General features: G+C 44.4%; 1 long non-coding RNA gene, 4 other non-coding genes and 1 pseudogene across 5 annotated transcripts; all 6 read left to right on the plus strand.

Annotated features, from left to right (window-relative positions):
* The first annotated feature begins 30,067 nt into the window (after positions 1–30,067).
* LOC142400707 (uncharacterized) lies at positions 30,068–30,606 on the plus strand. The gene is made up of 3 exons (XR_012772961.1): positions 30,068–30,143; positions 30,288–30,359; positions 30,489–30,606. It is a non-coding gene; the product is annotated as an uncharacterized LOC142400707 (long non-coding RNA).
* Positions 30,607–35,948: 5,342 nt separating this feature from the next.
* Positions 35,949–36,067, plus strand: LOC142400810 (5S ribosomal RNA). The gene has a single exon (XR_012772968.1). It is a non-coding gene; the product is annotated as a 5S ribosomal RNA (ribosomal RNA).
* A 592-nt stretch (positions 36,068–36,659) lies between these two features.
* Positions 36,660–36,772, plus strand: LOC142372012 (U5 spliceosomal RNA). The gene has a single exon (XR_012768169.1). It is a non-coding gene; the product is annotated as a U5 spliceosomal RNA (small nuclear RNA).
* A 301-nt stretch (positions 36,773–37,073) lies between these two features.
* LOC142370211 (U2 spliceosomal RNA) lies at positions 37,074–37,261 on the plus strand. The gene has a single exon (XR_012767822.1). It is a non-coding gene; the product is annotated as a U2 spliceosomal RNA (small nuclear RNA).
* Positions 37,262–42,576: 5,315 nt separating this feature from the next.
* Positions 42,577–42,754, plus strand: LOC142370386 (U2 spliceosomal RNA; annotated as a pseudogene).
* Positions 42,755–43,701: 947 nt separating this feature from the next.
* On the plus strand, positions 43,702–43,814 carry LOC142372014 (U5 spliceosomal RNA). The gene has a single exon (XR_012768170.1). It is a non-coding gene; the product is annotated as a U5 spliceosomal RNA (small nuclear RNA).
* Positions 43,815–60,948: the final 17,134 nt, after the last annotated feature.

Genomic DNA, 60,948 nt, shown 5'->3' on the forward strand with positions numbered 1-60,948 from the left:
AATGACACCTCAGGTCAGTCAGCAGGTACACTGGTGGAGGATGTGGGGGTACCAGGTGCCACGGGTGTGCCAGGTGAGGGTTCTGGACAGGTGAGTGGAGCTTATTATATGGGAGGTAAGCTAGGTGGGGCGGATGGACCGGGTGGGGTGGCAGAGGCGGGTGTGCCTGCAGGTGTGCTGGAGGGAGCAGCTGAGGCGGCGGGTGGGCTCTGCGGAGGGTCTGAGGTTGCTGGGGGCCTGTGTGCAGTGGGTAAGGAGGGTGAGGCGAGTGTAGTGGCGGATGTGCTGTGTGTGAGGAGCAGAGCAGCTGAGGCTGAGGAGATGGAGGCCTGTGAGGATGGAGAGATGGAGGCCTGTGGGGCTGTGGGTGGTTCTGCTCCGAGCAAACTGCCCAATAAGAAACGGAAGGTGTCTACTGTGGTGGTTGGTGGCAAGGCCGGGCGGCTGGCGGACAGGCCGGGTGCTGCAGGGAGCAGAGCGGCTGTGTCTGACAGCAGTGACAGTGAGGGGGGGGTGTCTGACTGCAGTATGATGTCACACAGCAGTGTGATGTCCCACAGCCAGCAGGCTGCTCCTGTGTATCCTGCTGAGGAACTGAAATCATTTTTACAGTTGACCAAGGGGATGAAGGGTCTGCTGTTAGAGCAGCACTTCCCTGACCTGCAGGGTTTCTACCGTTCAGCCAGCTACACTGTGAAACACAGAGCTGAGTCAGACCTGACAGACCAGGAACTATTCAGGCTGAAGAAACATATGGGCAAAGTCCGAAAACACCTCGGCTTTTAATGATGTACTCACGGCTTTTCTCTCTGTTTTTCTCATTGTCTGTTCTTTGGTTGGTTTTCCTCTTCTCCTTCCCCATGGCTGAGTTTAACATTGGCAGTCTTAATTTAAACGGTGCCAGGGAGGTGGCAAAGAGGGCTGTTGTGTTCGCGTTGGCCGAGATGAAGCGCATTGATGTGCTGTTTCTGCAGGAAACACACAGCGACCCTGGGAATGAGGCGGAGTGGAGCAGCGAGTGGGGAGGGGAGCTGGTGCTGAGCCACAACACCACCCGCAGTGGTGGAGTAGGGTTGCTGTTCTCCAGAGGCTTCACTCCTACTCGCCTGGAGGTTCAGCATGTTGTGGCGGGGAGGAGCCTCTTGGTCACAGCTCACTTTGAGCATTTTAAGGTGGTTTTTATTAACATCTACGCTCCGAACAACGGTGCAGAGAGGAAACACTTCTTTGAGACCTTGAATGACATTTTAAATGGCTGCGGCCAGGAGGATTTTTTATTCATGGGGGGGGATTTTAACTGTACTGTTAATATCTTTTTAGACCGAAACCATGCAGAGCCTCATCCAGCATGCCAGCGCGCCTTGAGGCAGCTGGTCTCCTCCCATGGCCTGGTGGACGTGTGGGGAAGGATGCACCCGGGCTGCCGACAGTACACATGGTCCCACCTCTGTGAGAACAGAATCTCCTCAGCTAGACTCGATCGTTTTTATATTTTTAAGCATAGAGTTGGTGTTTTAAAACAGTGTGTGATTTTACCTGTAGGTTTTACTGACCACTCTTTGGTTTTATGTAAGGTTTTTATTAATAACATTTTACCCAAGAGCGCCTATTGGCATTTTAACTCGGTTTTAGCTGTCGACAAATCTTTCAGGGAGGCTCTTAGTTTCTTCTGGAGTGATTTTAGACAGAGGAAACACGAGTTTGTCAGCTTGAGACAGTGGTGGGACCATGGCAAAGTGCAAATCAAACTTTTATGTCACCAGCACACGCTCAATGTCACACGTGACATCACCAGATCTGTCAGGGATCTGGAGACTGATATTGTGGATCTCGAGTGTGCAACTGAGTCCACGGGAAATCGAGGACATGTTGAAATCCTCAGGTCTAAAAAAATGGCTTTGGCCAACCTGCTGGACACTAAGGTACAAGGTGCGCTGGTCCGGTCCCGGCTCCAGGCCATCACGGAGATGGACGCTCCGACGAGCTACTTCTTCGGCCTGGAGAAGAAGAAAGGGCAGAGAAGGCAGATCCACTCCCTGCTCTCTGAGACGGGGCAGGTGCTGACAGAGCCCGGCCCAATCAGAGAGAGGGCTGCTGGGTTTTACGCCTCACTGTATCAGAGTGACTTTAAAGAAAATGACGCGCTGATGGACGAGGTCTGTGCTGGCCTTCCTCGGCTGTCTGAGGAGCTCAACTCCCTGCTGGACAGGCCTCTGGCTCCTCAAGAGCTGCAGGCGGCTCTGCAGAGCATGCAGGGGAGGAAAGCTCCGGGCATAGACGGGCTCACGGCCGAGTTTTACAAGGCTTTCTGGGACATCTTTGCCCACGATCTTTTAGATGTTTTTAACGAAAGCCTGTCGTCTGGGTCACTGCCAGTCTCGTGCCGGAGAGCCGTCATCACCCTGCTGCCTAAGAAAGGCAACCTGCAGGACGTGAGGAACTGGCGTCCCGTCTCTCTGCTCTGCACCGATTACAAGCTCCTGTCCAAGGTCTTAGCCAATAGGCTGAGGGGAGCCATGGAGCAGGCTCTCCACCGGGACCAGACGTACTGTGTGCCCGGCAGGTCTATGGTAGATAACATCTACCTCATTCGGGACGTTTTGGAGGTCTCCAGTTCATTAGGCTTGAACACGGGATTGATCTCACTGGATCAAGAAAAGGCTTTTGACCGCGTTGAACACGACTTCCTCTGGAAGGTCATGGAGAGGTTTGGGTTCAGCGCTGGTTTCATAGCCAAGATCAAGGTGCTGTACAGTGACATTGAGAGTGTGCTGAAGGTTAACGGTAGCCTGTGTGCTCCTTTTAGGGTGCATAGAGGCGTCCGGCAGGGCTGCGCCCTGTCTGGGATGCTCTATGCGCTCTCCCTGGAACCCCTCCTACACATGTTACGCTCGTCTGTCCGAGGCCTGCTTTTACCTGGGTTTAACAGCAGCGTGGTTTTATCGGCTTACGCCGACGATGTCGTTGTTTTTATTAAAGACCAACAGGATGTGTGCGTTTTAACCTCCATCATCACCAAGTTCTCCCTTGTGTCTTCTGCGAGGGTGACCTGGAGGAAGAGCGAAGCCCTGGCTGTTGGCGAGTGGCGCGAAGGCCTCCCTGTTCTCCCCCAAAGCCTAACCTGGACGAAGGACGGCTTCAAGTATCTGGGTGTTTATTTGGGGAACAACAACGTCGAGAAAAAGAACTGGGATGATGTTTTAGAACGGGTAGAAACCAAGCTAGCTAAGTGGCGGTGGCTCCGCCCCCAGATGTCCTTCAGGGGGAGGGTCCTGGTTTTGAATAACCTGGTGGCCTCCTTATTGTGGCACCGGTTGGCCTGTCTGGACCCTCCGCCTGACCTGCTAACCCAGATTCAAGCCAAGATGGTCACCTTTTTCTGGGACAAGTTCCATTGGGTGCCTCAGTCGGTTCTGTTTTTATCCAGAGACGAGGGGGGCCAGGGCCTGGTCCACCTGGCCAGTAAAACTGCCACCTTCAGACTCCGGTTCTTTCAGAGGTATCTGACTGGACCGGAGGATCTGGTGTGGCGGGACGTGGCCAGCTGCATTCTCAGGCGTGTTAATAACCTGGGGCTGGATGCTGCTCTGTTTTTAACTGATTTTAATTCTCTAAAGTTAAGCGGGTTGCCTCCTTTTTATCGTGGTGCTTTTAAGTCCTGGGCGCTGTTCCACACTCAAAGAAGTGATAAGTGTAACTCTCTGCACTGGCTGTTACAGGAGCCTCTGGTCTGCGGTGCCAGGCTGGACGTCTGCTGCAGCGCTGTGCCCGGTCTGCAGGGGGCGCTGTGCAGCTCCAAGGTCGTCCGCCTGCATCAGCTGGTGAGTGCTGCTGGACCGGCGCTCGCGGACAGCCGAGCTCTGGGCTCCGCTTTGGGAGTGCGCTCCCTCCGCCTGGTGGAGAGGTGCCTGGAGCTGTGGAGGGGGAGGCTGACGGAGAAGGAGAGGGGCTTTCTCCTCGCATACGGCAGGGGAGAGGCGGAACCTGACCCCAGGGACCCGTACCCTGACATCCTCCTGAAGCCTGTGTTGGCGGCGCTGAGTGGGCCTCTGCTACGGTCCTGCAGCGCGGTGAAGCTGAGCCTGCACTCGGCCGATAAGAAGGCTCTGTACGCGTCCTGTGTTAAAGCCATCCACCAGAAGGGCCTGTGCGACAGGGCGGAGTGTGTGTGGACCGGGAGGCTGGGTGGGCTGAGGCCACAATGGAGGGTCCTCTACAAGCCACCTCTCAAAAAGAGAACAGGAGATCTCCAGTGGCGAATTCTCCATGGCGCCATCGCGACAAACGCCTTTTTATCTAAGTTTAGTCCCAGTGTTATTAATGTCTGTCCTTTCTGTTCCCTGCCCGAAACCCTGTTCCACGTTTTCACCGAGTGCAGCAGATTGACCGGTTTCTTTACTGTTCTAACTCATGTTTTTGGTTTGTTTGGTGTTCTTTTTGCTGCACCCCTTTTTATTTGTGGAGTTAAGTACTGTAAAACCCAAAAAGTAAAGTGTACCCTCCTTAATTTTTTAGTTGGTGAAGCGAAGTTATCCATTTATTTGACTCGCAGAGACGAGCTGAAGGGAGAACCGACCCTTGCCCCGGAAACGCTGTGGAAGTTCCACGTGAAGGCCAGGTTAAACCTGGAGTTTTGTTTTCATAGGCTGACCGGGAACCTGGACGTTTTTGTTCAGCAGTGGGCATATAAAGGCCTTTTGTGCCACGTAGCTGATGGCAAATTATTGTTTGCACCTTTTCTGTCCTGATTTGTTGCCTGAGCTGTCGTTGCCACTGTTATTTAATTTTGACCTGATTTAGTGTCTGAGCTGTTGTTCATTAAGTAATTAAATGTAAATAAAGTTGTGTTTAAAAATCAAAAAAAATCTTCTTCTTCTTCTTCTTCTTCTTCTTCTTCTTCTTCTCCTCCTCCTCCTCAAACAGTTGGGAAAGATGAAAAAACAGCGATATGGCAACACTTTTCTTTCCCGGGAGCCAGGAGTATATGCCAGCTACTTGTGTGCCGTGTGAAAAGCTGGAGGGGTCGTAACAAAGAAGAGGAACAGACTGAAGCCCAACTCAACTGAAATGATCTTGTTAAATAAATCTTTGAACCTTTATAAAGTAAATCATATCTCTGTTACATTTTATGATGGCACAATCACATTATTAATGTCTCTAATAAAACAGTCAAACATTTGAAGATGCTCATCGAACCTTTATTGTTATGCAGAACAGTGTCTCACTGTTTTATGACACCCTGCCCTTTAAAAAATGCTGTTGAAGGGTGGCCAGCAGATGGCGCCATAATTCATTCAATCAAATGCTTTGAAACACTGAACTATTTCTACACAATGGCTTCATATTAGCCGCTTTCGGACTGTAGGAACCTTTGGCAGTTCTAATAACCTTTTAATCCGCGGGGCTGTTTTCTCCCTTTGTTCCTATAACTATTTAGCTCCTTCTCCGAGGTCGGGTCTTTTCATAGTTCTTATAGAACGAATCTAACAGAGGTGTGTGGTGGTCGGTAGCTACGCCCCATGTCATGCTATCACGGCTGAAATGTTTCCTCATAGACACACACACAACCGGCGGGTGTTTAATAAGTTAAACTTACACTGGTCTCATTTCTCTGCAGCCCTCTGCTCTCCTTTCTTCCTTCATGAAATGAAAAAGTATCATCTCCTGACTCTCTCTGTGAGCTCTTCCAGTCTCGATATTAGACGCCTGATGTGATTGTCCATGATTAATATCACCATCATGCAGACCATAAACACGCTCTCCATATTAGCTTCTTGGTGGTGTTTTTTCTACTTTCCTTACTTTTACCGTTTTGTTTTGTGTTTGAATGTAGCGCTAAACGGCTAACACGTCACTGAAGCAGACGGCTGCGCGCGGCGCATCAGTCCCTATCAGGTCCCGACTCATGTGCGACTGCAGACTGAAACAGAAGGACAGTTATCAGAACGAAATTCGAGGAGGGTAGTTCTGATAACTACTTTCTTAGAACGGTCTGTCCGAAAGCGGTTATTGATTCAATGGTTCAGAAAGCTTTGGTTTCTCCATCACTAGCAAAGATTCATAGACCATGACAGACGGCCTTTAATTGACAGCAAGATGAACAGGAAGTAGCCAGAGAGGAAGGATGACCTGCAGCAAAGGACCACCGGCTGGGACCCGGGGCGGCTGGGACCCGGGGCGGCTGGGACCCGGGGCGGCTGGGACCCGGGGCGGCTGGGACCCGGGGCGGCTGGGACCCTTGGCTCCTGGGACCCGGGGCTGCTGGGACCCGGGGCTGCTGGGACCCGGGGCTGCTGGGACCCGGAGCTGCTGGGACCCGGAGCTGCTGGGACCCAGAGCTGCTGGGACCCGGAGCTGCTGGGACCCGGGGTTGGGACCTGTGAGGACCTACAGCTTCAATACACGGAGCCCCTGCACCAGCTGAGCTAAAGGCACCTTGTTTCTGTCTCACCATTTTTCTTTAAAGTCTACAGCTGAGCTGCTCTTGCTCTCTTTGCCACCTGAAATCCACCTTTAACTGAGCTTGAAGTTAACTGTGAACACCACCAGGGGAATACAAATGCAGGCATACACATTTGTTGTCCTCAAAAATCTGAATTTTCCAACTAATGTGTTTGATGCCGAAACATACGAACAATGACAGCAACATGTCAGGTGAACTTAAACTGAACATTTTAAATACGAGTGCAGGTCAAATATACTCAGACTTCTCTGGATACTCGTCCCTATGATCCAGGTGTGCTTCAGTGTCCTTTCAGTAAATCACCTCTAAGAACAGAAAAAGTGAACTGAACTGTCTTTTTGTACTCTTAACAGCTCCGCTGAGGGGACTTCTTTGTTCTGAGTTTTTCAGTCAGGAAGCAAACCTTGTATGGAGGTGACTTCCAGCTGTCGCTCACATTCAGAAGGTATCAGACTGCTGTTTGTCCTTGTTTCTCCCTTTTTGTTGGAGCTACAGGGACATCAGTGCTGCTCACTCTGCTGTGGAGCAGAAACTACACAAAGATGGTGCTTTGGGTTTCAGTCTCATCCAGCTGCAGCAATTTTTAACCTGAAAGCTGCTTCGGGGGACATTTGAGGGAAGGTGGCTGTGAGGAGTTCAGAACATTTCAGAGCTTCCTGTTTGTGTTGGTGCAGCAGCGCCACCTGCTGTCCAAACCAACCAACTGCATCAGTTTCTAAAAGTAGAATGGGAGGCAGAGCCTTCAGTTATCAGGCTTTGTTTTTGCTGGTATTTTTAGTGAATATAGGACTGTTTAGGTGAATTTGTCTGCTAGTGTGTCTTGTCCTGCCTCCACCTCTGGCACCTTCTATACTTTCATTACCCGCTACCCAAACCAGGGTTTGAATCCCATTCCCGCTTATCTTACCTCTTTTATTTCTTCCCCTACCCGAACCAGGGTTTGCATCCCCACCCCGCTGTGACTGGTGTGCAGTTGGTGAGAGGCTGAGGTAGCTTGTGGCTGTAAAAAGATGGTTGTTGTGGTGTGAGGAGCAGATCTATATAGGGAGTATAGGGAATTACTCACTGAGTCTGGTCCTTTATTTATTTATTTATTTATTTTCGTTAGCACAAGTTTCTTGTGTTTACCTTGAATAGGGATTAACTCGTGTTTCCCTGTTCCAACAGATATCCTTTGAATGGTGTTACAGTACCGCCGCCCCCCCCCCTTTCTGTCTTGTCAAACCCCAGCTGGTCGAGGCGGATGGCCACCCTTCCTGAGTCTGGTTCTGCCAGAGGTTTCTTCCTGTTAAAAGGGAGTCGTTTCTCTCCACAGTCGCCTCAGGCACGCCGCTCAGGCCGGGAGATTGGGCCGAAAAACAAAAAGTTTTCAGTGTAATCTGTTGGTTTCCTTAGCTAGGAAATTGTTTTTGAATTGGCTCTATATGAACGAATTGGATTATTTTATGAATTATGATTATTATTATTAATTGAATTCCAATTGGCTTGAATTGGACTTACTATCTAAGTGCCTTGAGATGACATGTGTTGTATTTGGCGCTATATAAATAAAAATGAATTGAATTGAATTGAATCAGTGCTGACGTCACATCTCAGAGCTCCTTTGGGGTCACTGCTGTGGGAGGCTTCTTGCTGCCGTCTGACACTCATTTTCCTGCATCTGCAGCTCACTGACGGACAAAATGTCCACGTTGATGTGTTCGCTGTCACACTCCTGATTATTCTGTGGACTCACTCAGCTCACTTGTTGCTACAAGGAGCAGATTTGATGGAGGACACATAAACGTGTCTAACTTTCACTACGTGTTGTGGTGTGATCGTGTTCTTTTCCCACTTCAATAACTGTTTGATTATATTTGATGCTGCTTCATATTTCCACTCCTCTACATTTATTTCTTCCTTTAACATCCACTGTTTGTGCTCCCTGGAGCAGCTTCTTCTTCCTCTGTTTGTTACACACATGTTGTGTGTCTGCCTGCTTCATGTTCACACTGAGTGAAGCATCGTTTCTGTGGCTGCATCCTTCCACATTTCTGAATGTCTCGTGTTTGATTTCTCTCACATTTCTGTGGAGGCAGCAGGTAGTTGAGTCTGCACAGAAGATCAGCAGCAGCTGGAAAACAGCTGGGAACATTTCCATCAGCTGCTGTAGGAGCGGGGCTGTTGGTGTCATGAAGGACTCCTCCCCCCTGTTCACCGTCTGTTCACCCCCCCTCAGGAAGAAGCTAAGCAGCATCAGGACCAGGACAACCAGGCTGAGACTCAAACTGCTTCATACTGGAGACTTTTTCATGTGCAATAATACTGAATATTCATCTTCAGATCATCAGGACTCATCTGCAGCTTTAAAATCTCAGATTTAGTTTTTATTGCTCTTTATTCTCTGCATTATCTAATGCTTCTGTTGACTTTTAGATCTTAATGTCCTATTTTGTTGCTGCTCACTGAGACCTCGGGACTCGGTTTGGTTCACTTTCATGTAGATGATGGTTTAATCACTGATTTAATATCTCTGTATGGTTTCTTCAACATGAGTCATAACGAGTGCTTTGGGTCTGGTTTTGATGTCTGGCGTCGACACAGATTCATTTATTTAAATGTTTCAGTCTGATTTGACTTTGTGGGATATCATCAGGAACCTCCAAACTGAACATAAACTGCCTGTCTTCAGTCTATGTTACCATGGTGATCTGGAGGGTTAAACACACCAGTGACCCTGAAAACTCTGATTCTGGGCTCAGCTGACCTGCTAATACATGAATCTGGCTTCATGGTTCACCCCTCAGGGCATCCTCTGGTTATCTGCTTCGACTAACCCGAACAGTCGGATCACACCAAGCAGTGTCCGAACACTGGTCATCAGCTCGGTAAGTTAACTCAGGTGTTCCAGCTCTGGATCAGTGAGGTGAACTTTGGCTCTTTTTTAGAGATCCAGATCATTCGGCTCAGAACAAAAGAAGTGTCGGCTCCATCGGCTCCTAAACGCCTCGTCACTCAGCAACACTTCCAGCTTCTGTCATTTAAACACATTCAACTAAATTACTCACATGATTTAAAGTGACCAAACTGAACCTCGGGATTTTTCAAATGCTTTGCTTGATAAGATCGTTTTATCCTTTAAATTCTACATCCTGCCTTTGTGTTTTCTGTGGTATGAACATGTGTCCAGATGTTTCTGTGTTTTCAGCTCTCACTCTTCTGCAGGTGGGCCTGAACTGAGATCTGTCTCACAGCTCTGTGCTACCATGCAAACACACGTTGGACTCAAACTACGGTCAGTAACCCTGAAGCATGTCATTACATACAACACCCGACCTGAGAGCTCACAGCAGCACACACTGAAAAAGAGCAGTTTTATTCTCAAATACCATCATTTCTCTCATCTGCGGGTCAGCCAATCACAGCTGGCTCTGATCCATCTTTTAGACACAGTCTCGTCACATGACTTGTGTTGGACTGACCCAGGTTGGTAAAACCCTGCGCCTCAGATAGGAAGGCTGAAGTGAATGTCTTTAAACGTTAATGGCTTATCCATGATGAAACATTTTGACAAAATGTGACTGACTGATCAAGTTTAACGTTTGATATCGATGAAACATTTTTCTTTGGTGCTCCGTAAAACCTCAATTTCTGATCAGCTTCAGAGGAGTTTCTCATTTCTGCTTCTTTAACACTGACAGATCAGCTCACCAAACATTTAAAAAGGAATGCCTCTAAATGTCCTCTATCAGGTGTCTCCTTTTTCTACAGTTTTATTTCAGATGTTACACACATTAGTCTGTTCTCAGTCATGTAGAAAAGCAGTTCTCTTCTTATGGGAATCATCTTTATCACATTGAAACACGCTGTTTAAATACACAGATAGGAGCATTTTCAGTGCCAAATATTCAAAGTTTGCTTTGTTAGAAGATCCAGAGAGCAAAAATATCTGAATATTTGATGTAGCTATATGCACTATCACTATGACACTGGGACCTTACTGCAGCATTTTTCAGAGTGTGGTTGAAGATGTGAGGACCTACAGACTCAGTTGGACCATCTCTGAATTCTTCAGACTTTAATTGGAGTTTGGGTTAAAAACTGCTGGAACTGGGATGGAGAGCCATCTGTCCTTGTTCACAAACTGCTGCAAAGTCTGTTGATCAGTTCACAGTCATCGTCTTGATAATAATCTCGCAGTGCAGAGTCTCTGTATATTTCAGATTCCTTCCAGGTCACCCAGATAAAGGAAGAAATAAAGTCAGAGTTTCAGCTTGTGCTGCCTCTCAGGTGGAGTTTAGGTGTGAGGACAGAGCACAAAGAGGCTTGAAGTCAGAGAGCTTCTCAGTTTGGGACAGGAGGAGGAGATGCTGGTGAACATGGAGGATGAAGAAGCATCTCTGAGCTCCCGCTGAAATCAATTCCTTCGCTGAGCTGATCGATCAGCAAGTCTGTGGAGTCAGAGAAAATCTCAGAAGAAAACAAAGGAAGTGCTATGCTAAAATACCATCAGTTAAAGTTCTGTTTTAAATGATCCTCCTGCAGTCAGAGGCAGGATTATTCATATTCAGATCAACACCAAAATGTGAAAAATTAGAGGTCTTTCCACTCACTAACATATTTTAATATAATCTGAGATATTCTGATATATAACAGCACTGCTCAGAGCACTAAAAACTGTCAAAATCATCTGAAATTATCAACAATAATTCAACTCGACCAGTCTGGTCACTTGTTTCTCTCTTCTGATTTTGATGAAAACAGACACAGGATTTAGAGAATGTTTAAGGAATGTTTGAATCTAATCATTCCTTTTGTTTAAACACATGAATTTAAGTGAAACTGAGAAATTTATAAAATGATTACAACGTGTGTAGTTGTATTTTTATATTTACCTTTATTTATCCAGGCAAGCAATTAAGAACAAAAATTCTTATTTTCAATAGCAGCCTGAACGAGCAGAGGCTCGATAAAGGGAAGGGGGAGGAGGAGCTAACAGTTAAAAGAATAGGGTTATATAAAATACACAACAAAAGAAATCAATAAAAATAATAAAATAAATAAATAGAGTACAAAACAAAATACAGACAAACAGTAACCAGTATGGCAGGAGGGCATATTAACAAGTGCAGGAATCAACTGTGGCTTGGAGCAGGTTTGTTTTGAAGACAGAGATTGGGGTGAGGACAGACAGTTTCAGGGTGTGTTGAAGTGCATTCCAGTCGTATGCTGCAGCAAAACGGGAGGCACTACGTCCAAAGACACTCCGGGCTTTGGGAATAGATAAATTGAGGAAGGCATTGGATCTTAAGTTACGGGCAGGCTGGGAAATGTGCAAAAGGGACGAGAGGTAGCGAGGTGTAATGCCAAGAATGGATTTGTAGATGAGAATAAACCAGTGGTAAAGCCGTCTGGTGTGAAGTGATGTCCAATCAACCAACTTAAATAAGTCGCAGTGGTGAGTTGTGAATGGAGCTCCAGTGGCAAAACGGATGGCGGAGTGATGGAGGGGGTCCAGTTTACTAAGAGTGGAGTGGGAAGCTGCTCTATAGATGGTGTCACCATAGTCGAGGATGGGCAGATTTTTACAAGTTTGTGTTTGGCTGCACGGGTGAATGAGGCCTTGTTTCTGTAAAGGAAGCTCAGGCGAGCTTTGACTTTAGACTGTAGGTGCTTGATGTGGGTGGTGAAAGAGAGGGAGGAGTCCAACCAGAGGCTAAGGTATTTATAAGAGGACACAAACTCCAGCTCAGAGCCACCAGCACAGAGGATTTTTGGGGCAGAAGGGGAAGTGTGTTTCCGGTTGAAGATAATGCATTTGGTTTTTGTGGTATTGAGGAGAAGGTGGAGACTATGGAAATGATGTTCAACAGAGGTGAGACTAAGTTGAAGTGTGGCTGCCGCTGAGTGGAGAGAAGGGCCCACTGAATACAAAATGGTGTCGTGAGCATATAGGTGGATTTTGGAGTTGCCAGCACTTTTGTGCACTTTTGTTGTAGTTCAGTATGATCACTGATGAAATGAAAGAAGAAGACAGGAAACTGTGGGAATTTGTACAAATAAAGTTAAATGTCCTTTACTTTCCCTTAAATGTGTTTGGGCATGTGATAAAACATGGCACACATTATTATTTTTTTTTAAATTTATTTATTTATTTATTTTTTTACCCTTGTCCTGTCCAGCATTATGGCAGCAGAATTGTAATCTAAATACCGTTTATACTAAACACTTTTGCTATGCCAAGGGAAGCTTTATGACTGTAAAGCTCCCCTTGATGCCCATCAACTCCTAATTTTTATTTATTTATTTTTGTTACAATATTTAACATGATGTGATAGTGTGATAGTGCCGAACCGGACCCGGGGACAGAGAGAGAGGGAGAGCTAAGAAGAGAAAAAAGGAACAGAAACATGAAGAGACAAACATAAAAAAACAATGAAAAATCAGACAACCAGCTGCTACACCTGTTGTGACGGACTGGTTAGTCCTGGGACTGCTCCGCCCACTGTCAGTTGTGTGGTGCGTTAGGCTCTTGCTCATCATCTGATGGAGCGCAGGTGTGCGCCCTGATGAGTATATATATATCCCCAGCACACTGGCATGGCGGGGCCTCCCCTTTTCCTCTTTGGTGTTTTGGTTTTGTTTGGTCACCCCTAGACATCTTTTGCAGACAGTACATGATTACTGATTTTACACCTACATTATCTTTTATTCTCCTTATTTAATAAATATAAAAAAACCGTTATCCCGTCTGCGTGTGGATTCCTTTTATGTTGCACCTTTTGAGCCAGGGGTCGTAACACCTGTAAAGACAAAACTGAAAACAATTCACGGCTTTTGTGGGGAATCCAGCCTTAGAATAACCAGGAGCACCTGTAAGCAGACAGGCAGAGAACAAACACACAAACAAACAAAGAAAAAAGCACAAGCAGCAGCAATCTCATATGATACACAGGTGACCTTAAACCACAGGACAGCACAACACCTGCTTAGTGAGCATGCTACTGGGCTAATGTGTGTGTGAGTGTGTGTGCATGAACATGCAATACACATAGATGGTCCCACATAATAACCATGCTTAAATATCAGTGTATAGGGCCACAATCCCCACCCCCCCCAGCAATCAGAAGCAGGCCGAGAGGGCCCCCAGACCCAGGCCACAACAGCCCCCAAGGAGCACAGAACCCGGGAAGCCCACCATAGGGACAACCATGCATCCCCCCAGAAGACAGCAGAGGAAGCCCCCGGACAGAGCCCCCACAAGCATCGGGCAGAGCCCCCCCGGTGACCAGAGGTGGCAGCCTACAAGCCCCGCCAGGCCCCCACCACCCAGACATGGACCGCAAGCCGGAACCGGCCCCCACGAGCCCGAGTGCCACCAAACCCCCCGGCAGGGGCCCCCGCCCAACACCCGAGAGGGCCAGGCGCCCCAGACAGCCAACCGCAGTGGGCCAGCGCACGCCCCAGTGCCCCTGGGCAAGCGCCCCGGATGTCAAGACCTGCCCACAGGTGGGTGAGGCCGCGAGCAGCGGGGAGAAGCAATGCCCCCTCCCCCATCAGGAACAGCACAAGCAGGCCAGAGGACAGCAGGACCCAGACCCAGTCACCCCATAAATCATATAAGAAAGAAAAAGAAAAAAAAAACACATCCACACACACTCGCACAGCACATGCATCCATCCCCCAACTCCGCTGGAGTGTGGCGCAGTGGGCACATCCGGGGGCCAGCAGCCCCCCAGCCCCCCAGCCACCTCAGACCCCGAACCAGCAGGACAACTCCTCCTCCTGGCCCCCACCGCCCCAGGCAGCAACCAGGCAACAGGGGTGCGGGAAGACCCCTCCCCTCACCCCTCTGGCTCTTTGATATTTCCTAATAGGGAGCATTTAAAATTGAGGGGCAAGTAACTTTGTGAAACTGGGAGCGTGGCCCTCCGGGCAGCCTACATACCCAAAGAGCCCCGCCCACCAGATACCACTCAGTACATGGCACCCCATTAAACTCATTGACAAGTGTCCTCTGGAACAGCTTCTTTGAATGAGTCTGTGAAGCTGCAGTGAGTGATGGTCATTGGTCGTGTTGTCCAGGTGGAGGCGCTGCAGGAGCAAGAAACAGCTGTGGTTTGTAAGGGAAAGAGAAGCCAGAGAAGCAATGAGGAAGCTGCTAAAAGGTGTCAAAGCGTGTCGTTGTAGCGCACGTGCAGTGTGTTGTGTGTGTGGAAGAGCAGAAAGAGTGTAAAAAGACTGAGTCCTGCTGTGTTACTCAGGCTGCACTACAGCATCTATTCACAGGCACGATCCCACTACTGAGCAGCATAGGAGCTTTGCCCTGCTCCGGTTCCCACCTGGGCCGTTGCACCCCTCCTTAGACAACCTGGTGTTCCCGGGCTACCCCAGGCGCACCATATCGATACCCAACTTAGTGCGGACACCCGATCGACATAGTCCTCTGCAGCTCAGAACTCCTGAGTTCAAGCGATCCACCAGCCTCAGCCTCCAAGTAGCTTGGATTACAGGCGCACGCCACCGCTCCCGGCGACAGGTGCTCTCTGTAGTAATCCTGTGGGTTTACCATAAATCCCCTAGGGGGTGCTGTAGGATTACTATGGGCTTTGTAGGCTGTAACATTCATGTCCTAACCAGAGATGTATTACCTGCGATGTGCTGTGAAAATGTGTTCTGGACTTCTCTGAAGATGAACTATCTAAATGGACCCATTTTGTGCATGTCAGTTAATGTAGTCAAGATAGTACATATTGGCGACGAGGACTCCACGCAGAAAGACAATTCTGGACACCTTGGTGAGAGATCATTGTAATTTTCATTCCCTGAAATTACGAGGGATGGAAGAGCTAACTAGCAAGCTGAGCGAATAGCTATGGCAGCGACCATTGGAACACTGGTGGCATTCAACCACAACACGCAAAGTTGGGAGGAATATATAGAAATCATACAGCATTTCTTTGCGGCAAATGGCATCAATGATGCAAACAAACAGAAGTCCGTTCTCATTAGTGCAGTGGGCGCTGAAACATACAGCCTGATGCGAAATTTAGTAAGCCCAGATAAACCAGGAGAACGCTCATTTGATGAGCTAGTGACGTTGCTGAAAGATCATTATAACCCACGACCCAGCGAGATTGTGCAGCGTTTCAGATTCAACTCCCGTGTGAGGCAGCCGGACGAGTCTGTGTCCGAGTTTGTTGCTCAACTTAGGAAGCTAGCACAGGACTGTAATTATGGGGTGTCACTGTCACAAATGCTGCGGGACCGACTAGTGTGTGGGATAAACGATGAGCCCATACAGAGACGTTTACTTGCCGAATCCGCCCTAACGTTTGAAAGTGCATTAAAAACCGCCCAAGCTATGGAGTCTGCACACAAACATACGCAGGATCCACAAGGAAAGACAGCGTGCAGTAGCATAAGAGAAGGGGGAAATCCCAGCGTTGCATTCAGGCCAGCTGAAAGGAAAACAGGAGGGGCAGGGAAAACGTGTTACAGATGCAATGGCAGTGACGATCCCTCAACCTGCCGTTTCAAGCAAGAAAAATGCCATTCATGTGGAAAAATAGGCCACATTGGGCGAGCATGTCGAAATTCAAGAAAACAAAGTGATCAGAAGGCAAATAAAAGGGAAAGGGGCCGCAGCAGCAGTAATTGGGTGCCCAGTGGGAGTAATCACTCACACCATGTCAGTGTACATGATCAAGATGAAACAACAGATGAGACAGAGCAAGCTATTTCAATGTACAGTCTACAGGACAGACATTCAAAAGTAAAACCAATTACCGTGGAGATGGAGGTCCATGGAGAAAATGTGAAATTTGAAGTTGACACTGGATGTAGTATTACACTAATGAACGAAGCAGAATTCCATGCAAAGTGGGAAAATGAGAAAAAGCCCAAGGTGGGGCAAACTAGTCTGAAACTAAAAACATACACAGGGGAAGACATAAACGTGCTGGGAGTAGCCGATGTCAAAGTGAATTATCAAAACCAACGGAAGAACTTGCCTCTCTATATAGTGAGTGGCACTGGACCCAGTCTGCTGGGCCGAAGCTAGAACTGTTAAAATTGAACTGGGCAGAAATTCACAACGTGAGTGTAGCAGAGGGAGAAATGCTGACCGTGGAGCAGGTGCTGGCACATCATGAAGACGTATTCAAGGATGAGTTGGGGACGTTAAATGGAGTCAAAGCAACCATTAACAGTGCCAGGCGCTGTACCCAGATACTTCAGGCCCAGGCAGATCCCTTTCGCCATGCGCCCCAAAGTGGAAGCAGAAATAAACCGCCTGATAAAGGAAGAAGTAATCACACCTGTCAAACACTCAGACTGGGCATGTCCCGTCGTACCCATACTGAAGGCCGATGAGTCAATTAGGCTGTGTGGTGATTACAAACTCCCCGTAAATTGAGTGTCGCTTCTAGAACAGTACCCAATTCCGAAAATTGAAGACCTATTCACAGCCCTGGCGGGAGGCCAACAGTTTTCAAAATTAGATATGAGCCATGCGTACGCCCAGATTCTGATGGATGAGGATTCTAAGAAATACCTCACAGTGAACACGCACAAGGGTCTTTTCACATACAACCGCCTCCCTTTCGGCGTTTCCTCCGCCCCGGCCATTTTCCAAAGAACGATGGAGGGTTTGCTGCAGGGCATACCAATGGTGGCTGTGTATCTGGGTGACATTCTTGTCACGGGCCTAAATGCCCAAGACCACCTCAAGAACTTGAATGCAGTGTTGGGACGCTTGGAGGAGGCCGGGTTGCGTCTGAAGAGGTCAAAATGTGAGCTCCTGAAGGACGAGGTGTGTTACCTAGGCCACAAGGTGAATGCACATGGGTTGCACCCAATGAAGTTGCACCCACCACAGAGCTCAAAGCTTATCTTGGCCTGCTAAATTATTACAATCGCTTTCTCCCAAACCTGTCCACACTGCTTGCCCCAATGCACCAGCTGCTCAGAAAAGATGTGAAATGGGTGTGGACAAAAAAGCAAGACGAAGCGTTCCATAAGTCCAAGGAACTCCTTCAGTCAGCCAATGTGTTAGTTCATTACTCTGCAGATAGGGAACTAATTTTGGCATGTGATGCATCCCTTTATGGGGTGGATGCTGTCTTATCACACAGGATGCCTGATGGGACGGAGAGGCCACTGGGTTTCATGTCAAGAACCCTTAGCTCATCAGAGAAACGGTACTCTCAGTTAGACAAAGAGGGATTGGCTGTTATTTTCGGCCTTCAAAGATTCCACAAGTACCTATATGGGCGGAAGTTTACCATCACAACCGATCATAAGCCTTTGATTACACTCTTCCATGGAATGAAACCTGTACCTGATTAAACACGTTTTTAGTTAGCGGGACTGCAGCTTATCACCGCTCCCGCCCGCTCCCGCCCGCTCCCCCCCGCTCCCGCCCCCTCCTGCCCACTCCCCCCCCCCGCTCCCGCCCCCTCCTGCCCGCGCCCGCAATGAGCTTTCAAAATGTGTCCTGCGCCGCACTGCTTTGCGTTGGGTCCCGCGGGAGTGCAGGGCTCTATCACCGACCTCTTCATGGTTCCCTGGTGGACAGGACACAGAACACTGGGTTGTGATAGCTGTAATACATTCTCATGACACCTGAGTGGAGACATCGCTGTGGCTGGGAAATGAAAATAAGGTCAAGCAGCGTGTTCCTGTCTGTGGTGGCAGAGGTGATCAGCTGTACATATCCCTTAGACTGAAACAGATCTACAATTGGCTTTGTTGACCTCAGTACCTGATTCTCATTGAAGTCTCCACACACAATAACAGGGTGACAGTCCATCCAAAAGGCTTCCCAGGTTCTCCAGGAACGGTCTCAGACTGTAGTCAGGAGGTCTGTCCACAGCTGCAATCACTGCACAGACTGGAGCCTCAACCATCAAAGCCACAAACTCCAGATCAGTCACATTATGCAAATACTGTCTCTCACGCACCTGAATGTGCTTTCTCACATAGACAGCAACCCCGCCACCTGCTCTGCTGGCCATCTGAGGATACTTAGTGTAGGACGTGTATCTGTTGCGCTTGAACATGTTGTAGCTGTCCAGATGCAGACTGTCTGCAACAAAGCCCTGCAGGTGAGTTTCTGTCAGACACAGGACATCTGCCAGGCACAGCTCATGATGTCTCCTGATGTCACCGATGTGAGATGGCAGTCCCTCTGTGTTGTGCTGAACAAGGCTCAGAGTGTCGGGCCTGTGTACTGTTTCTCTCACCTGAAGAAGAGGCATCATGTGATCCACATCGGCTTGTCTCATGGTCTGGAGCGCTGTGCTCACTTCAGCATTGGCGTATATTTTCTTTTCATCCAAATCCAGTAAATACAGCCCACTGAGAGACGTCCCCCTGCTGAGAGCTACATAAGCCATACCTGCTTCAGAGACTTTCTGCAGGGACACCACGGCTGCATGTGTTGTGAGGCCCTGGGTTTTATGGACAGTGCAGGAGAACGCCAGCCTCACAGGAAACTGTCTACGTAGCACTCCGTTCTGTTTCAGCTTCTCCTCTGCTCTCTCCATGTAAACCAGATTGGCAGATTCTGGAGCTCCACTCTGGATTCTTGCCACACCTGTCTGATTATCCATCCTCAGGCCCAGCTTAGTGATGTGTTGATCATCCTCAGAAGTCACTATGCACATCAGTGTGGCAGAAGCACCGTTAACCAGACCGTTCTGAATGTCAAAGTTTCTGTTGAGCATGACACGAGCACCTTCAGCAGCTTTCAGAGTGTGGGCTAAATCATTTCGGCCTCCCTTACATGGTGTGTCTTTACGGGCCATTCTACCTGTTCGGGGATCTTTCTGGAAGTCATCTGCATCCATCGTGATAATGTTGGAATGGAACAAAGCCAGTGTGTTCATCAACCAACTTATTGGTGGGGAAAATGTGCAGAAGCTCAGTGGGACAAAGAGCTGTTTCAGTGATGGCCTGTGCCAACAAATCTCTGTCAGCCTGAGACAGCTCATCTGCCTTTGGTTTCACCCCAATCCTGTTCAGCACGTCTGCAAAGGCAACATCATCCTTCTGTCTCATGATCTCAGTCAGAGTGATCATCTGAAAATGTTCCTGCCACAGGTCAGTATCTGCTGGATCGTGTACACACAGAGGTTCAGACTGGCGCACAGGCGGCAGCTGATAGAAATCTCCAACAGCTAAAACTGACATTCCACCAAACGCTCTCTGATTGCCTTTGATCTGTTTCAGTCGTGCGTCCACATTAGCAAAAAGAGGCTTTGAAACCATGGAGATCTCATCGATAATGATGATTTGAGCATTAAAAAGTTCAGATCTGAGTTCATCCAATTGGTTAGCGAGTCCTTGGATTGGTGCTTTCAGACTGCGTGGAAGCTTCAGCAGAGAGTGCAGTGTTGTGCCACAGATGCTGAAAGCTGCAGTTCCAGTGAAAGAAGAGAGTAAAACAGTTGGCTTTGATATGTCAAACTCCTCTGCATACAGCTGCAGTTTGCTCAGTATCTTAGATGCCTCTGAGTAAATGCATTTTATCAGGTGGGACTTTCCTGTTCCTGCACCACCGTTGACATAAAAGAAAAACTGCTCTGGATTTAGGCCACACACAAGTTTAATGCAGCAGTCTCTGATAGCATGGAACACACAGGCCTGCTTCTGCTTCAGGTTCTGATACATCTGCCGCAGCACAGCTGGATCCACAGCTGGGGGTTCTCTGATGGCTCTCATTTCTGTCACAGCAGCAGACTGAGGACAATAGTCGGGCACATGTTCCTGCTCATCGTCTGGCTCTCTTTGCTGCAGCTCATCATCACAACTTCAGATTCAGGAGCCAGATTACACCATTCATCCATCACATGCTCTCTGCTCTCCTCAAACTCTACAAGTGCATTCTCAATCTCCTCAGTGTGTTTCTCATATTAGTCTCTGTGTGTTTGTATAATGTTTTTCACGCTCTCAGGACGGTTTGAGCCTGGGAGCTGGACCCAGCCAGAGTTGTACAAAGACTCGTAGGTTGGAAGATGGGCACTTGGCATTTCATACTCGGATCGGTGAGGAAGGTACAGTCTCAGTAATCTGGCATAAAACTGCTCGGACTGTTTCTCCTTGGAACATTGGTAATATCTGATGACAGAGGGCTTATCATTTTTCCGCCTTTGGACAAATCCCAGCTCATTCAGAAGTGGTGAAACACCATCACGCTTTGAGTGGTCTGCACTGACAAACCTGCAGCTAGCAGCAAAATCAGCCGAGCACATCTCCTCATACTCTGGGGTCTCGGGTCTGGCTTTGTATTTGTCACTCAAACTCGTCATCCAGACATTACAAGACTCTGACGGGGTGTCCTCCAAGAATGACATGGGGTGACTCATTTTCACTGGACTGTCATCAGTAGGAATGAACACAACACTGCGTGAGCACTTCTTCATCTTTATTTCACATGCACGAGTCACACACTCCTGAGCACTGATCTCTCTCTTTCTGGAATAAGCCTGCATGACAGCTCTCATCTCATCACACTCATTAACTCTGTCCATGTTGGAATTCTCCATGACAGTTTGCAGGTACTCTGACAGACCACTTTCCTTCTTTGAGATGTATTTAGTCAGATACTGTACACACGAGTAAGCAGCTGTCCTGCAGTGAACATCATGTGCTGATTGGCTGCTTTATCTGTCAATCACTGACACTGCCCACAGGAACAGGACAGTATATTCAGCAATGAGGTAATACTTTCTGCTGACATGGCAGACTCGCTTTAACTGGAAACACTTGCGATATTTATATTACATTTACATTATATTACAACAACAGATATTTATATATAAATATAAATGTATGTTTATCCGTCAAGTGACGACTGTGCACATTTTTGTGAAATTTTTAAAGTTAAGCAGTTAGTTGAAATTTTGTTAATAGTACAAAAAAAATTTGTGTCTTACAATGAAATCAAGTGACAGGTTTAGGATTATTACAACTTCCATCTTTCAAAGTGTTTTTAACCTGAAATCCTGTCAATTTTAGCCCTGTTATATGTGTAACCTGGACGTCTTGTAGCTGTTGTACTGTTATTTAAGAGTCGTAACCTTTAATTTTATCACAATAACATGGTGTGTTAGACTTAAATGTTATAAAATGTAATCTCAGCAAGAGACATTATTAAAACTTTAATCAGAGTTCCCCAAAATGACTAATAGAGTGCATGATTCTATCATAAGTTCAATGGATACAGTCAAATTTGCATGAGCTATATACTGACCGAGGGATCGGACCTGTCCTGCATAATGTTAATCTCCCCCTTTTGTGTAAATGGCAGAGCAGAGCCTTCCGTTATCAGGCCCCTCTCTGTGGAACCAGCTGCCAGTTTGGCTTCAGGAAGCAGACACCCTCTCTACTTTTAAGATCAGGCTTAAAACTTTCCTTTCTGATAAAGCTTATAGTTAGGGATTGCTCAGGTGAGCCTGAAACATCCCATAGTTCTGCTGCTAAAGGCCCAGCCTGCTGGGGGAGTTCCCATGATGCACCTCTCCTCTCCATGTACATGTGACATTATTGTTGTCATTAACTTGTGTTTCTCTCTCTCTCAGCAGGTGTCCCTGGCCTGGGGTCCGTTTCACAAAGCAGGTTCAACCAACTCTGAGTCTATTCCTGACCTCTGAGTTGATCGACTCTGAGATAGAAAACCCTGAGTTTTCGGTTCCAGAAACGCTGATTTGAGTGAGGTTAGTCAACTCTGAGTAGGTTCACCTTGAGTTTTGCGTGTGCACCACAACTTTAAAAAGCCAGCATCAATGGAGCCCTGATTCGACAAGTCACCATGGCAACGGGGAAGAGGAGGGGCTACGTTTTTCACCAACCTGGAATTGGAAATCTTAATGCGCTCATACGGCGAGTTTCAATACGTTTTTAGAAATAAGTGCAACACCGCTGAAATCCTGAAACATCCCATAGTTAAGCTGCTATAGGCCTAGACTGCTGGGGGGACTCATCTGTCACACCTTTCCTCACTTGACTCTCTTTATGTATATGTGAGATTATTGTGGTCATTAACTCGTGTTTCCCTGTTCCAACAGATATCCTTTGAATGGTGTTACAGTGCCCCCCCCCCCCCCCCCCCCCCCCCGTCTTCTCAAACCCCAGCTGGTCGAGGCGGATGGCCACCCTTCCTGAGTCTGGTTCTGCCAGAGGTTTCTTCCTGTTAAAAGGGAGTCGTTTCTCTCCACAGGCACGCTCAGGACAGGAGATTGGACCGAAAAACAAAAAGTTTTCAGTGTAATCTGTTGGTTTTCTTAGCTAGGAAATTGTTTTTGAATTGGCTCTATATGAACAAATTGGATTATTTTATGAATTATGATTATTATTAATTAATTGAATTCCAATCGGCTTGAATTGGACTTACTATCTAAGTGCCTTGAGATGACATTTGTTGTATTTGGCGCTATATAAATAAAAATTAATTGAATTGAATTGAACCGCTGCAGCAGCAAAAGTGTAAGTTTAGATGTAATCCTTTGCAATCACAATATTATTACTGGGGAAACTGCTTGAATGGTAGCCCATTCATTTATTTCATTTAGGTGCAATCCCATAGGGGAGAAGCGCACTTGGCAGCAGTTTAAGATGAAATATAAAAACATTGTTCAAACAGGTGAGACGTCGGCATGGAGGTTCCTCATTATGATCATGTTTTACACTGTAAAATAAATATTAAGTGGCTATTTGACTGTGCAGTTATTTTATTCCCAACATAATGCTGTTTTCACACACATAAACTATGTCTTCTCATCTATATCATCCATCCATCCATTATCTATACCGCTGAATCCGTCAGTCGGGTTGCGGGGGGGCTGGAGCCTATCCCAGCAGTCAATGGGCAAGAGGCGGGGTACACCCTGGACAGGCCGCCAGTCCATCGCAGGGCCACATAGAGACAAACGAGACAAACAACCATGCACACTCACACTCACTCCTAAGGACAATTTAGAGTCATCATCTATATCATGTTCTGTTAAATAATTAAGCCTATTTAAACTAACACAGACTCCTACTGAGCCAACAGAAAGAAGGCAGATGCCCGTAAAACGGGTGGTGGCCCACCCCCAAGAGACAAATGTGTCTTTATAAAATATAATAGGCCTATATAGGCTATGTATTTTTTAAGCCTATTCATACAAATATTTATTTGTCTTCTATGTCTTTTTTTCTTTTGTCCCAACAAAATTCTGATGGTGCCGCTCAAAAAGATAACTGTCTGTAAATGCAAAAATCTATGCGCGGTCTGATAACCATCTCCGACGAATATTTATTTCTCTGCGCAATAATGCTGCACCTTCATCCACGGGATCGTTGTCAAAAGGACATCTTCGTGAAAAAAGTCGCCTCCTCCTGTGCCTAATGGACTTCTAGAAGTAGAAGAACTCGCTCTGCCTACTGAATGAATGAGGAAATCAAATGGCGTGTGTGGCTGAAGGAGGGCGGAGACAGAGAGAAACTCGAGGTTTCTTGAATAAAACCTGGTCCCGACCAGGTTAGGTTCAGAGAGTCTGTTACTACGGTAACTGACCGAGAGGTTAAGTTACCTCTCTTTGTTAAACAGGCTAGAGTTACCCCTCTTTCTCGGGGTTGAGTTGCCTCCCTTTGTGAAACGGAAAACTCAGGGTTTCCCTCATTTCAGGGTTAATCTACTCAGAGTTTTCACTAAACCTGCTTCGTGAAACGGACCTCTGGTGTTACGCTGCTTGTTGTCCCCTCTTTTCTGTCCTCTCAGCCCCAGCTGGTCCAGGCAGATGGCCGCCCTTCCTGGTTCTGGTTCTGATGGAGGTTTCTTCCTGTTAAAACTGAGTTTTTTCTTCCCACAGTTCTGTGCATGCTCGGGATTGAACAGAAGTTACGGTGCATTTTGTAGGATTCCTTAGCTAAGCTACTTCTTTTAATTGTGTCTGTTAATAAAACTGAAGTGAAATGACAAATAAATGAACAGGTACATCTGTACTGTTATATGTTACGTTAAAACAGAGTACTGAAATATATCTTTATTGAATAGATTAATAAATCTGAAGTCTGATTCTGTCCAGGGTTTCTTCAAGGTGTCCTCCCTCTGTCACCATCTCACATCTGAAATTCCTGTCAGTAGTATTTCAGAACTGAGCCTTGGTTGGGAGAGTTTTTATCTTCACTTCATCTTCACAGACTTTATTACCACAGCAATACAACTGAGCCAAATGCTGGATTTAAATTATTTTTATTATATTTTCAAAGAAACTTCATTAATAAAAATAGAACATCGAACATAAAACAATATTAACTATGTGTAAACTATATACATATATATGAAATTTATTTTTCAAATATATTTTATATTTAGAAAGTCCTGGGAAATATAAAAACACTTCGGTGCTGGACATGAGGAGCTCCAGCACTCCCCTTGTGCTGCTCTCTGTAGCGTGCTCTCAGGAAAGACAGAGAACGGAGATGTTTACATAAAGATCCAACCTTTATGGACATCAAGAAACATCCCCTTTTTACGACCCTTTCAACGGATTAGCTCAAAGGAGATAACGGAGACAGATGTGAATCCAACCAAATGGGGTCCTTTGTTTTGAGTCTTCGCTCCCCCAAACCAGCTACGAATAATAAATTATGCAGGACACCTCCTGATAAGGGAAGCAGATGTAAGCTCACCTCCTGCCTGGTACCAGCCAAGGAATGTTCAACTCTCTACTTTTTAGACGAATAAGAATCAACCATAATCCTCACTTTCCCTGGAATAAAACTGTGAAAATCGGAACTGCATAAATCTACAGATCATTTTGAAACATTCGCCATTCTTTTACATGAAGTATTTACCAAGTTATGGAATACTGGATTTAATAGAATTTCTTCCGTGGAGCCACAGCGCCACCCAAAGGACACGGATGACGGACACTTTTCACTATGTCAGCCTAATGACCATGGACAATTTCAACTATGGATGTTTAATGTTCTCATTATGTGCAATGCATAACCCAATGGTGTTAATTCCACAGGTATTACTCAAAGAGCTGCAGATTATTCTAGTTAACAGTAACCAAAAGTCGTCATACCATTTTTATCGTGATAATATCAAGTATTGTATGCTGATAACTGTTCCATGCTCATATTTGTGTTTATGCCTGCTTGTATGCAACATTATTGTCTGTTAGGGACATTATATTGTCTAAAATCAAGGCCATATGAGTTAAATACGGTATAAGGAAGAAGCAGGAATTAACCCCTTTTGTCTTATGAGTTCAGCTTGGTCAAACCCCCCTTTTTCCTTTGGGTCAAAAGCCAGCTGAACGCTGATTGGACGAAAGCTGACATGTGACTTCGAGCTTAAAAGCAGAGGCGCCAGGAGGCTCGATCTCTTACAATTTTGCTCTCTTACGCTCTTACAACTTTTGCTCTCACTTTTCAACTCACAACTCTGGGACCTCCCAGTGGTCTTCCAAGCCTTGACCACTCCCTTTGTTCTCTTGTAATCTTGTCCTCTCTGTTTTACTCCGTAACTATTAATTCCCAATTTTTTTAGACTTTCCCCCTTTTAAAATCTGGTCCGATACACGCGAGTGTTTGTTAACTCATACAGCCCAGCCCAAGAAGAAGAAGAAGTCGATTCGACGTCATCCCGCTGGTTACCACGGAAACACAGCCTTCGACATCGACGCTCATCAGAAGAAAAGAACCACGTGATCTCTTACGCTACTCTACGACAAAGTAAGGGGCTGAGTTTGAGATCTTTTGAAGCCGTGGATATGATGAATACCTCCTCTGAAAGCAACGAATGAGCAGGCATCCGCCGGCAGAAGATAGTGGCACAATATCCGTGTTACGAACCAGATTTAGCCATATTTTGATAGTTAACCCTGTTAGTTAAACTGCTTCCTTCCTTCCCTCCGTATGCCGTTCTGAATACTGTAAATAATTCATATTCTGTCTCTTTATCAATTGTTTATACACCTATATACCTGTGCAATGTTGAATAAATGTTTGTAAGTAATCCATTTAAGCGCGTCATGGACAGTTTATTAAGCCGGTTGTCACTTCAAATAGAATTTACGTCAGAATGAGACTACCCATCTTATTATCTTAACAGTTTTCCTCTCTGGACTGTAACTTAAACAAGTTAAACAATTACAGGAGGTGGTGCCCTAAATTCGAGGTTTAAGGTATTGAGACTGTGTTAACATCTTATAAATCCTTATATTTAATACATATATAAACGCCCAATAACGCTACATCTCCATCACGCCCATCACCTCCACTCCAGCTGCCTCATCAGTCACAATCAGCACCTGCCAAAACAAACAGCACTTATGTCCCATAATACCTTGCAGCTAGATATTAAACCCCTTTCTTACTCCTTGTTTATTTCTTTAATCTCTTTCTCAATTGTGTCAGATCATTTGCCATTTTATGTCTGTATAATATACACTAGATTGCCAAAAGTATTCACTCACTCATCCAAATAATTAAATTCAGGTGTTCCCATCACTTCCATGGCCACAGGTGTAGAAATTCAAGCCCCTCGGCATGCAGACTGCTTCTACAAACATCTGTGAAAGAATGGCTCGCTCTCAGGAGCTCAGTGGATTCCAGCGTGGTACCATGATAGGATGCCACCTGTGCAACAAGTCCAGTGGTGACATTTCCTTGCTACTAAATATCCCACAGTCAGCTGTCAGTGGTGTTAGAACAAAGTGGAAGCGACTGGGAACGCCAGCAGCTCAGCCACCAAGTGGTCGGCCACGTAAAATGACAGAGCGGGTTTGGAGGTATGTAGCAATTGACTCTGCAGAAGGTTGGCGACCTTTCTGCAGAGTCAATTGCTGCAGACCTGCAAACTTCATGTGGCCTTTTACATGTTTAAACCAGAGAAAACAACTCCTTGTATGTGCCAACCGACTTGGCAAATAAAGCTCATTCTGATTCTGATTAGAATGTGTTTTTAGATTAGATGAATTAGAATGCTTTTTACTTCTACATTGCTGTAGGGTGTTGTGTGCAGGAAGTCCCCCCCTGCATCCATGTTGGACTTTAAGTGGGTAATCCTGCACTGGCTGCCGAGGTCCAGCTCCTGGACTGCAGCTTCCCGCCACAGCGTGAGGGAGGCAGAAGCTTTATCCTGTACAGAACACAGTATGAGATGTCAGAACTATAAAGGCACCAGAGATTACTCTGTAATGTGCAGCCTACAAGTGACCACAGTAAACATATAAACAACCAGCGCCACAGAAAGAGACAGTTAGCACACTCCCATAGACTACTAAGGTAATCACAGAATATGAAAGTTATCTTATTTTATCTTCCCTTATCTAGAAACCACAGAGGTTGTCCCTCCTCTCCAATCCTCCCGTTCTCTGGTCTTACCTGCTGCAGCTTCACCTCACGCAGCGGGACCTCCTCTCTCCCACTGCGGACCTTTTTCACAGCTGAGAGCTAAATAAGAACAAGTTCAATCACTTAGTGATCTAATTAGACCTAAACATGTCATTGCAACAGCTTTTCTGTAATAAAACATTTCAAATACTTGTAGGCATTACTTTGTCTACCTAAAATGTTTGTATCTCTGAATTACAATTAAGCACGGTAATTTATCTGAGTGTATTAGTGTGTTCTTCTGATGAAGACAAATCAACATACCTGAACAACTTTGCCCTCCAGTGTGAGGAGGCCCTTTGTCCCCTGCACATTCTTTATAGTTGTGTGTAGGGACGGGGGAAAGAGGAGGGCTTTCCTGCAAAGGGGTCCATCCTGCAAACCTTGCAGCACCAACCCTGCTCCATGCTGTCAGAGGTGGAGAAGATCATTAGGCTTTCCCTGGCCCTGTCCATATCTGTCAAAGCATCCGAGCGCTCTTTCTCAGCCTGAAAACCTGGCTGCGCAGCACCATGACGCAGGAGAGACTAACACATTTGGCCATTATGAACACTCACAGTGACCTTATGGATAAATTGGCTTAAACAATTTATCAAGAACACATCTTCAATTTGGAACTTTATACCAAATTTAATTTTCTCTAAATTAGGAGGCCTAAATTTCTTTTTACTTTGTAATTATAATGTTGAAAAAATCCCCTCAAAACTATCCTACTTTCATAAACAGATGCTTCTTTCTTGGTCATTGATCTGCAAACATAATTTTCCCCCACATAGATACTGCATATGGAACAATATTGGTATGAAGTTCCAAATTTAAAATGGGTTCTTGATAAATTGTTCCCAATTGCCAATTTATTTAGAAAATATTAATACCACCTCAAACCAACTGGGTTATGTGTAGCACACGGAGCAAGACACCTGAGCTCAGCCACTCTGCTGGGAAATAATATGGGCATGGAGCGCAAAAAGAGCGAGATGAGGAGGTAACTGGGCTATATAGTCCATCCCACCAGCAGTAAATGGCTATTTACCCTTATTGCGTGTGCAATTAGGGCCGTCATGACTCATAGGGTGCGAAAGCATCTATGCTACTACACCAGCCTTCACCATTTCCCCAAGGAAAGACAGCGCCAGTGCATTATAAACCTCATTTATCCTCCTCTCTGCATCAAACACATTCATGCTGCCTTAACTGAAAACCGTCATTTCCACGTTGCAAATTTGAAAGTCAGGCCAAAATGCCATCGCTGTCAATTTGGGGAAAACGGAAAACTCATGCTACAACATTTCAAATGTGAGACTTTCAATGTAATTAGGCTTTGGAACTGTTCAAAGGTTTAAAGATAATCACAGGACTATGGTGGGAAACCGCCCAAACTCGCCTTAACCATGGCCTGAACAGGCTTGTTGCGACCCGACGTGAGTGCTTACCCGATGTGAGTACTCCGGATATCCGGGCGCGTATTTGGCGCGTATTTACGACAGTTTTACCTCAGCTACTTAATTTGAGTAGCACAGACCTAGTTGAGTAGGAGGAGAGAATCTGTGGTCAGACTCCTGACAGGTTTTTAGAGACGGGGCAAGTTTTGCCCCTCTGGGGGAAGGAGGAAAGATGGAAGGTTCGCCGCGCATCGAAAAACTTTGTACTGAAAGGTAAGCCCAATTTCATCACATTCCCGACTTGACATTTTTTTCAATCTTACTCGAGATATAAATAATAAACTTAATTTATGTCAGCAATTATAGGCCTACCTATCTGCTTGCTCGGAAGCGGAGGCGCATTTATTACTGTCATGAATCATGTTATTACATTTTGTTGTTTTACTCTGTTTTGTCAGAATGTCAATGTTTGTCAGAACTGTCGCTTGATGCTGACTAGCACTTATAAAGGCAGCGTTCACGACAGCGAGCCAAGGAGATGATGTGCGATCAAGACTTTTTTGTTGTTTTACTCTGTTGTTTTGTCAGAATGTCAGTGTGGAATTCTCTTGATGCTGACTAGCACTTGGCAGGGAGCCAAGGAGATGATTCGCGATCAGGACTTAACCTCACGTAGCCTTATCAAAAAAACTAAATTCGTTAGGTCTATAATTTTTCTTGTTTTAATAGATCGTCGCATATTTTATGTCGGACCAAAGCGGCAGTACATGCAGCTGGTGGTGACCAGTGACGCGGAAAAAACTGCCGTCCTTAATGAGTGCCACAATCTCCCTGGGTCTGGCAACCACAGAGGTGTAAGGGGTACTAGAAACAAAACTATTGCTGGCTATTTCTGGGACGGCCAGGCAAAGGACGTCGAGAACTGGGTAAGTAAGAAGCCTACTTTTATTCAGAATTTTATTCATATCATCTTGTATGCCTAGTTCCTCATTGTGTCTGATTTTGTCGTCACACGCAGTAAAAATGTGAGTGGAAAGAAGTCTCCTATGTGTTGTTATTATTTGTCTAAGGTGAGATGCTGCCACAAGTGTCAGCTCAATGACCCCATCCAAACGGATGCCCCAGCCCTGCATCCCATAAAGGTAGCGAGTTTTTATTCAATTCAAGCAGGCGGTTTGCATTCTTTCAAGAAAAAACATACACAATGTGTGTTACTTTTATGTATCTATCTGCAAAATGTAGGTGACATAAATATGAGGCATTTTTGTCAGGTTACAGATCCCTGGACCGTCATCGGGCTGGACCTTGTTGGTCCACTGAAGGAAACGGAAAGAGGACATAAGTACATTATGTCCATGACCGACCTGTACAGTAAGTGGGTTGCTGCCGCCCCTCTTCCTTCGAAGACAGCGGTGGAGGTATGCCGAGCACTTGTAAAAATCATGTACACGTTCGCTATGGTCCAAAGAATAATAACTGACCAAGTGAAGGAGTTTGTAACGAGGTGAGAAGCTTTTTACATTGGTAACAGTGTTGGTGTCTGCATCAGTAGAACTGCCTTCAATCCAGTTCAGTTGTTGTCATTCTGGCCCATTTACAAACTTGTGGCTCATCATACTTCTCCATGAATGAAATCATTCGTCATTCATGGAACCATAATCGTTTTTACATAATTTGTCCACAGTTAAATAAGAGAATTTTTGACATGCTCCACATTAAGCATTCGGTGTCCAGTGCCTATCACCCCCAGACGAATGGCCAGGTAATAAAAAATATAATGGTTTTTTTTTTGTACATACCGTGCATGGAATTTATGCTTTAAAAAAATAATTTATTGCATTTTAATTTGTACTTTTTATTAATGTGAAGGATGAGCGGACTAACCAAAACATCAAGCGTGCCTTAAGGAAATATGTGAACGATGCTCATGACTGGGATCTGCACCTCGATGCTGTCATCTATGGCATCAACACATCTTCACAGGTGGCTATTCGTTCTAGCTTTTTTCTGTTTCCTGTTGTCTATTTATAATCCTAATGTAAATGTGCTATGTGTCTAGGCATCCACAAGGCATACATCTTTCTATCTGATGTTCCACCACCATCCAGTGTTGCCCGAGGTGCATAACGCCTGTCCCCTGACAGACTTTGAATTGGGCAATCCAGAGGAGGACACTGACAGTGTGGTCAATAAAATGAAAGCGGTGAATGAGAAGGTCAGTTCTTAAAGACAATAGGTGATGATCAGAATAGGTGTGTTTTAGCCAGGCCTACAATGACTATTGTATTATGTCTACTACTGTGTACTACTCAGAGGCTGTCAGTCTATCATGACCACCATGGTTACAATTCCTGTTCCCTGAAGCAAGACCATGGATACGCCTGGTTGGGTGACAAATGGGCCAAAGACGCAGGTCCTTTTCAGGATGCCCTGGCAAGTGACTTCTGAAAAGATTATTTATTATTATTTAATTATTAAATTAAATACCTCCCTCTTCCTTTAACCTGTTCGTAACCAGCCCTGGCAGGGGGCTCCCCTTGTTGGCCGTCGGTCTCTGCCTGAGGTTTCTTACTGACTTCATGGGTTTTTTTTTTCCTCAGACTATACTGAGTTTTTATCCCAAGAAAAATATCAAATCAAGTGAAAAGGGAGTTTTTCCTCGCCCCTGTTGCCACCAGGGGCTGCATCTGAACACCCTGTTCCTTATGACTATATACCACTTGTTTTTGGTCTAGGCCTTCTGACTCTTGTGGATTTTATTTTATACCTTGTCTGAATCTAATTGCCAGTGTTTTTCCGGTTTGCGTATAATATACTTCTGGCACAATTGACAGAGTAAGGTTGAACCCAGTGACTGTCTCAATGTATACCTCTACATTGTGAACACAGTCCACTGCTATGCAGTAAGATCATGTACTAACTTCTGTGTTGGTTTTCTTTGTTTGCTGTGCTTCAAGTTCGCAATGTGTACTATACATGTTAATATCAGAGTAGCACTGTGCTTTTATTACTCGCCTGCCCTCTCTGCAACTCTGCATATTTAGAATGTTTTATACAAGAAGAAGAAAATAAAGGAAAGTATATGTTTTGCAACAACTGTGTCCTCAAGTTCTTTCAAACCTGCAGGGGAAATTGTTTGTGTACAGCAGCCCTAGTGATGCCTCACCCTTAATGAGACTGGCATAGTCAAAGTTTTGACCTGTGTAATGTAGCGTTATTGGTTATCAAATATAAGGATTTATCTTAAACCTCGAATTAAGGGCACCACCTACCGGTATCTTAACTTTAGTTACAGTCAGGTAGGAAAACTGTTGCAATCTTACGATCCTGGTATGTTAAATTAATAATCAGTTAATAATCAATTAATAATCAGTCTCATATCTCGCTACTTTCGTGAAGTTCTCGTTTGGTTGGACAGACATTACGTAAAGAAAGCATACGACACAATCTGTGATTATAACATATATATAGATATATGAACTATTAATTAAAATGATATGACCAAAACATGAACCTTTAAAACAAACAGGAGATGCATTGAATATGGGTGATTATATAAAACACTCAGTGAATGGAAAATAAAATATGGGGAATGGGCTCTCTGGGCCTTCCTGGTTGTGGTGGCTGACTTTAACGGACTTCTCAGTTGCTTCTTTTCACCGGGAAACGGGAACGATGGTGCCGAGGGCTGTGGTTAGATGATCGAATCTTCTGAGTGTCAGTGGGTCCGTTGCTTCTCTGATGAAGTGAACTTAAGTTCACAGAAGATTAATAACAGGTTGCTTGGAGTTGGTTTTCTTGGTAGGAAAACTTCATCCTGTTCTTATCTTTGTTCGGGTCTTTCTTTCTCGTCTCCGGGGTCTCACTGGGTTCTGGAGGGCTTCCTCCGGTCGTCCTCTGCATCGCTCATCCTCTGTCCTTCCGCTCTCTCCTGAGATTATGGGAAAACTCCCACACTCTGGTGAGCTCTTCTCTTCTGCTCAAACCATCTCCAAATCTCTCTGAGCAACTGTTCTCTGCTCAAATCTCCTTCTGAAACTCTGGGTTGGAACTCTTCTGGAACAAAAACTAGAAGAGAACGAGAGCGAGAGACTGTGTTTTTCGCGGGCTCCGGGTTTTGACTCTCGGAGGCGGGGCGTGACGTAAGCTTACACTACTCTTTCAGCCAATGATATGCCTGAACTGTGTAAGATGATCTGTTTTGCGTGGGGATTTCTGGATGAGACAAAGAAACTCTTATTTCTCCATTACTCCGTCTCATAGAACATTTGTCTCGGTGATTCTGAAAACACCACATCTTGTTAAGATATGCAGATTAAAGATATAACATAGACTTGCAATATAAAGACATCAAAATAACACACAATGTAATTGATGATTATGACTTTCAAAATTCAGATGAATATCTATGAAATCGTGACATATGAATAGTGAACCACACAATGTTAATTTTCTGTGTTAACAATGGGGATACCAAACAAATACCAAATAGATACTGAAGGGACATCGTTAAAAGTTAATAGTTGCATATATCTTGTCCATTTTACTGAGTCCTCTGGGATTTAAATGTTCAACTAATCAACACTGCACACCACTAGGGGGCAATGTGGTTCCATCAGGCAGGTTGGGCATTTTCAACCAAGATCAGTTCTTTGTCAATATTTAAGCCAGAATCGTACAAATTGTCTCTAAATGCGTCTTGTGATCAAGCTGGAAACCTGAAAGAAATTGTATACGGTCATCAAACACATTTAATATAGTTTTAAGATTTGACTAAAAGTGAGTCTTAGTGAAGTCTTCTCAGTTCGTATGTAGCCATCTGGTCTCTTTTTCTGGTGGGAGAGGGTGTTAAAATGTCAATTCGATTCATGGTGAAGATAAGATGGTAAGTCTCCCACATTTCCAACAGAGAGGTCCTTTGTTCATTCGAGTTTATCCCAATTTATGGAGAGCGTCTGTTGCGAGTTCGACTCCCCAAAAACTCTCAAAAGGGTAGAAGGTTAACGTAAATTAGGCAGTTTCTGTCTCTTTTTCCTTTGTGGAAAGAAAATGAAGATCTGGTTTATATCCACATACGTAAACATCCCCCACAGGAATGTTGGTTTTGTCAAAGTTTGAAAAACTCTTAATCCACACGGCACTGTGACTGCTACAGTAACATTCCCTGGTTACACATGCACCAGGTTTTCATAAGTTAGACACTTGTTGATACTTAACGGTTAGTGGAATTTCAAATTGCGTTAATTTTTTTTTTTTGTAGCATACAGAAGTAAAGACAGATTGCCCCCAAAAATGTCAGGTGGCACAACAACAGAAAATTGTCTTTGGTGTGGCTCCGGTCTTTCTCACAGACATTAGACGGTGCCCAGGTACCTAAAAACTTCCACGTGCTCCACTGTCTGCCCTTGGATGGAGTGGCTGGAAAAAAGAGTGAGTGTGTGTGTGTGTGTGTGTGTGTGTGCGTGTGTGTGTGTGTGTGTGAGTGTGTGTGTGTATGTATATATATATTTTTTTTATTATTATTATTTTTTTTTTGTCATTCAGCAATGTATGCAAAAGTAATCATATAAAACCAGTTTGTATATATTTTGCTAAATTAATCGTATAAAACCAGTTAGTCTACTGTTTATGTCCCTTTAATTTTGAAATGAAAATGTTTTTTGTTTTTTTTACTACTATATTTCAATATTGACTATGCGCATTCAGCTCTTGGTTAGTCTTGTGCTTGACTCCTAGATTAGTGTAATCCTAAAGTTTTAAAACAATGGTGTTTATAAGACTTTCAGTCCAGTCTGCTTGACAGCGCGTGTGTAGTGGTAATGAAGAATAATTCACGGCAGAGAACAGGTAGGCTAATGGTAGACAATAGCACCAAACGGCGTCGTACTAATCTTATATTGTTATTGTTTCGTGTCAACCGTGAGATTACAGTGCGACTCACATCGGGTAGCAGTGGTACTGCAAAGCATTCGTGATGTTCGAAAAGCACATCTGGGCATGTAAATACTCGCCCGGATATCCGGAGTACTCACATCCGGTAAGCACTCACGTTGGGTTGCTACAAGGCTAACGTTATGCCTGTTTGGTTCGTTAGCTAGCTAACTAATGCTAATGTTAGCTAGTGAATGCTAACAGTCAGAGCAGTAATTAAAACATATTAACAAACATACTTGCTTGATAACTTACCTTATTTATTCTTCTTCAAAAGAATTAAAAAAACTGAAAAAGTGGACTCAGCAGGCTGCCCTCAGTGCCCCAGCCTGTGTGCTGGACTGCTGCATTGCTGTCAGCAACTTGCTGACATAGACCTAATACACGTTGCTGAGCGGGAGAGACTGAATGTCGCACGCATGCACACTTCTTCTTCTTTGAATGTGCAGTGGGAGTGACAATGTGTTGCCACTTATTGTTGAGTGAGCTTCACTCTAAATAAAGTCATCTTCACTCTAAACACTAGGTTTTTTGCCTTTTTCACCATGCAACTAACTTTTACTTCATAAAAAGTAGTCATAAGTGCATATGGTAATTAACCTAGTAAAGTTAACTAATGTATGTATGTCAGGGCAGTTATTGGACTTTACAGTGAAGATGTATTGTATATAGATAATCCATGAGCCTAGTCAAGCGGTGAATTTGTAAAGCAATGAGATTGCTGATTTAACTCTCTGGTAAAATAGGGGAAACGTATGGTTCCAGCACCTATGTAACACATATTTGTCACAGGGACTGTGGCTTACGGCCACACCGCCCTGAACACGCCCGATCCCGTCCGAACTCGGAAGCCAAGCAGGGTCGGGCCTGGTTAGTACTTGGATGGGAGACCTCTTGGGAATACCAGGTGCTGTAAGCATTTTTCTCTTCTCTCTGCATGTCTTTTGTTGAAACATCTGTTGATCACCCTGTAATCCATGTTGCTGATCCTGGATATGCTAAGATGTCCCAGGTCATTGTTGCCTTTGATCCTCATACATTTAACTTTGTCCTGACAAAGGAGCAGTTCCAAAAAGTCAAACAGGGACTGCCTTTGCATTTGACGCAGTCAAACCTGGAGAAGCCAAAAGGCTTACAGCACCTGGTATTCCCAGACGGTCTCCCAACCAAGTACTAACCAGGCCCGACTCTGCTTAGCTTCTGAGATAAAACTCTGGCTTTTAGTCTGCGAAAACAGAGTGAAAGTGAACTCCACTTTGAGATGGCTCTGGGATTGGGCCGACTGGGAGAATTGCTTGAAAAAAACCTCTACACCAAATGAGCGGTCAGAACAAAGCCTCAAGACCCCTAGTCTTTTGCACAGAGTAAAAGACAATGCAGCCATTGAATAGGGCCCGATTGTTCCTACCTGGTCGGCCGAGGAGCGAGCGTCTCAACCAAGCAAAGCTCACCGTGGGGAAGGTGGCTATGCCAACTAGCCTGATGCACTGCTCCCGCAGTGTCAAATATTCGTACTCTGGTTTCTCTTCATAACGTACAAGTCTTTCGCCTTTTACTAAAGACTTCCGTGGAGAGCAACATTAATGAGTTGTTTCTATTTTTGGAAGGCTTTACCTTTGCGGGTGAAGCCCATTCTGTCTGTGCAAAGGAAATCTTCTTGCTGTGCCAAGTGACTTCTCGGAGTAGAGTCACCTTATTTGTTGAGACCGTGCCCATGTTCAAAGCTGGAGCGCTAAATTGTTGTTTGAATGGTGCTCAGTGGAGCGGGCGGGAGTGCAAAGTTGTACCATCTGAAACAGCTGAAGAGTGCTCACTGCAGCGGGTGGGCGGAGGTGCAAAGTGACGCTTTGTAGGCAAAAAAAGAGCACCGCCACAAGTGCGCATTGTGCCAGGAAGGGCGCTCGGACGTGAAACAGTGGAGGGTTATCGCTTCTCGGCCTTTTGGCTAAGATCAAGTGTAGTATCTGTTCTTATCAGTTTAATATCTGATACGTCCTCTATATGAGGACTACATATTAAATGGATTTTTAGGCACAGGGGTTGAAAAAGGGGCTTGCTCCGTTCACTCCACGCATCGCTTCTCGGCCTTTTGGCTAAGACTGCGATCGCCTCCTTTGGGTGGACTATTTTATGCCTTTTCGGCATTAAATTTTCTCGCTTTGGAGGTTCTTTTTTGAGTTCGATCAAAGTATTCCAAGTCTTTTGTAGTTGGAGTTCTTTGTATTTAAATTTTCCTGTATTACCCTCTTTTTTTTCCCCAGGTTTTTGCTTTTTGAACGAGTTTCAGCTGAAACAGGGTCGGTGTCGGTGTTCCGTTTTTTTAGAGGAAGGTAAGTATCCCTTTTTAGTACTTTTTATCCACTTTTTACTCTTTTATTGGGCTTTTAGTGTGATATTTATTATTCTTCTTTTAAGCATTTTATTTAAAAACTGTTTGTGGTGCCTCCATCATGTCGGCTAACTATGCTGGCATGAGGAGGCACCACAGCGCTAGATTTTTATTTAAAGAAAAAGAAGGAAAGCTCATAGAGAGTTCCAGATTGGACTTCTCCCAGAAGCTAATCCAAAAGACTTTAAACTTTAAGCCAGATGATGTGAACTGTATCTTGTCATTGCCTTTTAACAAGGGCTTTGACATAAGTTTTGGCACTGCAGCTTTGCTTCAGGAATTTTGGATGAGATTTGAAAATGTGCAAGCCCAGTTTTCTGTGTTTACTGTTGAGAAACTTACTGACAATACTCTGATGACAGTAATTGTCAGAATGTTCAATGAAATGGTGAACGCAGAAGATATCTGTATATGGTTGGGAAGATTCTGCACTGTTAAAGGCCAGGTAATGAAGGTGAGGGATGTCGATGGCATCTGGAACTGCGCCTGGAGGGTCCCCATCCAACAATGGCAAGACCCCCAGGGCTTCCAGGGCCTGGAACATCTCCCATCAATGATTGTCTTGGGAGAAAACAGAGGCTACATCCACTACCAGGGACAGCCCAAACTCTGCCGCAAGTGTGGGGAGCACGGGCACCTGGTGGAGGCCTGCACGAAGGTGTTTTGTGGCAAATGTAGAGGAATCGGTCACACCTTCGAAGAGTGTACGAATGGCAGAAAGTGCAATCTCTGTGGAGAATCAAACCACCTCTTCAGAGATTGCCCAAAATCCTTTGCCAACAAATTGAAATCCAAAAAAACGCGGGAAGGAAATGGAGGACAGACCGAGGCAGTTAACGAGCTACTTGAAACAGCTGGGCTGGAAAATTCAAACTTCCCGCCAAAATCCCTGAATGGTGGACAGCAGTCAGGTGAGGCCGAGGAGGGGGAGGGGCCTGCTACACCCCCACCAATGGAGAGTTGTGGAGAGGAGGAGGTGGTGCAGGCAGAAGGCGGAGCTAGTTCAGAATGTGAAGAAGTCCAATCACAGGATGATAGCGAGGATGCCTCCCTCCCAGATGCCCAACAAACAAAGAGGCTTGCATCAGAATTGTCCTCTGATTCTCCTATAGTCTCAGAGAAGAGGGGAAGAGCTGGGACTACCTCAGACAGTTCATCTATGGAGGAGCCCAGAGTCTTCCCCTCCAATTCACCAAATGAGGTCTCTTTTTTAAATGTAGTTCTGCAATCAACCCCTAGAGACTCAAAGTTTAACAAAACCTTGCAACAGAGGCCGACCCCCAGAGTCCGACCGGGGAATAGAGCTCAACACCCTCGCCACAGACAGTGGGAGGAGATGTGGCCACAGACATCATTGTGGAGTGGATCCAACCAAAACAAAAATGATGGAGTGGCCATTTTAATCAAAAACCCTCAGGTTCTGGTGAAGGGCAGCACTGTGGTGAGAGACGGACGGGCACTTTTAGCACATTTGACTTTTATGGGACAAGATTTTAACCTCTTAAATATTTATGGCTTGAAAGAAAAAAAGGACCGGGATGACCTTTTAGAAGACCTGCAGTCCCACATGCTAGGTAGGGCACCACTAGTTTTAGGGGGTGATTTTAACTGTATTTTAAGCAGGAGTGACAGAAAAAGAGCAGGGGAATTTTTTAAAATTGAAAAAACATCGGTTTTATTACAGGGCATATGCAAGGATTTTAAACTTCAGGACTCTTTTAAAACCATGCATCCCAGAGAGGAGGGCTTCACCTGGTTCAGTGGTGATGGCACCAGAGCCTCTCGTATAGACTACCTTTTTACACGGGACTGCCCACCAACCGATGCTAGATTGACCCCCGTTTTCTTTTCTGATCACCTGATGCTTTCCTGCACCCTATCACTATCTTCGGGTGTGACTTCCGGAAGTGGTCTGTGGAAACTAAACTGCTCCCTTTTAGAAGAAAATGAAATATTTGTCAGTACCGGGAGCAGTACCACGAGTGGCAGACCCTTCAAGACTTTTACGATACACGTGCACACTGGTGGGAAATGGTGAAGGAAAAGACCCAGACTTTCTTTAGACAGGCAGGTAGGAGAAAAAATAATAGGGAAAACAGACACATGATGGGACTGCAGAAGCGACTACAGCGCTATTTTAAATTAAACCAACAAGGGATGGATTTTAATGATGAAATTAAACAAGTGAAAACAGAGATGTTGGTTTTAGCAGATATTAAAAGTAAGGGTGTCATTTTAAGAAGCGGGGAACGAGAAATAGAGGAAGGAGAGAAGTGCACAAGGTATTTTTTTAAGAAAATTGTGAATAAAGGGGGGGCCATTTTAAAGCTAACAAAAGAGAACGGGTGCACAGTTGATACAATGGAAGAAATTAAACAAGCTGTTGAACAATTTTATCGTGAACTGTATTAACAAAAACCTGTTGAAATGGACACCATGACAGAAGTTTTAAATTTCATAGAAAAAACAGTGAAAGACAGTGTGCTTTTAACCCAAGATTTTACAATTTCAGAGTTAAATAAATGTTTTACAAATTTTAAGAAAGGGAAGTCCCCAGGACAAGATGGACTTCCCGTAGAATTTTATTTGACCTTTTGGGATATTTTAGCACCTGACTTGTTTACTGTTTTTATGGAATTTGAGCAACTTGACCGACTTCCTGACAGTTTTAGAGCAGGGATAGTGACTCTTCTTCACAAAAAAAAAAGACAAGACTGACTTGAAGAATTGGAGACCGATTACACTTTTAAACTTTGACTGTAAACTTTTCAGTAAACTTTTAGCCTCACGTATGTCCTTGTTTTTAGAAGACCTGATTCACCCGGATCAAGCCTGTGCCATCCCGGGGAGGAAGATAACCGACAGCCTCGTACTGATCCGAGACACCATCTGTTATGCGAGAGACAGAAACATTTGGCTAGCAGTCCTAATTTTAGACTTTGAGAAAGCCTTTGATCGGGTCTCGCACCAGTACCTTTTCCAGGTACTGCCAAAAATGGGGTTCCCAGAAAGGTTTATAGCTTGGGTGGGTCTGCTGTACCGGGGCATTACCAGCAAATTCCTTGTTAACGGGCATCTGACAAAAGCAGTAAACATCCACTGCGGTGTCCGTCAGGGTTGTCCGTTATCTGCCCTCCTCTACATCATCTGTGTGGAACCACTGGCACAGAGCTTGAGAAGGGACCACCGAATCAATGGGGTGAAAGTCCCGGGGAGCGGGGGACTATCGACAAAGTGTGTTTTATATATGGACGACGTGAACATTTTTTGTACAGACCTAATATCTATCAATAGGACTCTGGACTTGACTGACTGGTTTGGACGGGCCTCTGGGGCAAATCTAAACAGAAACAAGACCCAAGCCCAATTTTATGGGCCATGGACAGCGACTGAGACAACAGGACTCCCCGTGACTATAACCCAGACCAAAGAGAAAATACTGGGGATTAATTTTGACAAGGAAGGGGGAGGGACATCAAACTGGCCAGACGTGGTAGGGAAAGTAAAGCAAAGACTAGGATACTGGGGACTTAGAGGACTGACCATTGAAGGAAAGGTTTTAATCATCAAAGCCGTGATTTTACCTCTGCTTTTACTAATCAGTTCTGTTTTTATCCCACCTAGAAAAGTGCTTTTAGTCCTGGACCGAGCCATTTTTTACTTTCTCTGGGGCTCCAAGTGGGAAAGACTGAGGAGAGATGTAATGAAGAAACAAAAAGAGAAGGGAGGAAAAGGAGTGCCTGATTTTTATTTGTTTTTAGGAAGCAGATACACTACACTGCACATCCTACAGGCCACGAACCCATCCGGAAACCCCAAAACTTAAGCAATGACACGATTCTGGATGGGTTCTTACCTCAGAAGACTGAAGATTTTACCCACCGACCTAAAAGTGCCCGTGTCTTTTAGCCTGCCACCATCCTTTGCTTTTATCCAGACGTTCTTAAAGCATTTTAACTTGGAGGCAGAGGAGTTGCATGTTTTAACAAACCACCGCTCTTTGATTTCTGTTGTGCAGGAGCGGGAACCAGTGAGTCCAGTGCGTGGGCTCGCGTTCGGCGAGCCCTCAACAGTTTGGTGCAACGTCAACCATTCCGCTCTCCCAAACAGACTCCGGGACCTGTCGTGGATGGTGGCCCATGAGATCCTGCCAGTCAGGTCCGTTATGCACTCCCGGGGCATGTCAGCGATCTCAACCTGCCCGCAACCTGGTTGTGGCGCGCCCGAGTCGGTGAGGCACCTGCTCTGGGAGTGCAGCACTGCTGCAGACCAGTGGGCAACAGCCGGCTCCTTGCAATTCCCGTACTTGCCAGCAAGGGAGGTCCTCACAGCACAACTCGTGCTCTATGGGGTGAGCCAAACAAAAATGAAAAAGAATGACTTTGCTAAGCAGTGGCTCACCCTAGCCGCCATCAAAGACGCCATTTGGACCTCCAGGAACTTGCTGGTGAGGAAGCGCATGCAGATCCCCCCCGTGGCTGTGATCCGGATGGCCGCAGCGGCGGCTCAAGCGGCCGGAGCTGCAGGCGGCGGGCCTTGGACACATCCACAAAGAAGAATCTCCTCTGTGCCCATTCGGATGAAGGAGCCGGAGCTACACACAAAAAGGTCAAAGCAGCGACAGCCTGGCTCTCCGGGTGAGGCAGGTGGGAAGGAGCAACAGGGTGGGGATCTCCTCTGAGCACCACGACAGGATCCCGAGAGACCTATTGTTTCGGGGAGCGAAATGAGTTTCCCTGGGTAGGGACTCACTGCGCTCCTGCACAAAAAAATGGACTTGGAAGAGAGCATTTTAACTAATGCACTCCTTTTTAAAGACACTCAATACAAACTGCTACTCACATGAGAACTACTTCACATGTAGCTTTTACCTTAGACAACATTGACTTTATCTGTAATATCCCATGAAAAACTTGTTTTATTATTGTTGTTTTAAATGTGGTTATACAGATTACACTTATTTATTGATGTTTTTATTCATAGGTAAAACATATGTCGTAAATATGAAGTTTTTATGAAAATGTAATGTATTAGTGTCAATAAATTTTTTCAAAAGAAAAAAAATCTGTTCTTATCAGTTTAATATCTGATACGTCCTCTATATGAGGACTACATATTAAATGGATTTTTAGGCACAGGGGTTGAAAAAGGGGCTTGCTCCGTTCACTCCACGCATCGACCCGGTACTGCAGTGCCGCCGGGAACGGTGCACTCTTCCCAACTCTTGCGAAATAACAAAACCAGCGGTACAGGGTGGTAGTTTCAGGGAGCCATTGTATTCTGACTTCTAAAATAGAACTATAATCTTTAGAAAAGACGCAGCTTATGAGCATGTCGTGGGATTGAGCTTCCCTGGTTTCTCTGTATGACGATGAACACAAAACTACACACAGGGAACAGAGGAGCTTGACAGACAAACACTAAGTTATCTGAGAGTCCCATTTTCAGCTGCAGAGAACAATCACATCAGGGAAGTCGATGTGCAGGCTCAACATCAGCCTCTCAAGCCGACTCTCTGGTAAAATGGGGGAAACGTATGGGAATACCAGGTGCTGTAAGCATTTTTCTCTCTTCTCTCTGCATGTCTTTTGTTGAAACATCTGATGATCACCCTGTGATCCATCTTGCTGATCCTGGATGTGCTAAGATGTCCCAGGTCATGGTTGCCTTTGATCCTCATTCATTTAACTTTGTCCTGACAAAGGAGCAGTTCCAAAAAGTCAAACAGGGACTGCCTTTGCATTTGACGCAGTCAAACTGCATGCGCCTGGAAAAGCCAAAAGGCTTACAGCACCTGGTATTCCCAGACGGTCTCCCATCCAATTACTAACCAGGCCCGACTCTGCTTAGCTTCTGAGATAAAACTCTGGCTTTTAGTCTGCGAAAAGAAAGTTAAAGTGAACTCCACTTTGAGATGGCTCTGGGATTGGGCCGACTGGGAGAATTGCTTGAAAAAAACCTCTACACAAAATGAGCGGTCAGAACAAAGCCTCAAGACCCCTAGTCTTTTGCACAGAGTAAAAGACAAAGCAGCCATTGAATAGGGCCCGATTGTTCCTACCTGGTCAGCCGAGGAGCAAGCGTCTCAACCAAGCAAAGCTCACCATGGGGAAGGTGGCTATGCCAACTGGCCTGATGCACCGCTCCCGCAGTGTCAAATACTCGTACTCTGGTTTCTCTTCATAACGTACAAGTCTTTCGCCTTTTACTAAAGACTTCCGTGGAGAGCAACATTAATGAGTTGTTTCTATTTTTGGAAGGCTTTACCTTTGCGGGTGAAGCCCATTCTGTCTGTGCAAAGGAAATCTTCTTGCTGTGCCAAGTGACTTCTCGGAGTAGAGTCACCTTATTTGTTGAGACCGTGCCCATGTTCAAAGCTGGAGCACTAAATTGTTGTTTGAACGGTGCTCAGTGTAGCTCCGGAACCTTCATCCGAATGGGCACAGAGGAGATTCTTCTTTGTGGATGTGTCCTAGGCCCGCCGCCTGCAGCTCCGGCCGCTTGAGCCGCCGCTGCGGCCATCCGGATCACAGCCACGAGGGGGATCTGCATGCGCTTCCTCACCAGCAAGTTCCTGGAGGTCCACATGGCGTTTTTGATGGCGGCTAGGGTGAGCCACTGCTAGGCAAAGTCATTCTTTTTCATTTTTGTTTGGCTCACCCCATAGAGCACGAGTTGTGCTGTGAGGACCTCCCTTGCTGGCAAGTACGGGAATTGCAAGGAGCCGGCTGTTGCCCACTGGTCTGCAGCAGCGCTGCACTCCCAGAGCAGGTGCCTCACCGACTCGGGCGCTCCACAACCAGGTCGCGGGCAGGTTGAGATCGCTGACATGCCCCGGGAGTGCATAACGGACCTGACTGGCAGGATCTCAAGAGCCACCATCCACGACAGGTCCCGGAGTCTGTTTGGGAGAGCGGAATGGTTGACGTTGCACCAAACTGTTGAGGGCTCGCCGAACGCGAGCCCACGCACTGGACTCACTGGTTCCCGCTCCTGCACAACAGAAATCAAAGAGCGGTGGTTTGTTAAAACATGCAACTCCTCTGCCTCCAAGTAAAAATGCTTTAAGAACGTCAGGCTAAAAGACACGGGCACTTTTAGGTCGGTGGGTAAAATCTTCAGTCTTCTGAGGTAAGAACCCATCCAGAATCGTGTCATTGCTTTAGTTTTGGGGTTTCCGGATGGGTCTGTGGCCTGTAGGATGTGCAGTGTAGTGTATCTGCTTCCTAAAAACAAATAAAAATCAGGCACTCCTTTTCCTCCCTTCTCTTTTTGTTTCTTCATTACATCTCTCCTCAATCTTTCCCACTTGGAGCCCCACAGAAAGTAAAAAATGGCTCGGTCCAGGTCTAAAAGCACTTTTCTAGGTGGGATAAAAACAGAACTGATTAGTAAAAGCAAAGGTAAAATCACGGCTTTGATGATTAAAACCTTTCCTTCAATGGTCAGTCCTCTAAGTCCCCAGTATCCTAGTCTTTGCTTTACTTTCCCTACCACGTCTGGCCAGTTTGATGTCCCTCCCCCTTCCTTGTCAAAATTAATCCCCAGTATTTTCTGTTTGGTCTGGGTTATAGTCACGGGGAGTCCTGTTGTCTCAGTCGCTGTCCATGGCCCATAAAATTGGGTTTGGGTCTTGTTTCTGTTTAGTTTTGCCCCAGAGGCCCGTCCAAACCAGTCAGTCAAGTCCAGAGTCCTATTGATAGATAATAGGTCTGTACATAAAATGTTCACGTCGTCCATATATAAAACACACTTTGTTGATAGTCCCCCGCTCCCCGGGACTCTCACCCCATTGATTTGGTGGTCCCTTCTCAAGCTCTGTGCCAGTGGTTCGACACAGATGATGAGGGCAGATAACGGACAACCCTGACGGACACCGCAGTGGATGTTTACTGCTTTTGTCAGATGCCCGTTAACAAGGAATTTGCTGGTAATGCCCCGGTACAGCAGACCCACCCAAGCTATAAACCTTTCTGGGAACCCCATTTTTGGCAGTACCTGGAAAAGGTACTGGTGCGAGACCCGATCAAAGGCTTTCTCAAAGTCTAAATTTAGGACTGCTAGCCGAATGCTTCTGTCTCTCGCATAACAGATGGTGTCTCGGATCAGTACGAGGCTGTCGGTTATCTTCCTCCCCGGGATGGCACAGGCTTGATCCGGGTGAATCAGGTCTTCTAAAAACAAGAACATACGTGAGGCTAAAAGTTTACTAAAAAGTTTACAGTCAAAGTTTAAAAGTGTAATCGGTCTCCAATTCTTCAAGTCAGTCTTGTCTTTTTTTTGTGAAGAAGAGTCACTATCCCTGCTCTAAAACTGTCAGGAAGTCGGTCAAGTTGCTCAAATTCCATAAAAACAGTAAACAAGTCAGGTGCTAAAATATCCCAAAAGGTCAAATAAAATTCTACGGGAAGTCCATCTTGTCCTGGGGACTTCTCATTCTTAAAATTTGTAAAACATTTATTTAACTCTGAAATTGTAAAATCTTGGGTTAAAAGCACACTGTCTTTTACTGTTTTTTCTATGAAATTTAAAACTTCTGTCATGGTGTCCATTTCAACAGGTTTTTGTTCGTACAGTTCACGATAAAATTGTTCAACAGCTTGTTTTATTTCTTCCATTGTATCAACTGTGCACTCGTTCTCTTTTGTTAGCTTTAAAATGGCCCCCCCTTTATTCACAATTTTCTTAAAAAAATACCTTGTGCACTTCTCTCCTTCCTCTATTTCTCGTTCCCTGCTTCTTAAAATGACACCCTTACTTTTAATATCTGCTAAAACCGACATCTCTGTTTTCACTTGTTTAATTTCATCATTAAAATCCATCCCTTGTTGGTTTAATTTAAAATAGCGCTGTAGTCGCTTCTGCAGTCCCATCATGCATCTGTTTTCCCTATTCTTTTTTCTCTTACCTGCCTGTCTAAAGAAAGTCTGGGTCTTTTCCTTCACCATTTCCCACCAGTGTGCACGTGTATCGTAAAAGTCTTGAAGGGTCTGCCACTCGTGGTACTGCTCCCGGTACTGACAAATATTTCATTTTCTTCTAAAAGGGAGCAGTTTAGTTTCCACAGACCACTTCCGGAACTCACACCCAAAGATAGTGATAGGGTGGAGGAAAGCATTAGGTGATCAGAAAAGAAAACGGGGGTCAATCTAGCATCGGTTGGTGGGCAGTCCCGTGTAAAAAGGTAGTCTATACGAGAGGCTCTGGTGCCATCACCACTGAACCAGGTGAAGCCCTCCTCTCTGGGATGCATGGTTTTAAAAGAGTCCTGAAGTTTAAAATCCTTGCATATGCCCTGTAATAAAACCGATGTTTTTTCAATTTTAAAAAATTCCCCTGCTCTTTTTCTGTCACTCCTGCTTAAAATACAGTTAAAATCACCCCCTAAAACTAGTGGTGCCCTACCTAGCATGTGGGACTGCAGGTCTTCTAAAAGGTCATACCGGTCCTTTTTTTCGTTAAAGCCATAAATATTTAAGAGGTTAAAATCTTGTCCCATAAAAGTCAAATGTGCTAAAAGTGCCCGTCCGTCTCTCACCACAGTGCTGCCCTTCACCAGAACCTGAGGGTTTTTGATCAAAATGGCCACTCCATCATTTTTGTTTTGGTTGGATCCACTCCACAATGATGTCTGTGGCCACATCTCCTCCCACTGTCTGTAGTGCTTTAAAAACGGTAGGCCGCATTTCTATATTAAAAGAACATCTGACTTAAAAGAACTAAGAAAGGATAAAAACACTCTGGGCTCTAACTTTCGATTTTACACTTCTCACATTAATAGTTGAGAGAGTGAGTGTCATGAGTATGGTTAAAAACAACAGGTATGACATCTTAAAAGACTAAAAGAGGGTTCAAAAATTTAAAATGTCTTAAAAGCAGTTATGTCATTTCTTGTGAATGGAGCTCTTCCTTCATTTCTACAGGTGAGAGGCGAGGGTGTTGAGCTCTATTCCCCGGTCGGACTCTGGGGGTTGGCCTCTGTTGCAAGGTTTTGTTAAACTTTGAGTCTCTAGGGGTTGATTACAGAACTACATTTAAAAAAGAGACCTCATTTGGTGAATTGGAGGGGAAGACTCTGGGCTCCTCCACAGATGAACTGTCTGAGGTAGTCCCAGCTCTTCCCCTCTTCTCTGAGACTATAGGAGAATCAGAGGACAATTCTGATGCAAGCCTCTTTGTTTGCTGGGCATCTGGGAGGGAGGCATCCTCGCTATCATCCTGTGATTGGACTTCTTCACATTCTGAACTAGCTCCGCCTTCTGCCTGCACCACCTCCTCCGCTCCAGATGTTTCAGGCCCTGGAAGCCCTGGGGGTCTTGCCATTGTTGGATGGGGACCCTCCAGGCGCAGTTCCAGATGCCATCGACATCCCTCACCTTCATTACCTGGCCTTTAACAGTGCAGAATCTTCCCAGCCATATACAGATATCTTCTAAGTTCACCATTTCATTGAACATTCTGACAATTACTGTCTTCAGATACTCTGATGTCAGTAAGTTTCTCAACAGTAAACACAGAAAACTGGGCTTGGACATTTTCAAATCTCGTCCAAAACTCCTGCAGCAAAGCTGCAGTGCGAAAACTTACATCGAAACCTTTGTTAAAAGGTAATGACAGGATGCAATTCAAATCGTCTGGCTTTAAGTTCAATATGTTTTGAATTAGCTTCCGAGAGAAGTCCAATCTGGACATCTCTATAAGCTTTCCTTCTTTTTCTTTAAGTAAAAATCTAGCGCTGTGGTGCCTCCTCATGCCAGCATAGTTAGCCGACATGATGGAGGCACCACAAACAGTTTTTAAATAAAATGCTTAAAAGAAGAATAATAAATATCACACTAAAAGCCCAATAAAAGAGTAAAAAGTGGATAAAAAGGTACTAAAAAGGGATACTTACCTTCCTCTAAAACAAAACGGAACACCGACACCGACCCTGTTTCAGCTGAAACTCGTTCAAAAAGCAAAAATCTGGGGAAAAAAAATAGGGTAATACAGGAAAATTTAAATACAAAGAACTCCAACTACAAAAGACTTGGAATACTTTGATCGAACACAAAAAAGAACCTCCAAAGCGAGAAAATTTAATGCCGAAAAGGCATAAAATAGTCCACCCAAAAGGAGGCGATCGCAGTCTTAGCCAAAAGGCCGAGAAGCGATAACCCTCCACTGTTTCACGTCCGAGCGCCCTTCCTGGCACAATGCGCACTTGTGGCGGTGCTCTTTTTTTGCCTACAAAGCGTCACTTTGTACCTCCGCCCACCCGCTGCAGTGAGCACTCTTCAGCCGTTTCAGATGGTACAACTTTGCACTCCCGCCCGCTCAGGACAAAGTTAAATGTATGAGGATCAAAGCCAACAATGGCCTGGGACATCTCAGCAGGTCCAGGATCAGAAACATGGAGACTGAGAGCCAATAGAAACAGAGGTGTCTGCCAACCAATCAGCGGCAGCCGAAGCTGGTTAACTTCCTTGTGTCTGTGTGTCTTTCTGTGTGTGTGTGTGTGTGTGTGTGTGTGTGTGCGTGTGTGTGTGTGTGTGTGTGTGTGTGTCACAGGGTTCTCGTCAGATTTTTCAACAAAAGACATGCAGGACGCAGAAGTAAATATAACTGTATTTTTTTAAGAATTGGAAAGAATTGTCCTTGTGGATAAAAATCATGTCATTAACATCCATTTCTGTGACGGAAATCAATAATGATTTGTGTTGACAGCAGCACCGTCACTGTGAAGGAGAGAGCATGAGAGTGTTATAAATAGTAGGTGATGGATCAATAATGGTAGATTCCAGGGTGGTAGGACACAAACACTTCTACATATTGATTATATAAACCACCCAAGTCAGAACATCATCTGAGATATCTACCCTGTGAGGGACAGTTGTTGTTTAAGGTGTGGGAGTAGAGGCAGCTGGAAGCTCTAAAAGTCAAACAGCCACAGAGGATGAAGCTCTGATCACTTTTTTCATCTCATTGCTTTACAACTTCACCGCTTGACTAGGCTCATGGATTATCTATGTACATTACATACAAAGAAAATAGACTCAAATGTAACCTCTCTTCAATGCATATTCAGAACTTATTTAATCTCTTCCAGAAAAACTCTTGTTTTGATCGTTTTCTTTAAAATAAAGATTTTCAAAAAGCTAAATGACCATGTGCTCTTTTTTACATATAACACCAGTTATAGAGGTAAACACGCAAAGTTAACATATTGACAGGTTTCAAATATATTTTTCAGTGGCGGCCGTGCTTTGGGTCACTGGGCCTTCAGTGCGGGTTTACCGTCCATTCAGAGTCGCTATTTAAATCCGAGTGCCCACATGGATCTGGATCTCACTAACCGTGCTGTATGCCAATAAACACAGAGAGACAGCTGTTAGAAGACTTTCTTCTGCAGGTTTCCTTCTGATTTATTTATTTTTAAACACATATTCAGCAGCAGGATGTTTATTCATCAATTAGCCTACTAATAATGAACTCTGAGAGGCATTTCACGTATTGAGAGCGACTTCCATTGTTATTGTTATTATTATCACGTATATCAGCAGTTCAGAACATTTAATCATTTATATTTATAATTTAATATTTATACAAGTAAATAAAATACAAAATTCTATTCCTAGAAGCTGGCTTAGTGGAAAGCCTAGCTTATTTCGCTACTTCTGGCTAAATTTAGCGAGAGTTCCGTTCCATAAAGGTGGCTTATTTGATTGCCTGCTGAGTAACCATGGAATTTTAGGCTGCTGAACTAGCCTGGTCCCGGGCAGGCTAAAGTTGAAGCTTAGCTTAGCTGCAACTCAAAAAAATGTCTGACCGGCTGAAACGGACTCCCGAAAGAAATGTTCACCTAGAATTCTGCGCTCCCGCAACTCATGTCTTGTCTAAAAAACGCAACAAAAACTGTGGTTATCATATCACCACTTTCACTGTCTCGAAAAATCAATCAGTCGGTACCAGTGCAACTAAAGAAACGCAACTATACACACGTATTGAACATGAAATTAAATGAGAGAGAAATGCTATTCATTAAAACTAATCAAGACCTAACAAACATCCGATCTACACCCACGTAGGACCAGACTCAGAAATATGGGGGACAGGTAATAATGTTAATAATACAAATTATTGAAAGCTCCTTTCAAAACAGTCAAGGACACTGTACAAACAAGATATTAGATAAAGCGCAGGAATTAAAACATCATACCATATTAAAAATATGACCTCTGTCCTTTCAGGCTGCTGCTCCACATTTACAGTAGCCAATAATGTAAAACAAGCTACTGGCTGAAGTATTTGCATTAAGTTCATCATCTCCCTCAGGCTTCCCTAATGTTATCGGTGCACTACACTGTACCCATGTACGCATCCAAGGCAAGGCAATTTGTAGAGCACAATTCGTACACAAGGCAATTCAATGTGCTTTACAGCTACATAAAATCACAAGAAGGCAATAAAATCATTCCAAAAAACAAAAAAATCATTAATTAATTAATTTAAAAGTGAAGAGTGCAGATAAAATACTTTCAGGTGTCATATGCACATCTAAATAGAACTGTTTTCAGTCTGGATTTAAACATTGTCACATTGTCCAGGCCCCTGCTGGACCCGTGGAGGCTGACTATCTAAACCGAACATTTTTCCATATCCTAAATGTTCAGGTACACTTGGGGATTATTGTCCATAGTCTCTGAACTGGATGTCTCATTTTGAAAAATACCACATCAACCCCTTTGAGTAATGCTGAGCAATGTTACATTTATGCCCTGTGAAAGCTCATCATTGACTCCTATCCTCCGAGCATACAGATGATCTGTGATGGAGGTCATTTCATTTCCAACATTGAGGCTAAATGGCCGGGATCAGTTCATGATTCAAGGATCTTCTGATCATCCTCACTGGCACAGAGGTTTGCACAAGGCGCAAGAATTTTACTGACCCGAAGGAGTTTACTTTTGAAGTACGGTGTAGCATAGGCAGAATTTTGGTGATCTAATGAGAGGTCAGGTGTAGAGGTCATCTTAAGGAATTTAAAGTGCTCGTCATACTTTATTATAAATAGCCATATAAGGCACATATTGCATCCAATTGCCAAGTCTTAACACATGTATATCCATCCAACATTTCTCTTATTCTGCAGGAGAGTTCAATGGTGTCCTGCTTGGGGACAGAGGCTATGCATGCTGGCCGTACCTCCTCACGCCATATCCTGATCCAGGAACAAGGGCATGCACATGCACATGCACATGCTACAACAAGGGCACGGATAGATATGACCTTTTGCCATAATAAATACAGGTTCATTGCTTAAAGTTCTCAGGCACCATGGCTGACTTTTGACAGAGCCATCTTAAATTAATAGTTTACTTCATATTTTATACATTTTGTCTTGTGGACAACTTTTCAGGCTCAAGTCTTTTTTCGTTGAGTCCCCCAAAAAGAGCATTAAACATCTGCAGCTCATCCAGAACGCTGCTGCTGGAGTTTTAACCCGGACTAAAAGATCTGAACACATCACACCAGTTTTAAAATCTTTACTCTGGCTTCCAGTCAGTCACAGAATAGATTTTAAAAGCCTGCTGATGGTTTACAAATCCCAGAACGGTTTAGGCCCAAAATACATCTGTGATATGTTCAGAAAATATAAAGCCAGCAGAGCTCTTAGATCGAAGGACTCAGGTCAGCTGGTCCAGTCCAGAGTCCAGACTAAACATGGAGAAGCAGCATTTAGCTGTTATGCTGCAAACAAGTGGAACAAACTGCCAGTGGAGATTAAACTTTCACCAAATGGAGACATTTTTAAATCCAGGTTAAAAACATTTCTGTTCTCATGTGTCTATGCATGAAATCTGCATGATATCTTTGAACTTATCTTGACTGTTGCTTGTTTTTAAATTCATTTGAATGATTTTATTTGTTTCTCTTTTAAACAGATGATTTATAACTTTCCACACGTTAGGTCATGGCACCCCACTGTGAATATAAATGTAAAAAACACATTTCTAACACTTTGCAGCTAAAATATCTTTGAGGAACGACTTGAGGCTTAAATGGGAGATGGCGCTAGTTCAAGCGACGCTTACCGGCTATAGCCAGGCTTTCTTTAGCTACTTTCTAGGAATACCCCCCCTGATTATTATCTATTTATTGACATAACACTGAGATGCTCCATATGTTAGTCCATTGTTGCCAGTTAAATGCAGCCTTGCACCTTTCAGCAGCAGCTGTTACCGCTGAGCAATCAGTTCCCTCTGCACTGAGGATCATATGAAAGCAGCTCCTGCAGGTTCAGGTTAGTGTCACAGGGCTCTGAACTTTGTGTTAGTGCAGTTTGTCAGGAGCAGGTCCCAGGCAAGCTTTAATTATATTGCACCAGAATGAGGTGAGTAACTTCTAGTCTATCCCAGTGCTTCTAAGTGGTGGCACTGAACCTCTGCTGCCTTAAATGTCTGAGGCAAGCAGAACCTTATTTGGTCGCAGCATTACACTATGAATATACAGTTAAGCTCAACAGGACTGGGCATGTTAAGGGGAGGTGGTGGTTGGACCCCACTGGTCTCTAAATGTACTCAGAACTTCATATGAGATGTCCCTGTTTCTGCAGGGTTTTGTGGATTTCTTGTGTGCTGATTGGAAGCATCACCTGCATTTCTGCACAAAGCGGTAAGCTGATCCGACTCAAATCAACAACTAAAAGCAGTTTAAGGTGCTGTTTACACATACCTGGGTATTTTGATAAACAAAGACCTTTCCCTTCGTTTGTGCCTATCGTTTATACACAAACAGGGTTTTTTCCTCCGAAAACGAAGCTAAAAAAAAAACTCTGGCAAAAGTGGAGATTTTTTAAAAACTCCGTTTAGGGTTTGTGTGTAAACTGGTTGAAAGAGACAAAAACGGAGTTTTGGGAATGGAATGAGGAGTTGTCGTCATAGTACAGAGCCCCGCCCCTATTCGCCATGTTGGCAGGATGCTAGCGTGAAAACGCCATTCTCTCCGTCCATTGTTTATCTGGCAAGCATGGAGGTACTAGCAGCATTTCTGTTGTTGAGAGCTATACTCGCTTGTGTCATTTTGAAAATTACAGTCATACAATGTATTGAACAACAAAGACATTTTTCATGGCTTTAGCAGTTTTATAGTCCAGCGCAACGTGTAAAAGTAGCTCCGTCTCGCTATCAGTCCACACACATGAGCCTGGCGCCATATATTCTTCTTGAAAAGGATCCAGAAGTTCTTCCTGTCAGCGGTTCTCTATTAGGCTTCTGGTTGGCCTGTGTGGAATTCTTATTGTTCTAACACTGCCACCGTCAGGCTTGGCGTAATTTAACAGCTCTTGATAGCGTATTTATGCGGATCAATGTAGATGTGTTTTTTTTTTTTTTAACGGGGCTGTGTGCGCCTAGTTTTTTTTTTTTTTGCAAACGAAGGTTAGAAAATATGCGTTTATCAAAATACCCGGGTATGTGTAAACAGCACCTAAATTGACTTGGTGTAAATGGAAGGCTGATCTTAATTCTGTTTCCTCACCCATGTATTCAGTTTATGGGCAAGATCTATCTAAGCCAACATATCAGAATACTGGAACCAGTGGTTCTGGAGCACAGCAGCATGGTGCTCAGGGAGGTCAGTCTGGAGCTCCTGGCAGCAATTACCAGTTTGAAGATGGGAGCTGGAGCCTTTCATCTGACACCAGCGGCGAGGACGAGCCAGTCTTCACTCCTGTGGCCGACGAGGATCAAGTCTACGCTTACAAATCTCGGTCCCGCTACAACAAGAAGCGTGTGCTGTTCAGCTAGTTCCGCTACACCCCAACAGAATCTGAGCCAGACCACGGCAAAACATCTCAGCACAAGGTTCAAGTTCAGAGCGGCTTCTGAGGATCTTTCTGGTGAGGCTCATTTTACTCTGCATGTGTGATCTCTGTAGCTGCTGGTAGTTGACTGCAGTGGCGGCTCCTGACTTTTTTTTTTTTTTTTTAGGTAGTGCAATTTCCAGTCTGTGAAAGCTGCATCAGAGTGTGCTGTGCGAAGCTAAACCGATTGCACTGATGCAAACCTGTTATGTTCCCACACAGGAAATAAAATGTCCAATCGTCCAGAAACTCCTTGTCTTCCTTAAATAAACACAACGCAGAGTCGAGGGGTTATTTGGTCTTCCAAATAACCAAAGTGACTCTGCAATTTCCCCCCGTTATGTCCATAAGTACCATAAAAGTCCATAGGACTGAGGTATATTTGTCTAGGTAGCATAATTTATTGTAATTTTAAATAATTTTTTGTTATTTTTTGCATAATTTGCCAATCAGTTAATATTACACCTTAACCATTATTTATTTTCCTCATATTGTTCCAGGATTCTATGAAATAAGTAAACACATACGCTCTTAATGATAAGATTCATTCAATTTTCATTCTAAAGAATGTAATTAAAATGACAGCATATAAATCCAAGTCAAGTGTTTATTGAAGTTTTGGAAAATATGACTTAGAAAAGTATAACCAGTTGTCAAACATGGTTAAGTGCAGCTTACTTATGTGAGATTTCTCTCTTTTTTTTTTTTTTTTTTTTTTTTTTTAAATAAATACTGCACCGTCAACAATGAATGTGTCATTATACATTCTGCTATCATTGTCAACATTATATAAAAGATTTAAATCATTACAAGTCAATGATTGAGCACAAAAGGGTAAGTTATTTAGCTACATCAAATACCTGGAAAAATAGCAGGGTTGGTGGAGTTCTGGGTTTCATCTTTGCCTCGCAAGGCGAGCCCAAAAATCCTGCAAAATTCTTCCAAATTTCCTTCTCCGCATTAGTACGACGACTAAAGGGAACTTCTGTCAGAAACACTAACGTATTGTTGCACTCGACACTCGCCATCTTCTTCATAGAATTTTTTTTTTTTTTTTTTTTTTTTTTTTGCTTTATTGAAAACCACAATGTTACAACAACAAGTAGAAAGTTCATTGTCCCGCGCAACAGACATATGACGAAAGCACGTTGTGCGTCGTTTAAACCCTCATAGAAAATGCATTGGGAGCAGGATTTTTGAAAAAAACCGAGGTCCCATTCATGTCAATGGGAGCTTCCTGGTGCAAATTCGACCCTGACAGAAATCGCACAAAATGGGCGTAGCAACACCAGGCGCGACCTTAATCTGATTGGACAATGACATATACAACCAGTTTGCCTACAGCAGATCAGTTCCACCTTAGCAACTAGATTTAAAAAAAAAAAAAAAAAAAAAAAACTCTGTGTTAGTGCGTCGCACAAATCGCCCCTATGGAGGAGCCGCCACTGGTTGACTGACTTTCTTTGTCTTGCAGATCTGCATATTCTAGAGGCATCGCTGCTGCTACCGCTTGAATAAATGGCTTTAACTTGAATACCTTGTTGCTCCATCAAATGGCTCCTAGCTGTCTCTGGGTCATCCAGTTGTGGGTTGGAGGGGATAGTTGAGAGCCTGACAGGTTGACATGACTTAATCCTATAAATTAGGTGTTGGCATTAACTTAAGGACAGTATCTGCTCAAAGGTGAGCTTGTGAAGATCTTGACGGCTTCAGTTTGGAATGCATTCCCAACTAAAAATGGCTGAAAAGCCAACTGCAGCTCTCTGACAGCAGTGGGTAAAGGTGTGGCCTTGAGCTCCATCAGAAGATTCCACTGCTGCATATTGTGCTGAGGGGGAAACCTTTACACTCTGTAGCAGTCCTCACCCTACAGCTCTGGGTAAGGGCAGACCCATCAGATGCTGGGGCCATGTGAAACCTGGACAGTATTTTCTGCAAGTCCATGACCGAGGATGGCTTCATAACATCTGTGGTGAGGGGCGGACTGGCCATCGGGGATACCGGGGAAATCCCCGGTGGGCCGACGAAAATGGGCCGGCCCGTCACCGGCCCATGTCACACACCGACCAGCCCATTGTAATCGTGATTCGGCCCATTCTTTGACAGGTCATCACAGTATGGCACGGTAAAGTTGTGTAACCCGTTAATACATACTTATCACTGATGCACTGACTGACTTTTATATCACTTCTTTGCGATATGTATTCACACTCATGGTGTTTATTTTCTTTACTCATGTAATTTCTTCTGTCAGTATTTTAGGTGTTATTAAATGTCAATCTGTATGTAAATAAAGTTGTATCATTATTGTTGATAATAATAATGTCAATCAGTCTAGCCTACTCCCATACACACTTGCGCCAGGAGGGTTTCACTTGACGTCACTTCCGTATTTTTTTAAGCGCGCGAACCTAAGTGGTGGGCAACCTGAGTTGGAGCCCATTGAAAACCCTGTGTTTTGTCTGCCACTTTTTTGCCCAAAATGCCTCGGTTTTGTTTCGTTTTTGGATGTTGCAATCGGTCTAACCGAGAGAAGGGAAAGGGTTACTATCGAGTACCTAAGGTAATCGCCCATAGAGGTGAGAAATGGGAAAAAAAACTCACAGAACAACGCTGCAAAAAGTGGATGGCTAACCTACGTTTACAGACTGGAGGGGCTGAATCTGCAAATGCTCGTGTCTGCGGTGACTACTTCGTCAAAGGTATGTGCAAAATCTAACTGTTTTGTAGTAGTGCAGTAAAGTATTATGTTGTTAAATGGCATTCAACAGTAATGTAATACGGGCTACGTTTGTTATTACGTTAAGTATACCCTCTGATTCCAGTTTCTTTATTGTGTGGTCTTTCTCTGCTGACATTCATTCCTTAAGGCTCTGTCATCTGAGCAGAGTTAAGCATATTCATCTAGCAAACTATACCTACCTTGGAGTGTTACAAGAGCAGGTATCATTTTATTCCATGTGTCCATCCAGGCAAATTAGTGGATCCAAAATATTTTTTTTATATATTATGTAGCCTATATATATTCATAAAAATGATGATGATAGTATGATATGAAAATATCTTATCTTTTGCAAAACATGGGCGTGAAAATGAAACTTAGAAAATCGTCTCGGCGCATGCGCAAAACCACAAAGTAGCAATTCTCGACAAGTAGGAGAAATCAACTGAACACCGGCTGCCGACACAAATGAACAAGTGCACTGCTTGACTTCTTCAAGGACATTTTCGAAAGATTTCCTACCCAATCTTACAATTTTGTTTGTCACGCTATTGCATGGAGAAACAATGGAGACCACGCATATATCCATCTTTCTCCCGCAATCATATAACACGCGCTAACGACCCAGTCTGCATGCAGATCTCACGTGAAGTCGTTGTTTTCCCAAGAGCATGCGCTCATCCTTGTACAGGATGAAGAGGTGCTGTACAAAAACGTAATTATAGTTTGCATTAAAAAAAAATGTATTTGTGTTCTTTTTTTTTTTTTTTTTTCTTCCCCAAGCTCATAAAATAATTCGCACTTAAATTGACAGGGTCGGTCAGAAACCGGAACCAAAAAAAATTTTTTTTAAGCCCTATCAGGACAGTAGCATTAGCCTGGCGACGCCATCCTACGTACTTCCGCCCAAAGATTTTGGCTCATCACATAGTCTGGCCAAATCCCCCTACCTCGGTTCGCTCAGTGTTTTGCCAATCAGCAAACAGTTGGGAGTGGTGACGCAGAACTCATGCGCGGAGTCCATTGTAGTCCATGTAATTGTAGTTCAACTGCAGCGGAAATAAACATGGCGACGGAAGAAGATACGCTAGAAGCTATCCATGAAGTTGTCTCAACTCTGGAGAGCATTACACAAATAAAACAAGAGCAAGAGGAATGCCTCGTCAACTTTGTTAGTGGCAAGGATGTCGTAGCTCTCCTTCCAACTGGCTTTGGGAAAAGTTTGATAATGAAAGCGGATGTGGGACGCGTGATTCCCGAGCTAGAGCATCGCGAGAGTAAGCATGAACCTCGGCGCATAACCTACGTCCTTTCTAAACATTACTGATTGGTTAAGGGAACTCCAATGAATTTAAGTTGCTGAGTAAGGTCCCACCCTCCATGGAAACGGATTCCTCTTGGGTTTTCCCAGACTGTTTGACGGAGTCAACTGTCGGCTTTCGCCCAGGCTACAGTAGCATAGGACCTGCTTGTGAATATTAGCATGTAGGGAAAAATTCAAACTGTAGAAAAAGGCCTTTTGTGTTGGGTTGTTCAGGAGGTTGACCTGAAGTAGGTACCAGGTCTCCATGGAAGGGTGGCTGTCAAGAAGCCGTTCTTAAGGAGGGGAAACGGGGAGAAAAGGCTGAGCTATGCCAAATGACACAAGAAGTGGACTGAAAATCAGTGGCAACAAGTCTGATGGAGGGATGAATCCTCCCCAGAGCCCGGGGAGGGTTAGAATAAATGAATAAATCCAACAACTCTCATGGATTCTGTTCATTACATCAGATTTTACAGATCAAATATCTACTTTGTTCTACATTTGGATGCAAGAAGACGAGCCAGGTGTTGGAATATATTCAGTTAAGTCGTGAGCTGTACAACCACACAGTGGACTGTGCACAAAAGCATTCACTATCCTGTCTGGAACATGAACAAACATGTGTGATTAATACTGGGCATAATGCAACATCAAATGTTCCATCTATATGTGAGAATCAGATGTCTTACCTGGTCGTCCCTGCAGCAAGGACACTGCCTGTGGAGACTACTTGCAAATAGTCGACATATATTGACATATAATTAAAAGAAAAACTTCTGTGGACTTGTTTCCACACTTTAAGTCACTCACATTGTTAACCTGCAGGTTGCAGTTTAAATATGAACATGATAAAGTCTGGTCTTTGTTGGATTTTATGAAAGTAATTATGAGGACAGATGATGTGAACTACTGTAACAAATGTTAGTTTTCAGAATTAAAACAACCTGGGCATATAAATATTCTCATTTTCATAAATAAATATGAAGTTCAGGTGTGACAGTCAACATTTTACAGTAAAAAAAAGACTTTCTCAGAAACTTAGACCCATATTAAAAAGGAGCATTATTCAAATAGATGCATTTTCCCTTTTAAATGAGTTAAAAATGTAGCTTTAACTTCAGTGTATTTTCAGTACAGTTCCACCTCACTGATGGCTGCTAAAGCCTCCACAGTACAAAGAACAGAAAACAGTCGCCTACAGACTATAAAGTGCTCAAATGTCACATTTCCCATGTTGGAAGTTTGCTGTGTCACAGGGAGTCTGTGGGAGTCTGTGGTTGTTCTCACAAGGCAACAAGTTTTCAGGAGGAATGATGGAAATCCACAGAAATCGTCAAGACAAATTTGAGAAACACTTCCAGATATGAACAAAATGAAGGCACAAGGTGCTTTAAACATTTAACCTCCGTTATGTCCTGTTAAATCAAGTTCATCTGAAATAAATCTAAGATCTCCTCCATATCACTTAATAAAAGAGCAGCTCTGCATCATGTTGTCTCACGTTTCTACATCTCAGCTCAGATATTAATCTGAGCTTTAAACATTTCAGAGTGCGCATGAGGCAGTTAGCGTGACTTTAGTAAGAATCCACCCTCTGCTACGTTCCAAACACATCCATGCTTCTAGATCCTCTGGATGAGAGAGCTGCAGAGCTCCTTATTCCTGCCAAGGAGTCAACATTATTTTAGAGTTATTTCCAGAACTCAGCAGGTGAACTTACTAAGACTCCAGTCTTATGTCACGCTGAGCTCACTTTTTTCCCCTTGAAACCCAACTAGCAGCTCCCACTACTGAAGTGGACAAGTGATGTGTTGGACCCCAATTTCATGACCGTGACGTGTTTGTGACGTATTAGAACAAGGTTATAACCTGGAGTCCTTCAGACCAAATCTCTGTCACTCCCCTCACACTCCCCAGCCAGAGATTAGGGGCCCACAGTGATCTGCAGGACTTTGGTCCAGATGTTTAACACCGTATCTGACCAAGCGGAATTCACCTTCTTTAAAACATCCCATGTTCATTCCTCACATGTTGCAACAAACCTTTTTAAATATCAGAAGTGTTCATTTTCAGAGCTGAATTTAATGCAGCACGATCTGACTGGGTCCCAGGTGAGGTTTATGAGTGTAATTAGAGCAGGTAGAGCACCAATATAAAGTCAGCTGCAGCCTCAGATGAGTTACAGCACAAATCTTCTCTCAACAGCAGTCACTAGATTGCTGTTTTTGACCAGTTTTATCTGAATTGTGTTGCTTCTGTTTTGTCTTGTTCAACATGTTGTTTAAGGTTTTCTTCAGGTGAGTCTTCATGTTTAATGGTTTAGGTTTTTGTTCTCCTATATACTAAAGTTTCTTTCTTTTCTTTTGAAATCCAAACAGGATTTCCTGGCTTTGTGTCCTGCTCTTCAGCATTGGAACATGTTATCCCCCCCAGAAAAGCAAGTATATCAACATTTAGGTGCACTTTATATAAAGGCAGCCAACATGGGAAGTTTTTTAGTCTGGACATGCTCAACCCATGATCTTGGTAGGAATCAGAGGGAA

This window comes from Odontesthes bonariensis, chromosome 2, assembly GCF_027942865.1.
Source record: "Odontesthes bonariensis isolate fOdoBon6 chromosome 2, fOdoBon6.hap1, whole genome shotgun sequence".
In the NCBI taxonomy this organism is placed as follows: domain Eukaryota; kingdom Metazoa; phylum Chordata; class Actinopteri; order Atheriniformes; family Atherinopsidae; genus Odontesthes; species Odontesthes bonariensis.